This window comes from Abramis brama, assembly GCF_963993115.1.
Source record: "Abramis brama genome assembly, chromosome: 20".
Classification (NCBI taxonomy): Eukaryota; Metazoa; Chordata; class Actinopteri; order Cypriniformes; family Leuciscidae; genus Abramis; species Abramis brama.
The window spans coordinates 7,083,142-7,144,089 of record NC_139982.1 but is presented as its reverse complement, the minus strand read 5'-3'; the positions used below and the strand labels follow the sequence as shown (position 1 = coordinate 7,144,089).

Here is a 60,948-nt window from a genome sequence, read left to right as displayed (position 1 = left end):
GAGCCGCATAAAAGTACTGTCCCCGATTTTTTTTATTCTTCTCTGATCAAAAGTTATGACGTCGCAAACTTAACGAGGTCGACCCAAAATTGGTTCAGAAGCTATAGCTCGGCCAAACTTTGATCAATCGAAACGAAAATTGGTACACTTCATCGGAAGCATGATCTGAGGTTCCATGCCAAAGTTGGGAACAGCGCCACCTACGGGTCATGAGATATGGAAAATGCATATTTTGGCCAATAACTTATGAACAGTTTGTCAGAAAATTATAAACTTGGTGTCTATCGATTCCTTGGGTCATGACAAATCCGTGGATATCGATTTTGCCATGATGGGATGTACCACGTGTCCGCCATTTTGAATGATGTCATAATTTGCAATATCTTTTAAACTATTTGAAATTTCTTCACCAAATTTGGTATGGATCATCATTAGCATGGCCCGAAGGTACCTGAGAAATTTGATCACAGCGCCACCTAGTGTTCCAGAGATATCATTGTTTTTTGAAAAAACGCTTATAACTTTTGCTAACATTGCTTGAAATTTGATTTCTTTATGTCAATATATTCCTTGGCTTATGCCGATTTCAACGATATCTCATATGTTATTTTTCAACAATGTGACTGGCCGCCATATTGGAGCGAATGTAAAACAGTTTTTTCGCTACTCCTCCTTCAAAATTGGTCTAATTTTGTCCAAATATGTACTCAAATGATCTTCGGACTGAGCCGCATAAAAGTACTGTCCCCGATTTTTTTGCTCTACTGGAAAAAAAAAGTTATGATGTCGCAAACTTAACGAGGTCGACCCATAATTGGTTCAGAGGCTGTAACTTGTGAACAGTTTGTCACAAAATCATAAAATTGGTCTCTATCGATTCCTTGCGTCATGTCGAATCCGAGGATATCTTTTTTGCCAGGATTGGATGTACCACGTCATCATAAGCCATAAGCTACATCAGCATTAAGATAGCTTAGCATGCTAATCTGGTTAACTTGCTTTTGTGTGCTCATTCTTACACTGAAGCCTCTCATCTGAAGTTTGTGATTGTACATCCTCTGAGTGGTGCAGTCTGCTAAACCATGTGCTTCTAATCCTGAGCCGTTCTGGTTGTAGGTTCGAACCCTGTGTTGGATGAGTATAAAAATTGTGTTGATTCCTGTTTTGTTCAGGCATTTTTCTAATCTATTGCGCTAATGCTGCTTGTTTTGATTTCATCCATAAGTACTTCTGAACCTATCTGTTCTTCATGTACATTCTATTTCTGCTCTTTTTGCTCTTCTGGCTCCACATTGGCTAACCATAAGTTACATTAGCATTAAGATATCTTAGCATGCTTAACTGGTTGAGATGCTAAGTAATTCTTTTGTGTGCTTATTGTGTGCTCATTCTTAATCTGAAGCCTCTCCTCTGCAGCTTAAGCGTAAAATGCTAAACCATGTGCCATGAGCCCAAACCATTGTGTTACAGACATAGTGTCTTTCTGAAAAGTAACTCATTAGAATATGATATGTGGCACATTCATATAAAGATTAACGCTTGACTTGATTTATTGAACTTTGGCATCTTGGTAAAAATGTAAAAAAAAAACAGTTTTCCCAATGGTACTACTAGATGAGTAACAGTCACATCACCCAGAGGTTGTGAGTTCGAGTCCTGTCCAACTTCATAAAATGGTTTCTGTATTTTCCAGTTAAGTATTTTTTTAATCTTTCTTCTGGGATTAGAAACATTGTTTATTCTATGTTGAGTCTCACCTGAAGTCTTGAGTATTCAGAAAGTTTTGTGATCAAAAATGATTTCTATAGCAGTCCTTGACAATCTACTATTCTTGCAATGTAAGCATTTTCTTCATATTAATACTTTTTGCCTTTATGTGTTCATTCTCATGTCAATTTCCTTTTATGCATTGTGTGTAGTGAGCTAGAGAGTAGAAGGGTGTGATTTGATGTTGTCATGGTCTAAGTAAACCTATTTTTTTTTAATTAAGCTGGCTTTTATAAATTAAGTTAACTACATAAACTATTATACATGCATTTGTTTGGTTTAAAGCTTTAAGTATTGTTAAAGTTAAAATTAACATTCAGGTTGGACAACGTTTTAACTATTGTCCTGAAGACACTTACTAATTTTAGTATTTCAAAACAATAAAAATTCTTATTATTAGGGGCCAAGCCCCGAAGGGGCTATGGCACCTATTGTATCTGTTAGTTTTCTTATTAGGGGCCAAGCCCCGAAGGGGCTATGGCACCTATTGTATCTGTTAGTTTTCTTATTATTATTAGGGGCCAAGCCCCGAAGGGGCTATGGCACCTATTGTATCTGTTAGTTTTCTTATTATTATTAGGGGCCAAGCCCCGAAGGGGCTATGGCACCTATTGTATCTGTTAGTTTTCTTATTATTAGGGGCCAAGCCCCGAAGGGGCTATGGCACCTATTGTATCTGTTAGTTTTCTTATTATTATTAGGGGCCAAGCCCCGAAGGGGCTATGGCACCTATTGTATCTGTTAGTTTTCTTATTATTATTAGGGGCCAAGCCCCGAAGGGGCTATGGCACCTATTGTATCTGTTAGTTTTCTTATTATTATTAGGGGCCAAGCCCCGAAGGGGCTATGGCACCTATTGTATCTGTTAGTTTTCTTATTATTATTAGGGGCCAAGCCCCGAAGGGGCTATGGCACCTATTGTATCTGTTAGTTTTCTTATTATTAGGGGCCAAGCCCCGAAGGGGCTATGGCACCTATTGTATCTGTTAGTTTTCTTATTATTTAGGGGCCAAGCCCCGAAGGGGCTATGGCACCTATTGTATCTGTTAGTTTTCTTATTATTATTAGGGGCCAAGCCCCGAAGGGGCTATGGCACCTATTGTATCTGTTAGTTTTCTTATTAGGGGCCAAGCCCCGAAGGGGCTATGGCACCTATTGTATCTGTTAGTTTTCTTATTATTATTAGGGGCCAAGCCCCGAAGGGGCTATGGCACCTATTGTATCTGTTAGTTTTTAGGGGCCAAGCCCCGAAGGGGCTATGGCACCTATTGTATCTGTTAGTTTTCTTATTATTATTAGGGGCCAAGCCCCGAAGGGGCTATGGCACCTATTGTATCTGTTAGTTTTCTTATTAGGGGCCAAGCCCCGAAGGGGCTATGGCACCTATTGTATCTGTTAGTTTTCTTATTATTATTAGGGGCCAAGCCCCGAAGGGGCTATGGCACCTATTGTATCTGTTAGTTTTCTTATTATTATTATTATTATTATTCTTCTTCCTCCTCTTGAAGTCTATGGCAGCCCTATGAACCATACATAGGAAAATGATGAAATTTGGCACACTTGTAGTGATGGTAATGAAAAGTAATTGTAGCAATTTTTGAGTCTCTAGGTCCAACTCTATAGCGCCACCAGCAGTTCAAAAATTCAACATTGAAATGGTTATAACTTTTGAACCCTTTGATCTAGAAAAATGAAACTTAGTACACCTGATTCATCTCATCATGCTGATTAGAACCAATATCTTACATTAAGACTCCGCCCATTACAGTAGTGGCCATTTTGAAAAGTACAGTATGCAGTTTTTTTGCTACTCCTCCTTCAAAATTGGTCTAATTTTGTCCAAACATGTACTCAAATGATCTTCGGACTGAGCCGCATAAAAGTACTGTCCCCGATTTTTTTTATTCTTCTCTGATCAAAAGTTATGACGTCGCAAACTTAACGAGGTCGACCCAAAATTGGTTCAGAAGCTATAGCTCGGCCAAACTTTGATCAATCGAAACGAAAATTGGTACACTTCATCGGAAGCATGATCTGAGGTTCCATGCCAAAGTTGGGAACAGCGCCACCTACGGGTCATGAGATATGGAAAATGCATATTTTGGCCAATAACTTATGAACAGTTTGTCAGAAAATTATAAACTTGGTGTCTATCGATTCCTTGGGTCATGACAAATCCGTGGATATCGATTTTGCCATAATGGGATGTACCACGTGTCCGCCATTTTGAATGATGTCATAATTTGCAATATCTTTTAAACTATTTGAAATTTCTTCACCAAATTTGGTATGGATCATCATTAGCATGGCCCGAAGGTACATGAGAAGTTTGATCACAGCGCCACCTAGTGTTCCAGAGATATCATTGTTTTTTGAAAAAACACTTATAACTTTTGCCAACATTGCTTGAAATTTGATTTCTTTATGTCAATATATTCCTTGGCTTATGCCGATTTCAACGATATCTCATATGTTATTTTTCAACAATGTGACTGGCCGCCATATTGGAGCGAATGTAAAACAGTTTTTTCGCTACTCCTCCTTCAAAATTGGTCTAATTTTGTCCAAATATGTACTCAAATGATCTTCGGACTGAGCCGCATAAAAGTACTGTCCCCGATTTTTTTGCTCTACTGGAAAAAAAAAGTTATGATGTCGCAAACTTAACGAGGTCGACCCATAATTGGTTCAGAGGCTGTAACTTGTGAACAGTTTGTCACAAAATCATAAAATTGGTCTCTATCGATTCCTTGCGTCATGTCGAATCCGAGGATATCTTTTTTGCCAGGATTGGATGTACCACGTCATCATAAGCCATAAGCTACATCAGCATTAAGATAGCTTAGCATGCTAATCTGGTTAACTTGCTTTTGTGTGCTCATTCTTACACTGAAGCCTCTCATCTGAAGTTTGTGATTGTACATCCTCTGAGTGGTGCAGTCTGCTAAACCATGTGCTTCTAATCCTGAGCCGTTCTGGTTGTAGGTTCGAACCCTGTGTTGGATGAGTATAAAAATTGTGTTGATTCCTGTTTTGTTCAGGCATTTTTCTAATCTATTGCGCTAATGCTGCTTGTTTTGATTTCATCCATAAGTACTTCTGAACCTATCTGTTCTTCATGTACATTCTATTTCTGCTCTTTTTGCTCTTCTGGCTCCACATTGGCTAACCATAAGTTACATTAGCATTAAGATATCTTAGCATGCTTAACTGGTTGAGATGCTAAGTAATTCTTTTGTGTGCTTATTGTGTGCTCATTCTTAATCTGAAGCCTCTCCTCTGCAGCTTAAGCGTAAAATGCTAAACCATGTGCCATGAGCCCAAACCATTGTGTTACAGACATAGTGTCTTTCTGAAAAGTAACTCATTAGAATATGATATGTGGCACATTCATATAAAGATTAACGCTTGACTTGATTTATTGAACTTTGGCATCTTGGTAAAAATGTAAAAAAAAAACAGTTTTCCCAATGGTACTACTAGATGAGTAACAGTCACATCACCCAGAGGTTGTGAGTTCGAGTCCTGTCCAACTTCATAAAATGGTTTCTGTATTTTCCAGTTAAGTATTTTTTTAATCTTTCTTCTGGGATTAGAAACATTGTTTATTCTATGTTGAGTCTCACCTGAAGTCTTGAGTATTCAGAAAGTTTTGTGATCAAAAATGATTTCTATAGCAGTCCTTGACAATCTACTATTCTTGCAATGTAAGCATTTTCTTCATATTAATACTTTTTGCCTTTATGTGTTCATTCTCATGTCAATTTCCTTTTATGCATTGTGTGTAGTGAGCTAGAGAGTAGAAGGGTGTGATTTGATGTTGTCATGGTCTAAGTAAACCTATTTTTTTTTAATTAAGCTGGCTTTTATAAATTAAGTTAACTACATAAACTATTATACATGCATTTGTTTGGTTTAAAGCTTTAAGTATTGTTAAAGTTAAAATTAACATTCAGGTTGGACAACGTTTTAACTATTGTCCTGAAGACACTTACTAATTTTAGTATTTCAAAACAATAAAAACAACTGTTAAATAATAGCATACTACAAATTAAATGAAAATTATGTAAATGCTCTATCCACTAAGCTGTTTTATGATGCACTTTTTGTAAAAGACACCAAGTTTGTGTAGAATCAATTCATATACTAAATATAGTCTATATCCATTTAGTACAAGTAGAAAATCACTGACAGTAAAGTGAAGTAAATGGCTACAGAGACAAAGTATATTTCAATCATTTTATTAAAAAGAATCTTTATTACATATTTATCTTGAACATGTGCCTTAATACCCCAGTGAGCAAGCCAAAAGGCGACAGTGGCAAGAAAAACTCCCTTAGTAGGGTGGAACATCTTGGATCAAAGGGTGGAGCATAATAGTAGGGTGGAACATCTTGGATCAAAGGGTGGAGCATAATCAGCAGAGTGGTAAAGGAAGAAACCTTGGGAGGAACCAGACTCAGCCGGGGCAGGCCATCCTCTTTTGGCTGGCACATATTAAGTAACTGTACATAGGCCAAATATAATACAAGCCATCCATTCAACATTGTTACTGTGGAGATGTATTCAGTAGTAAAATAAATTAATTGACTGCCTGCATACGTTTAAAGTTCTTTCAGAACATTTTCTGAATTGATAGTTGACAAGACTGTTGTTGTCACTATTGCTAGAGGGGAAAAGCAATAAAGTTATCAAAAATCACAAAATTATATGTTTTCAGTAACACGTTTGAATATATTCATTGTATATTACCTTTTTTAATCAGTTGTATAATTTACAGAAGTTCATGCAGTAGAAAATCTTGCGATTGGTATATGGGAGGAAGTTATGACTTGTGCGTTTCAGATATCTGCAAAGTTTACATGCGTTTAACAAACTGCTTGGTGAAAGTAAAAGGTTTACACAAAAAACATAGCCATCAATGTAGAAAATGTCTGTTAGCTTACCTTTTTTCAGTAGTGAAAAATTGTTTATGGAGTTTATGGACCTCAGAATATCAACAGTGGTTTTTGAGTTGTTGCACAAATCTGAAAGTAGATTAACTAGGGCTTGAATGAAAGCGTTTCAATTTCAATTTTGCAGACATGCAATGAAATATACCTTTTTTATCAGCTGTGGGCTTCTTTATAGGAGTTCATGGATCAGAAAATCTTGTGATGAGTACATGGAGGAAGTTATGACTTCAGTGTGTTTCAGAAATCTGAAAATATTACATTCATTAAATGCTCCAAGTGAAGTCTTCACATAAAATATTTTGCAGCTAACATAGACATTGTATGTTAACTTACATTTTTGTTGGTAGTGGACATTTGTACAAGGGTTTGTGGACTTCAGAATATCAACAGTGGTTATTGAGTTGCTGCACAAATCTGAAAGTGTACCATTAGTAGATTAATCAGTGCTTGTATAAAAGTCAACAACTTAAATTTACTTCAATAAAATGTACCGTTTTATCAGTTGTGAACTTCTTTATAAAAGTTAATGAAGCAGATAATCTTGAGATGGGTATATGGAGGAAGTTATCTGCAAAGATGACAAGCATTGAACAAACTGCTTGGTGAAAGTAAAGGGTTAACAAACATTTTCTTCTTAATGGCAATGTTTTTGTTAGCTTACCTTTTTGTCAGTAGTGAAAATTTGTATAAGAGTTTATGGACCTCAGAATATCAACAGTGGTTATTGAGTTGTTGCACAAATCTGAAAGTGTACCAATAGTAGATTAATCAGGGTTTGAATGAAAGCGTTTCAATTTAAATTATGCAGACATACAATGAAATATACCTTTTTATCAGCTGTGGACTTCTTTATAGGAGTTCATGGAGCAGATAATCTTGTGATGGGTATATGGGAAATTATGACTTCAGTGAATTTCAGAAATCTGCAAATATTACATTCATTCAACAAAGTGCAATAAGTGAAGTCTTCGCATTAAACATTTTGCAACTAACATAGACATGGTCTGTTAGTTTGTATATGGGGACATTTGACATTTGTATAGGGGTTTGTGGACTTCAAAATAACAACAGTAGTTATTGAGTTGCTGCACAAATCTGAAAGTGTACCATTAGTAGATTAATCAGTGCTTGTATAAATGTCCACAACTTAAATTTTCTTCAATCAAACCTACCATCTTAATAGTTGTACGATTCTTTATAAAAGTTAATGGTGCAGATAATCTTGTGATGGATATATGGAGAAAGTTAGGACTTTGGTGAATTTCAGAAATCTGAAAACATTACATTCATTGAACAAAGTGCAATAAGTGAAGTCTTTACATTAAAAACATTTCGCAACTAACATACACATGGTCTGTTAGCTTACCGTCATTTGTATAGGGATATGTGGACTTCAAAATATCAACAGTAGTTATTGAGTTTCTGTACAAACTTGAAAGTGTACAATTAGTAGATTAATCAGTGCTTGTATAAATGTCAACAACTTAAATGTACTTCAATAAAACTTACTGTTATATCACTTGTGCACTTCTTTATAAAAGTTCATGGAGCAGAGAATTTTGTGGAGCAGAGAATCTTGTGATGGGTATATGGAGGACGTTATGACTTCAGTGTTTCAGAAATCTAAAAAAATACATTTGTTGAACTGCTGAAGTGAAGACTTAACAATATTTTGCTACTAATGTAGACACTATGTTAGCTTACCTTTTTGTCAGTAGTGGACATTGCAGTCTATAAATCTGAAATTATATTGTTAGTTGATGTAGTGCCTTAAATATTTTCTTTTTAAACTATTAAAATGTACATAATCATGTCAACTTACCTTTTTATGTGAAGTTTTCTAGATCTTTTTTAGATGTTTTCTTGAAATCCTATTAACTTAATTGCATTTTATAAGACAACTGTAGGAATGCAGGCAGTCTTTGTGGATGCTTCCTATGCTGATTGGAAGCATCCAGTGTTGTTTGGATGGCTTAGACTAGGGCAGAAATTAGATCAAAAACAATTTTTCAACTAAAAACCAGAGACATTGTCTTAAAAAGATCAAGACAAATCAGATACACAAATTGAACAAATGAAATGCATAAACAACAAAAACCTTGACTGGATGTAGCTTTGGAGCTCCAGAAAGAAGAGCAATTATGGGAGGTGCTGGGTTGTGCCCGATGAACAATGGATAGAACTTGGTATGGAATGGTCAGGACTGTATGGACCTTGAAATCTCAAGATGTGTGTCACATGGTATGGACAAAAAAAGAATAGACAGTGCAGTTATATACATTTCTTAGTTCAGCGTGCTGCATAAATCAGACATATTACCTTACATGACCAAACCTTTCTTGATAAAATACTAGTGGACTTGCAGAAATTACAACAGAAATAATTTTCTGAACACTTTAACTGTCATCGTCCCGTATGCAGATATACACTGTCCCGTTTACTCTAAAAAGTAGGATATGCATATTATCCCCTAATATATAATATTATCTTTTATATTGCCTTTTTTTTATTACATCACATATTTTAGTAGTTATCATAAATTAGGTATCATTTGAAAGCTTATGATCTCAGAATTCATCCTGTGAAAACGGTTTTGAAATTGGACATTGTGTTACCATAGAAATGGTACTCTAAATTATTTTATCAGGCTCCTCCACTTTTGGGCGTCATGTTTCATAATTTATGATAAAAATATTTTCTAATCTTGAGAAAACACATTGTCAGAAAGGTCTGAGCCTCAAGGTTCCATATTTTGTGACAGAAGTGATATTTGGACAGAAATTTATTAATTTGTTATGGTAGAATGCATACAGTTAAATTCAATGGAATTCAATGACACCCAGTGGCTATTTTTGGTAATACGCGTAAACATCTCATGGGAACTTAAATTTTTTTGATATCCAACTTCAAATTTGGAACACAACTTGGTTACATATGGCTTTGATTTATAGTAATTGTTTTGTAAAACATTTAGTAATATATATATATATATATATTATATAAAAGAAAAATATTTAATAATATTTGATTTAATGTAAAATTAAACTTCAATAACTGCTTTCATTTCAGTAATAATCTGCTATTTTCTCCCTTTAAGACCAACTTGGGTCTATACTCCAAAACATTCTTGAATTACAACCACTTAAGCTTGAATAGTGCATTTTAATGTCCATTCTCAAAAAGGGGGGTGACAGGTAAGGGGTTAAGGCGAGACACTAAAGGGGAATAGGGTAAAATTTTAAAATAATAGATATCACCATGAAACTTCCTCAGTTGATTACTTAAAGTATATAAAAAAATGTATTACAAGTTTTAGAAATTTGTATGTTTAATTATGCAAATTAGGCATCATGTCACTAAATATGCACGATTTTGTATATATTTTCAGTAGATAGATCTGAACATATGATAAAGCCAGGTGCAAAATTATTTTTTCATTTGGTTTACACAAAAGATGAAAATAAAAACTTAGAGGGATTTCAGGATGCTTTCATTAACTAGGGAATCAAAATATACTGTCCATGGCCATAAAAAAAATAAATTTTCGCCATATTTTTTTATTAAAATGTCACATAAATCAGGCCAGGAATGATTTATTAACAAATCCCTCTGAAAATATCTTCAGAATACTGCTAAGTGTATAACTGGAAAGTTTGGTGTACATAGGTGCTACATAAGCGGAGAGGTTTCTACTGGAGAATGACAATAAAATACAAAAACTAATTTTGAGAAAACGGCAGTTAAAGATTTAATAGTTCTAAATGAGATTTCTTCGTTAGCTTTAAATCCCCCTTTGGACATTCACGATTGATTACTGATAGAAAGAAAATGCCCATATTTGGTTTACATGGCATTGTGCAGGAGACTCAAAGCTTTACAACTATCCCGGTCATGACAGACTTCAGTGAACAGACAGATCTCAGCATGTCATGTTGGAATACTAACTTCCTGGTAAATTCGGGAGAAACTTACTGCCGCAAGTAAACAAAATGTAATAAAATAAACATCTTCATTTTCAATGTTTTCTTTATAGCAGCTTGAAATAATACTTATTGAATTAGTAAACTAGCCCAAAATCTCAAAACTGACCACTGCATGAAAAATCGATGTTTTTGTCTGCTGTGTCTCACCTTAATGATATGATTTGAAATAAATGGTCTAATAACGTACCGTTTTCACTTGTGAACTTGAACAGACCTCCATGGACCTCAGATTAATTGTAGCATGGTAGGGGCACATAAAAGAAAAATGCAGTTATACAGTCTTCATTATGTGCCAGAAATGTCAATTACTTTACTGAAACTAGTAGCAATTGTTATTGTCAGAATAACAATTCTTCTTCTTCCCAATGGAAGTCTATGGCAGCCCTATGAACCGTAAATAGGAAAATGATGAAATTTGGCACACTTGTAGTGATGGCCATGATTAGTAAATGTAGCAATTTTTGAGTCACTAGGACCAACTCTATAGCGCCACCAGCAGTTCAAAAATTCAACATTGAAATGGTTATAACTTTTGAACCCTTTGATCTAGAAAAATGAAACTTAGTACACCTGATTCATCTCATCATGCTGATCAGAACCAATATCTTACATTAAGACTCCGCCCATTACAGTAGTGGCCATTTTGAAAAGTACAGTATGCAGTTTTTTTGCTACTCCTCCTTCAAAATTGGTCTAATTTTGTCCAAACATGTGCTCAAATGATCTTCGGACTGAGCCGCATAAAAGTACTGTCCCCGATTTTTTTTATTCTTCTCTGATCAAAAGTTATGACGTCGCAAAGTTAACAAGGTCGACCTAAAATTGGTTCAGCGGCTGTATCTCGGCCAAACTTTGATCAATCGAAACGAAAATTGGTACACTTCATCGGAAGCATGATCTGAGGTTCCATGCCAAAGTTGGGAACAGCGCCACCTACGGGTCATGAGATATGGAAAATGCATATTTTGGCCAATAACTTGTGAACGGTTTGTCAGAAAATTATAAACTTGGTGTCTATCGATTCCTTGGGTCATGATGAATCCGTGGATATTGATTTTGCCATGATGGGATGTACCACGTGTCCGCCATTTTGAATTTTGTCATAATTTGCAATATCTTTTAAACTATTTGAAATTTCTTCACCAAATTTGGTATGGATCGTCATTAGCATGGCCCGAAGGTACCTGAGAAGTTTGATCACAGCGCCACCTAGTGTTCCAGAGATATCATTGTTTTTTGAAAAAACGCTTATAACTTTTGCTAACATTGCTTGAAATTTGATTTCTTTATGGCAATATATTCCTTGGCTTATGCCGATTTCAACGATATCTCATATGTTATTTTTCAACAATGTTACTGACCGCCATATTGGAGTGAATGTAAAACAGTTTTTTCGCTACTCCTCCTTCAAAATTGGTCTAATTTTGTCCAAACATGTGCTCAAATGATCTTCGGACTGAGCCGCATAAAAGTACTGTCCCCGATTTTTTTGCTATACTGGAAAAAAAAAAGTTATGATGTCGCAAACTTAATGAGGTCGACCCATAATTGGTTCAGAGGCTGTAACTTGTGAACAGTTTGTCACAAAATCATAAAATTGGTGTCTATCGATTCCTTGCGTCATGTCGAATCCGAGGATATCTATTTTGCCAGGATTGGATGTACCATGTTATAAGCTACATTAGCATTAAGATAGCTTAGCATGCTAATCTGGTTAACTTGCTTTTGTGTGCTCATTCTTACACTGAAGCCTCTCCTCTGAAGGTTGTGATTATACGTCCTCTGAGTGGTGCAATCTGCTAAACCATGAATCTAAAATCCTGAGCCATTCTGGTTGTGGGTTCGAGTCCCATGTGGGATGACTTTAAAGTTGTCATTTAAATTCCTTCCGGCTCTGCACTGCTGTTGGTGCTTAAATGCTCGCTGTGCTTCATTTACATTTATATTTAATTTCTGCTGTTTTTGTTCTTGCGGCTCTGCACTGCTGTTGGTGCTTAAATGCTTGCTGCGCTGCTGTGCTTGATGTACATTTACATGTATATTCAATTTCTGCTCTTTTTGTTCTTCTGGCTCCGCACTGCTGTTGGTGCTTAAATGCTTGCTGTGTTGCTGTAATTGATGTGCTTACAGAACTTGCTGTGCTTGATGTACATTAAATTTCTGATGTTTTGCTCTTTTGGCTCCGCATTGCGCTACAGCGGCTTTTGCTTGCTGTGCCTTGCAGGGCTTGGCCCCGTATTGCTGCTTGCAGCTATATTAGTAATTATTATTATTATTCTTCTTCCTCCTCTTGAAGTCTATGGCAGCCCTATGAACCATACATAGGAAAATGATGAAATTTGGCACACTTGTAGTGATGGTAATGAAAAGTAATTGTAGCAATTTTTGAGTCTCTAGGTCCAACTCTATAGCGCCACCAGCAGTTCAAAAATTCAACATTGAAATGGTTATAACTTTTGAACCCTTTGATCTAGAAAAATGAAACTTAGTACACCTGATTCATCTCATCATGCTGATTAGAACCAATATCTTACATTAAGACTCCGCCCATTACAGTAGTGGCCATTTTGAAAAGTACAGTATGCAGTTTTTTTGCTACTCCTCCTTCAAAATTGGTCTAATTTTGTCCAAACATGTACTCAAATGATCTTCGGACTGAGCCGCATAAAAGTACTGTCCCCGATTTTTTTTATTCTTCTCTGATCAAAAGTTATGACGTCGCAAACTTAACGAGGTCGACCCAAAATTGGTTCAGAAGCTATAGCTCGGCCAAACTTTGATCAATCGAAACGAAAATTGGTACACTTCATCGGAAGCATGATCTGAGGTTCCATGCCAAAGTTGGGAACAGCGCCACCTACGGGTCATGAGATATGGAAAATGCATATTTTGGCCAATAACTTATGAACAGTTTGTCAGAAAATTATAAACTTGGTGTCTATCGATTCCTTGGGTCATGACAAATCCGTGGATATCGATTTTGCCATGATGGGATGTACCACGTGTCCGCCATTTTGAATGATGTCATAATTTGCAATATCTTTTAAACTATTTGAAATTTCTTCACCAAATTTGGTATGGATCATCATTAGCATGGCCCGAAGGTACCTGAGAAATTTGATCACAGCGCCACCTAGTGTTCCAGAGATATCATTGTTTTTTGAAAAAACGCTTATAACTTTTGCTAACATTGCTTGAAATTTGATTTCTTTATGTCAATATATTCCTTGGCTTATGCCGATTTCAACGATATCTCATATGTTATTTATCAACAATGTGACTGGCCGCCATATTGGAGTGAATGTAAAACAGTTTTTTCGCTACTCCTCCTTCAAAATTGGTCTAATTTTGTCCAAACATGTACTCAAATGATCTTCGGACTGAGCCGCATAAAAGTACTGTCCCCGATTTTTTTGCTATACTGGAAAAAAAAAGTTATGATGTCGCAAACTTAATGAGGTCGACCCATAATTGGTTCAGAGGCTGTAACTTGTGAACAGTTTGTCACAAAATCATAAAATTGGTGTCTATCGATTCCTTGCGTCATGTCGAATCTGAGGATATCTATTTTGCCAGCATTGGATGTACCACATCATAAGCTATATTAGCATTAAGTTAGCTTAGCATGCTAATCTCGTTAACATGATTTTGTGTGCTCATTCACACACTGAAGCCTCTCCTCTGCAGCTTTGTAAAACATGTCCTCTGGGTGGCGCAAGTGGTTCAACCATGCGTCATGAATCCCGAACCATTGTGGTCGTGGGTTCGAGACCAGTGTGGGGCGACTTTGAAATTGTGTATAAAATAATAATTTAAATTCCTTCCGGCTCTGCACTGCTGTTGGTGCTTAAATGCTAGCTGTGCTGCTGTAATTGATGTGCTTACTGTGCTTGATGTACATTAAATTTCTGATGTTTTGCTCTTCTGGCTCCGCATTGCGCTACAGCGGCTGTTGCTTGCTCTGCCTTGCAGGGCTTGGCCCCGTATTGCTGCTTGCAGCTATATTCTTATTATTATTATTATTATTATTCTTCTTCCTCCTCTTGAAGTCTATGGCAGCCCTATGAACCATACATAGGAAAATGATGAAATTTGGCACACTTGTAGTGATGGTAATGAAAAGTAATTGTAGCAATTTTTGAGTCTCTAGGTCCAACTCTATAGCGCCACCAGCAGTTCAAAAATTCAACATTGAAATGGTTATAACTTTTGAACCCTTTGATCTAGAAAAATGAAACTTAGTACACCTGATTCATCTCATCATGCTGATTAGAACCAATATCTTACATTAAGACTCCGCCCATTACAGTAGTGGCCATTTTGAAAAGTACAGTATGCAGTTTTTTTGCTACTCCTCCTTCAAAATTGGTCTAATTTTGTCCAAACATGTACTCAAATGATCTTCGGACTGAGCCGCATAAAAGTACTGTCCCCGATTTTTTTTATTCTTCTCTGATCAAAAGTTATGACGTCGCAAACTTAACGAGGTCGACCCAAAATTGGTTCAGAAGCTATAGCTCGGCCAAACTTTGATCAATCGAAACGAAAATTGGTACACTTCATCGGAAGCATGATCTGAGGTTCCATGCCAAAGTTGGGAACAGCGCCACCTACGGGTCATGAGATATGGAAAATGCATATTTTGGCCAATAACTTATGAACAGTTTGTCAGAAAATTATAAACTTGGTGTCTATCGATTCCTTGGGTCATGACAAATCCGTGGATATCGATTTTGCCATGATGGGATGTACCACGTGTCCGCCATTTTGAATGATGTCATAATTTGCAATATCTTTTAAACTATTTGAAATTTCTTCACCAAATTTGGTATGGATCATCATTAGCATGGCCCGAAGGTACCTGAGAAATTTGATCACAGCGCCACCTAGTGTTCCAGAGATATCATTGTTTTTTGAAAAAACGCTTATAACTTTTGCTAACATTGCTTGAAATTTGATTTCTTTATGTCAATATATTCCTTGGCTTATGCCGATTTCAACGATATCTCATATGTTATTTATCAACAATGTGACTGGCCGCCATATTGGAGTGAATGTAAAACAGTTTTTTCGCTACTCCTCCTTCAAAATTGGTCTAATTTTGTCCAAACATGTACTCAAATGATCTTCGGACTGAGCCGCATAAAAGTACTGTCCCCGATTTTTTTGCTATACTGGAAAAAAAAAGTTATGATGTCGCAAACTTAATGAGGTCAACCCATAATTGGTTCAGAGGCTGTAACTTGTGAACAGTTTGTCACAAAATCATAAAATTGGTGTCTATCGATTCCTTGCGTCATGTCGAATCTGAGGATATCTATTTTGCCAGCATTGGATGTACCACATCATAAGCTATATTAGCATTAAGTTAGCTTAGCATGCTAATCTCGTTAACATGATTTTGTGTGCTCATTCACACACTGAAGCCTCTCCTCTGCAGCTTTGTAAAACATGTCCTCTGGGTGGCGCAAGTGGTTCAACCATGCGTCATGAATCCCGAACCATTGTGGTCGTGGGTTCGAGACCAGTGTGGGGCGACTTTGAAATTGTGTATAAAATAATAATTTAAATTCCTTCCGGCTCTGCACTGCTGTTGGTGCTTAAATGCTAGCTGTGCTGCTGTAATTGATGTGCTTACTGTGCTTGATGTACATTAAATTTCTGATGTTTTGCTCTTCTGGCTCCGCATTGCGCTACAGCGGCTGTTGCTTGCTCTGCCTTGCAGGGCTTGGCCCCGTATTGCTGCTTGCAGCTATTTAGGGGCCAAGCCCCGAAGGGGCTATGGCACCTATTGTATCTGTTAGTTTTCTTATTATTATTAGGGGCCAAGCCCCGAAGGGGCTATGGCACCTATTGTATCTGTTAGTTTTCTTATTATTAGGGGCCAAGCCCCGAAGGGGCTATGGCACCTATTGTATCTGTTAGTTTTCTTATTATTATTATTAGGGGCCAAGCCCCGAAGGGGCTATGGCACCTATTGTATCTGTTAGTTTTCTTATTAGGGGCCAAGCCCCGAAGGGGCTATGGCACCTATTGTATCTGTTAGTTTTCTTATTAGGGGCCAAGCCCCGAAGGGGCTATGGCACCTATTGTATCTGTTAGTTTTCTTATTAGGGGCCAAGCCCCGAAGGGGCTATGGCACCTATTGTATCTGTTAGTTTTCTTATTATTAGGGGCCAAGCCCCGAAGGGGCTATGGCACCTATTGTATCTGTTAGTTTTCTTATTATTATTATTAGGGGCCAAGCCCCGAAGGGGCTATGGCACCTATTGTATCTGTTAGTTTTCTTATTATTAGGGGCCAAGCCCCGAAGGGGCTATGGCACCTATTGTATCTGTTAGTTTTCTTATTATTATTAGGGGCCAAGCCCCGAAGGGGCTATGGCACCTATTGTATCTGTTAGTTTTCTTATTATTATTATTAGGGGCCAAGCCCCGAAGGGGCTATGGCACCTATTGTATCTGTTAGTTTTCTTATTATTATTAGGGGCCAAGCCCCGAAGGGGCTATGGCACCTATTGTATCTGTTAGTTTTCTTATTATTATTAGGGGCCAAGCCCCGAAGGGGCTATGGCACCTATTGTATCTGTTAGTTTTCTTATTATTATTATTATTATTATTCTTCTTCCTCCTCTTGAAGTCTATGGCAGCCCTATGAACCATACATAGGAAAATGATGAAATTTGGCACACTTGTAGTGATGGTAATGAAAAGTAATTGTAGCAATTTTTGAGTCTCTAGGTCCAACTCTATAGCGCCACCAGCAGTTCAAAAATTCAACATTGAAATGGTTATAACTTTTGAACCCTTTGATCTAGAAAAATGAAACTTAGTACACCTGATTCATCTCATCATGCTGATTAGAACCAATATCTTACATTAAGACTCCGCCCATTACAGTAGTGGCCATTTTGAAAAGTACAGTATGCAGTTTTTTTGCTACTCCTCCTTCAAAATTGGTCTAATTTTGTCCAAACATGTACTCAAATGATCTTCGGACTGAGCCGCATAAAAGTACTGTCCCCGATTTTTTTTATTCTTCTCTGATCAAAAGTTATGACGTCGCAAACTTAACGAGGTCGACCCAAAATTGGTTCAGAAGCTATAGCTCGGCCAAACTTTGATCAATCGAAACGAAAATTGGTACACTTCATCGGAAGCATGATCTGAGGTTCCATGCCAAAGTTGGGAACAGCGCCACCTACGGGTCATGAGATATGGAAAATGCATATTTTGGCCAATAACTTATGAACAGTTTGTCAGAAAATTATAAACTTGGTGTCTATCGATTCCTTGGGTCATGACAAATCCGTGGATATCGATTTTGCCATGATGGGATGTACCACGTGTCCGCCATTTTGAATGATGTCATAATTTGCAATATCTTTTAAACTATTTGAAATTTCTTCACCAAATTTGGTATGGATCATCATTAGCATGGCCCGAAGGTACCTGAGAAATTTGATCACAGCGCCACCTAGTGTTCCAGAGATATCATTGTTTTTTGAAAAAACGCTTATAACTTTTGCTAACATTGCTTGAAATTTGATTTCTTTATGTCAATATATTCCTTGGCTTATGCCGATTTCAACGATATCTCATATGTTATTTATCAACAATGTGACTGGCCGCCATATTGGAGTGAATGTAAAACAGTTTTTTCGCTACTCCTCCTTCAAAATTGGTCTAATTTTGTCCAAACATGTACTCAAATGATCTTCGGACTGAGCCGCATAAAAGTACTGTCCCCGATTTTTTTGCTATACTCGAAAAAAAAAGTTATGATGTCGCAAACTTAATGAGGTCAACCCATAATTGGTTCAGAGGCTGTAACTTGTGAACAGTTTGTCACAAAATCATAAAATTGGTGTCTATCAATTCCTTGCGTCATGTCGAATCTGAGGATATCTATTTTGCCAGCATTGGATGTACCACATCATAAGCTATATTAGCATTAAGTTAGCTTAGCATGCTAATCTCGTTAACATGATTTTGTGTGCTCATTCACACACTGAAGCCTCTCCTCTGCAGCTTTGTAAAACATGTCCTCTGGGTGGCGCAAGTGGTTCAACCATGCGTCATGAATCCCGAACCATTGTGGTCGTGGGTTCGAGACCAGTGTGGGGCGACTTTGAAATTGTGTATAAAATAATAATTTAAATTCCTTCCGGCTCTGCACTGCTGTTGGTGCTTAAATGCTAGCTGTGCTGCTGTAATTGATGTGCTTACTGTGCTTGATGTACATTAAATTTCTGATGTTTTGCTCTTCTGGCTCCGCATTGCGCTACAGCGGCTGTTGCTTGCTCTGCCTTGCAGGGCTTGGCCCCGTATTGCTGCTTGCAGCTATATTTATTATTATTATTCTTCTTCCTCCTCTTGAAGTCTATGGCAGCCCTATGAACCATACATAGGAAAATGATGAAATTTGGCACACTTGTAGTGATGGTAATGAAAAGTAATTGTAGCAATTTTTGAGTCTCTAGGTCCAACTCTATAGCGCCACCAGCAGTTCAAAAATTCAACATTGAAATGGTTATAACTTTTGAACCCTTTGATCTAGAAAAATGAAACTTAGTACACCTGATTCATCTCATCATGCTGATTAGAACCAATATCTTACATTAAGACTCCGCCCATTACAGTAGTGGCCATTTTGAAAAGTACAGTATGCAGTTTTTTTGCTACTCCTCCTTCAAAATTGGTCTAATTTTGTCCAAACATGTACTCAAATGATCTTCGGACTGAGCCGCATAAAAGTACTGTCCCCGATTTTTTTTATTCTTCTCTGATCAAAAGTTATGACGTCGCAAACTTAACGAGGTCGACCCAAAATTGGTTCAGAAGCTATAGCTCGGCCAAACTTTGATCAATCGAAACGAAAATTGGTACACTTCATCGGAAGCATGATCTGAGGTTCCATGCCAAAGTTGGGAACAGCGCCACCTACGGGTCATGAGATATGGAAAATGCATATTTTGGCCAATAACTTATGAACAGTTTGTCAGAAAATTATAAACTTGGTGTCTATCGATTCCTTGGGTCATGACAAATCCGTGGATATCGATTTTGCCATGATGGGATGTACCACGTGTCCGCCATTTTGAATGATGTCATAATTTGCAATATCTTTTAAACTATTTGAAATTTCTTCACCAAATTTGGTATGGATCATCATTAGCATGGCCCGAAGGTACCTGAGAAATTTGATCACAGCGCCACCTAGTGTTCCAGAGATATCATTGTTTTTTGAAAAAACGCTTATAACTTTTGCTAACATTGCTTGAAATTTGATTTCTTTATGTCAATATATTCCTTGGCTTATGCCGATTTCAACGATATCTCATATGTTATTTATCAACAATGTGACTGGCCGCCATATTGGAGTGAATGTAAAACAGTTTTTTCGCTACTCCTCCTTCAAAATTGGTCTAATTTTGTCCAAACATGTACTCAAATGATCTTCGGACTGAGCCGCATAAAAGTACTGTCCCCGATTTTTTTGCTATACTGGAAAAAAAAAGTTATGATGTCGCAAACTTAATGAGGTCAACCCATAATTGGTTCAGAGGCTGTAACTTGTGAACAGTTTGTCACAAAATCATAAAATTGGTGTCTATCGATTCCTTGCGTCATGTCGAATCTGAGGATATCTATTTTGCCAGCATTGGATGTACCACATCATAAGCTATATTAGCATTAAGTTAGCTTAGCATGCTAATCTCGTTAACATGATTTTGTGTGCTCATTCACACACTGAAGCCTCTCCTCTGCAGCTTTGTAAAACATGTCCTCTGGGTGGCGCAAGTGGTTCAACCATGCGTCATGAATCCCGAACCATTGTGGTCGTGGGTTCGAGACCAGTGTGGGGCGACTTTGAAATTGTGTATAAAATAATAATTTAAATTCCTTCCGGCTCTGCACTGCTGTTGGTGCTTAAATGCTAGCTGTGCTGCTGTAATTGATGTGCTTACTGTGCTTGATGTACATTAAATTTCTGATGTTTTGCTCTTCTGGCTCCGCATTGCGCTACAGCGGCTGTTGCTTGCTCTGCCTTGCAGGGCTTGGCCCCGTATTGCTGCTTGCAGCTATATTTATTATTATTATTCTTCTTCCTCCTCTTGAAGTCTATGGCAGCCCTATGAACCATACATAGGAAAATGATGAAATTTGGCACACTTGTAGTGATGGTAATGAAAAGTAATTGTAGCAATTTTTGAGTCTCTAGGTCCAACTCTATAGCGCCACCAGCAGTTCAAAAATTCAACATTGAAATGGTTATAACTTTTGAACCCTTTGATCTAGAAAAATGAAACTTAGTACACCTGATTCATCTCATCATGCTGATTAGAACCAATATCTTACATTAAGACTCCGCCCATTACAGTAGTGGCCATTTTGAAAAGTACAGTATGCAGTTTTTTTGCTACTCCTCCTTCAAAATTGGTCTAATTTTGTCCAAACATGTACTCAAATGATCTTCGGACTGAGCCGCATAAAAGTACTGTCCCCGATTTTTTTTATTCTTCTCTGATCAAAAGTTATGACGTCGCAAACTTAACGAGGTCGACCCAAAATTGGTTCAGAAGCTATAGCTCGGCCAAACTTTGATCAATCGAAACGAAAATTGGTACACTTCATCGGAAGCATGATCTGAGGTTCCATGCCAAAGTTGGGAACAGCGCCACCTACGGGTCATGAGATATGGAAAATGCATATTTTGGCCAATAACTTATGAACAGTTTGTCAGAAAATTATAAACTTGGTGTCTATCGATTCCTTGGGTCATGACAAATCCGTGGATATCGATTTTGCCATGATGGGATGTACCACGTGTCCGCCATTTTGAATGATGTCATAATTTGCAATATCTTTTAAACTATTTGAAATTTCTTCACCAAATTTGGTATGGATCATCATTAGCATGGCCCGAAGGTACCTGAGAAATTTGATCACAGCGCCACCTAGTGTTCCAGAGATATCATTGTTTTTTGAAAAAACGCTTATAACTTTTGCTAACATTGCTTGAAATTTGATTTCTTTATGTCAATATATTCCTTGGCTTATGCCGATTTCAACGATATCTCATATGTTATTTATCAACAATGTGACTGGCCGCCATATTGGAGTGAATGTAAAACAGTTTTTTCGCTACTCCTCCTTCAAAATTGGTCTAATTTTGTCCAAACATGTACTCAAATGATCTTCGGACTGAGCCGCATAAAAGTACTGTCCCCGATTTTTTTGCTATACTGGAAAAAAAAAGTTATGATGTCGCAAACTTAATGAGGTCAACCCATAATTGGTTCAGAGGCTGTAACTTGTGAACAGTTTGTCACAAAATCATAAAATTGGTGTCTATCGATTCCTTGCGTCATGTCGAATCTGAGGATATCTATTTTGCCAGCATTGGATGTACCACATCATAAGCTATATTAGCATTAAGTTAGCTTAGCATGCTAATCTCGTTAACATGATTTTGTGTGCTCATTCACACACTGAAGCCTCTCCTCTGCAGCTTTGTAAAACATGTCCTCTGGGTGGCGCAAGTGGTTCAACCATGCGTCATGAATCCCGAACCATTGTGGTCGTGGGTTCGAGACCAGTGTGGGGCGACTTTGAAATTGTGTATAAAATAATAATTTAAATTCCTTCCGGCTCTGCACTGCTGTTGGTGCTTAAATGCTAGCTGTGCTGCTGTAATTGATGTGCTTACTGTGCTTGATGTACATTAAATTTCTGATGTTTTGCTCTTCTGGCTCCGCATTGCGCTACAGCGGCTGTTGCTTGCTCTGCCTTGCAGGGCTTGGCCCCGTATTGCTGCTTGCAGCTATATTTATTATTATTATTATTCTTCTTCCTCCTCTTGAAGTCTATGGCAGCCCTATGAACCATACATAGGAAAATGATGAAATTTGGCACACTTGTAGTGATGGTAATGAAAAGTAATTGTAGCAATTTTTGAGTCTCTAGGTCCAACTCTATAGCGCCACCAGCAGTTCAAAAATTCAACATTGAAATGGTTATAACTTTTGAACCCTTTGATCTAGAAAAATGAAACTTAGTACACCTGATTCATCTCATCATGCTGATTAGAACCAATATCTTACATTAAGACTCCGCCCATTACAGTAGTGGCCATTTTGAAAAGTACAGTATGCAGTTTTTTTGCTACTCCTCCTTCAAAATTGGTCTAATTTTGTCCAAACATGTACTCAAATGATCTTCGGACTGAGCCGCATAAAAGTACTGTCCCCGATTTTTTTTATTCTTCTCTGATCAAAAGTTATGACGTCGCAAACTTAACGAGGTCGACCCAAAATTGGTTCAGAAGCTATAGCTCGGCCAAACTTTGATCAATCGAAACGAAAATTGGTACACTTCATCGGAAGCATGATCTGAGGTTCCATGCCAAAGTTGGGAACAGCGCCACCTACGGGTCATGAGATATGGAAAATGCATATTTTGGCCAATAACTTATGAACAGTTTGTCAGAAAATTATAAACTTGGTGTCTATCGATTCCTTGGGTCATGACAAATCCGTGGATATCGATTTTGCCATAATGGGATGTACCACGTGTCCGCCATTTTGAATGATGTCATAATTTGCAATATCTTTTAAACTATTTGAAATTTCTTCACCAAATTTGGTATGGATCATCATTAGCATGGCCCGAAGGTACATGAGAAGTTTGATCACAGCGCCACCTAGTGTTCCAGAGATATCATTGTTTTTTGAAAAAACACTTATAACTTTTGCCAACATTGCTTGAAATTTGATTTCTTTATGTCAATATATTCCTTGGCTTATGCCGATTTCAACGATATCTCATATGTTATTTTTCAACAATGTGACTGGCCGCCATATTGGAGCGAATGTAAAACAGTTTTTTCGCTACTCCTCCTTCAAAATTGGTCTAATTTTGTCCAAATATGTACTCAAATGATCTTCGGACTGAGCCGCATAAAAGTACTGTCCCCGATTTTTTTGCTCTACTGGAAAAAAAAAGTTATGATGTCGCAAACTTAATGAGGTCAACCCATAATTGGTTCAGAGGCTGTAACTTGTGAACAGTTTGTCACAAAATCATAAAATTGGTGTCTATCGATTCCTTGCGTCATGTCGAATCTGAGGATATCTATTTTGCCAGCATTGGATGTACCACATCATAACCTATATTAGCATTAAGTTAGCTTAGCATGCTAATCTCGTTAACATGATTTTGTGTGCTCATTCACACACTGAAGCCTCTCCTCTGCAGCTTTGTAAAACATGTCCTCTGGGTGGCGCAAGTGGTTCAACCATGCGTCATGAATCCCGAACCATTGTGGTCGTGGGTTCGAGACCAGTGTGGGGCGACTTTGAAATTGTGTATAAAATAATAATTTAAATTCCTTCCGGCTCTGCACTGCTGTTGGTGCTTAAATGCTAGCTGTGCTGCTGTAATTGATGTGCTTACTGTGCTTGATGTACATTAAATTTCTGATGTTTTGCTCTTCTGGCTCCGCATTGCGCTACAGCGGCTGTTGCTTGCTCTGCCTTGCAGGGCTTGGCCCCGTATTGCTGCTTGCAGCTATTTAGGGGCCAAGCCCCGAAGGGGCTATGGCACCTATTGTATCTGTTAGTTTTCTTATTAGGGGCCAAGCCCCGAAGGGGCTATGGCACCTATTGTATCTGTTAGTTTTCTTATTATTATTAGGGGCCAAGCCCCGAAGGGGCTATGGCACCTATTGTATCTGTTAGTTTTCTTATTATTATTAGGGGCCAAGCCCCGAAGGGGCTATGGCACCTATTGTATCTGTTAGTTTTCTTATTAGGGGCCAAGCCCCGAAGGGGCTATGGCACCTATTGTATCTGTTAGTTTTCTTATTAGGGGCCAAGCCCCGAAGGGGCTATGGCACCTATTGTATCTGTTAGTTTTCTTATTAGGGGCCAAGCCCCGAAGGGGCTATGGCACCTATTGTATCTGTTAGTTTTCTTATTAGGGGCCAAGCCCCGAAGGGGCTATGGCACCTATTGTATCTGTTAGTTTTCTTATTATTATTATTATTATTATTCTTCTTCCTCCTCTTGAAGTCTATGGCAGCCCTATGAACCATACATAGGAAAATGATGAAATTTGGCACACTTGTAGTGATGGTAATGAAAAGTAATTGTAGCAATTTTTGAGTCTCTAGGTCCAACTCTATAGCGCCACCAGCAGTTCAAAAATTCAACATTGAAATGGTTATAACTTTTGAACCCTTTGATCTAGAAAAATGAAACTTAGTACACCTGATTCATCTCATCATGCTGATTAGAACCAATATCTTACATTAAGACTCCGCCCATTACAGTAGTGGCCATTTTGAAAAGTACAGTATGCAGTTTTTTTGCTACTCCTCCTTCAAAATTGGTCTAATTTTGTCCAAACATGTACTCAAATGATCTTCGGACTGAGCCGCATAAAAGTACTGTCCCCGATTTTTTTTATTCTTCTCTGATCAAAAGTTATGACGTCGCAAACTTAACGAGGTCGACCCAAAATTGGTTCAGAAGCTATAGCTCGGCCAAACTTTGATCAATCGAAACGAAAATTGGTACACTTCATCGGAAGCATGATCTGAGGTTCCATGCCAAAGTTGGGAACAGCGCCACCTACGGGTCATGAGATATGGAAAATGCATATTTTGGCCAATAACTTATGAACAGTTTGTCAGAAAATTATAAACTTGGTGTCTATCGATTCCTTGGGTCATGACAAATCCGTGGATATCGATTTTGCCATAATGGGATGTACCACGTGTCCGCCATTTTGAATGATGTCATAATTTGCAATATCTTTTAAACTATTTGAAATTTCTTCACCAAATTTGGTATGGATCATCATTAGCATGGCCCGAAGGTACATGAGAAGTTTGATCACAGCGCCACCTAGTGTTCCAGAGATATCATTGTTTTTTGAAAAAACACTTATAACTTTTGCCAACATTGCTTGAAATTTGATTTCTTTATGTCAATATATTCCTTGGCTTATGCCGATTTCAACGATATCTCATATGTTATTTTTCAACAATGTGACTGGCCGCCATATTGGAGCGAATGTAAAACAGTTTTTTCGCTACTCCTCCTTCAAAATTGGTCTAATTTTGTCCAAATATGTACTCAAATGATCTTCGGACTGAGCCGCATAAAAGTACTGTCCCCGATTTTTTTGCTCTACTGGAAAAAAAAAGTTATGATGTCGCAAACTTAATGAGGTCAACCCATAATTGGTTCAGAGGCTGTAACTTGTGAACAGTTTGTCACAAAATCATAAAATTGGTGTCTATCGATTCCTTGCGTCATGTCGAATCTGAGGATATCTATTTTGCCAGCATTGGATGTACCACATCATAAGCTATATTAGCATTAAGTTAGCTTAGCATGCTAATCTCGTTAACATGATTTTGTGTGCTCATTCACACACTGAAGCCTCTCCTCTGCAGCTTTGTAAAACATGTCCTCTGGGTGGCGCAAGTGGTTCAACCATGCGTCATGAATCCCGAACCATTGTGGTCGTGGGTTCGAGACCAGTGTGGGGCGACTTTGAAATTGTGTATAAAATAATAATTTAAATTCCTTCCGGCTCTGCACTGCTGTTGGTGCTTAAATGCTAGCTGTGCTGCTGTAATTGATGTGCTTACTGTGCTTGATGTACATTAAATTTCTGATGTTTTGCTCTTCTGGCTCCGCATTGCGCTACAGCGGCTGTTGCTTGCTCTGCCTTGCAGGGCTTGGCCCCGTATTGCTGCTTGCAGCTATTTAGGGGCCAAGCCCCGAAGGGGCTATGGCACCTATTGTATCTGTTAGTTTTCTTATTAGGGGCCAAGCCCCGAAGGGGCTATGGCACCTATTGTATCTGTTAGTTTTCTTATTATTATTAGGGGCCAAGCCCCGAAGGGGCTATGGCACCTATTGTATCTGTTAGTTTTCTTATTATTAGGGGCCAAGCCCCGAAGGGGCTATGGCACCTATTGTATCTGTTAGTTTTCTTATTATTATTAGGGGCCAAGCCCCGAAGGGGCTATGGCACCTATTGTATCTGTTAGTTTTCTTATTATTAGGGGCCAAGCCCCGAAGGGGCTATGGCACCTATTGTATCTGTTAGTTTTCTTATTAGGGGCCAAGCCCCGAAGGGGCTATGGCACCTATTGTATCTGTTAGTTTTCTTATTATTATTATTATTAGGGGCCAAGCCCCGAAGGGGCTATGGCACCTATTGTATCTGTTAGTTTTCTTATTATTATTAGGGGCCAAGCCCCGAAGGGGCTATGGCACCTATTGTATCTGTTAGTTTTCTTATTATTATTAGGGGCCAAGCCCCGAAGGGGCTATGGCACCTATTGTATCTGTTAGTTTTCTTATTAGGGGCCAAGCCCCGAAGGGGCTATGGCACCTATTGTATCTGTTAGTTTTCTTATTATTATTATTATTATTATTCTTCTTCCTCCTCTTGAAGTCTATGGCAGCCCTATGAACCATACATAGGAAAATGATGAAATTTGGCACACTTGTAGTGATGGTAATGAAAAGTAATTGTAGCAATTTTTGAGTCTCTAGGTCCAACTCTATAGCGCCACCAGCAGTTCAAAAATTCAACATTGAAATGGTTATAACTTTTGAACCCTTTGATCTAGAAAAATGAAACTTAGTACACCTGATTCATCTCATCATGCTGATTAGAACCAATATCTTACATTAAGACTCCGCCCATTACAGTAGTGGCCATTTTGAAAAGTACAGTATGCAGTTTTTTTGCTACTCCTCCTTCAAAATTGGTCTAATTTTGTCCAAACATGTACTCAAATGATCTTCGGACTGAGCCGCATAAAAGTACTGTCCCCGATTTTTTTTATTCTTCTCTGATCAAAAGTTATGACGTCGCAAACTTAACGAGGTCGACCCAAAATTGGTTCAGAAGCTATAGCTCGGCCAAACTTTGATCAATCGAAACGAAAATTGGTACACTTCATCGGAAGCATGATCTGAGGTTCCATGCCAAAGTTGGGAACAGCGCCACCTACGGGTCATGAGATATGGAAAATGCATATTTTGGCCAATAACTTATGAACAGTTTGTCAGAAAATTATAAACTTGGTGTCTATCGATTCCTTGGGTCATGACAAATCCGTGGATATCGATTTTGCCATGATGGGATGTACCACGTGTCCGCCATTTTGAATGATGTCATAATTTGCAATATCTTTTAAACTATTTGAAATTTCTTCACCAAATTTGGTATGGATCATCATTAGCATGGCCCGAAGGTACCTGAGAAATTTGATCACAGCGCCACCTAGTGTTCCAGAGATATCATTGTTTTTTGAAAAAACGCTTATAACTTTTGCTAACATTGCTTGAAATTTGATTTCTTTATGTCAATATATTCCTTGGCTTATGCCGATTTCAACGATATCTCATATGTTATTTATCAACAATGTGACTGGCCGCCATATTGGAGTGAATGTAAAACAGTTTTTTCGCTACTCCTCCTTCAAAATTGGTCTAATTTTGTCCAAACATGTACTCAAATGATCTTCGGACTGAGCCGCATAAAAGTACTGTCCCCGATTTTTTTGCTATACTGGAAAAAAAAAGTTATGATGTCGCAAACTTAATGAGGTCAACCCATAATTGGTTCAGAGGCTGTAACTTGTGAACAGTTTGTCACAAAATCATAAAATTGGTGTCTATCGATTCCTTGCGTCATGTCGAATCTGAGGATATCTATTTTGCCAGCATTGGATGTACCACATCATAAGCTATATTAGCATTAAGTTAGCTTAGCATGCTAATCTCGTTAACATGATTTTGTGTGCTCATTCACACACTGAAGCCTCTCCTCTGCAGCTTTGTAAAACATGTCCTCTGGGTGGCGCAAGTGGTTCAACCATGCGTCATGAATCCCGAACCATTGTGGTCGTGGGTTCGAGACCAGTGTGGGGCGACTTTGAAATTGTGTATAAAATAATAATTTAAATTCCTTCCGGCTCTGCACTGCTGTTGGTGCTTAAATGCTAGCTGTGCTGCTGTAATTGATGTGCTTACTGTGCTTGATGTACATTAAATTTCTGATGTTTTGCTCTTCTGGCTCCGCATTGCGCTACAGCGGCTGTTGCTTGCTCTGCCTTGCAGGGCTTGGCCCCGTATTGCTGCTTGCAGCTATATTTATTATTATTATTATTATTCTTCTTCCTCCTCTTGAAGTCTATGGCAGCCCTATGAACCATACATAGGAAAATGATGAAATTTGGCACACTTGTAGTGATGGTAATGAAAAGTAATTGTAGCAATTTTTGAGTCTCTAGGTCCAACTCTATAGCGCCACCAGCAGTTCAAAAATTCAACATTGAAATGGTTATAACTTTTGAACCCTTTGATCTAGAAAAATGAAACTTAGTACACCTGATTCATCTCATCATGCTGATTAGAACCAATATCTTACATTAAGACTCCGCCCATTACAGTAGTGGCCATTTTGAAAAGTACAGTATGCAGTTTTTTTGCTACTCCTCCTTCAAAATTGGTCTAATTTTGTCCAAACATGTACTCAAATGATCTTCGGACTGAGCCGCATAAAAGTACTGTCCCCGATTTTTTTTATTCTTCTCTGATCAAAAGTTATGACGTCGCAAACTTAACGAGGTCGACCCAAAATTGGTTCAGAAGCTATAGCTCGGCCAAACTTTGATCAATCGAAACGAAAATTGGTACACTTCATCGGAAGCATGATCTGAGGTTCCATGCCAAAGTTGGGAACAGCGCCACCTACGGGTCATGAGATATGGAAAATGCATATTTTGGCCAATAACTTATGAACAGTTTGTCAGAAAATTATAAACTTGGTGTCTATCGATTCCTTGGGTCATGACAAATCCGTGGATATCGATTTTGCCATGATGGGATGTACCACGTGTCCGCCATTTTGAATGATGTCATAATTTGCAATATCTTTTAAACTATTTGAAATTTCTTCACCAAATTTGGTATGGATCATCATTAGCATGGCCCGAAGGTACCTGAGAAATTTGATCACAGCGCCACCTAGTGTTCCAGAGATATCATTGTTTTTTGAAAAAACGCTTATAACTTTTGCTAACATTGCTTGAAATTTGATTTCTTTATGTCAATATATTCCTTGGCTTATGCCGATTTCAACGATATCTCATATGTTATTTATCAACAATGTGACTGGCCGCCATATTGGAGTGAATGTAAAACAGTTTTTTCGCTACTCCTCCTTCAAAATTGGTCTAATTTTGTCCAAACATGTACTCAAATGATCTTCGGACTGAGCCGCATAAAAGTACTGTCCCCGATTTTTTTGCTATACTGGAAAAAAAAAGTTATGATGTCGCAAACTTAATGAGGTCAACCCATAATTGGTTCAGAGGCTGTAACTTGTGAACAGTTTGTCACAAAATCATAAAATTGGTGTCTATCGATTCCTTGCGTCATGTCGAATCTGAGGATATCTATTTTGCCAGCATTGGATGTACCACATCATAAGCTATATTAGCATTAAGTTAGCTTAGCATGCTAATCTCGTTAACATGATTTTGTGTGCTCATTCACACACTGAAGCCTCTCCTCTGCAGCTTTGTAAAACATGTCCTCTGGGTGGCGCAAGTGGTTCAACCATGCGTCATGAATCCCGAACCATTGTGGTCGTGGGTTCGAGACCAGTGTGGGGCGACTTTGAAATTGTGTATAAAATAATAATTTAAATTCCTTCCGGCTCTGCACTGCTGTTGGTGCTTAAATGCTAGCTGTGCTGCTGTAATTGATGTGCTTACTGTGCTTGATGTACATTAAATTTCTGATGTTTTGCTCTTCTGGCTCCGCATTGCGCTACAGCGGCTGTTGCTTGCTCTGCCTTGCAGGGCTTGGCCCCGTATTGCTGCTTGCAGCTATTCTTATTAGGGGCCAAGCCCCGAAGGGGCTATGGCACCTATTGTATCTGTTAGTTTTCTTATTATTATTATTAGGGGCCAAGCCCCGAAGGGGCTATGGCACCTATTGTATCTGTTAGTTTTCTTCTTATTATTAGGGGCCAAGCCCCGAAGGGGCTATGGCACCTATTGTATCTGTTAGTTTTCTTATTATTATTATTATTATTATTCTTCTTCCTCCTCTTGAAGTCTATGGCAGCCCTATGAACCATACATAGGAAAATGATGAAATTTGGCACACTTGTAGTGATGGTAATGAAAAGTAATTGTAGCAATTTTTGAGTCTCTAGGTCCAACTCTATAGCGCCACCAGCAGTTCAAAAATTCAACATTGAAATGGTTATAACTTTTGAACCCTTTGATCTAGAAAAATGAAACTTAGTACACCTGATTCATCTCATCATGCTGATTAGAACCAATATCTTACATTAAGACTCCGCCCATTACAGTAGTGGCCATTTTGAAAAGTACAGTATGCAGTTTTTTTGCTACTCCTCCTTCAAAATTGGTCTAATTTTGTCCAAACATGTACTCAAATGATCTTCGGACTGAGCCGCATAAAAGTACTGTCCCCGATTTTTTTTATTCTTCTCTGATCAAAAGTTATGACGTCGCAAACTTAACGAGGTCGACCCAAAATTGGTTCAGAAGCTATAGCTCGGCCAAACTTTGATCAATCGAAACGAAAATTGGTACACTTCATCGGAAGCATGATCTGAGGTTCCATGCCAAAGTTGGGAACAGCGCCACCTACGGGTCATGAGATATGGAAAATGCATATTTTGGCCAATAACTTATGAACAGTTTGTCAGAAAATTATAAACTTGGTGTCTATCGATTCCTTGGGTCATGACAAATCCGTGGATATCGATTTTGCCATGATGGGATGTACCACGTGTCCGCCATTTTGAATGATGTCATAATTTGCAATATCTTTTAAACTATTTGAAATTTCTTCACCAAATTTGGTATGGATCATCATTAGCATGGCCCGAAGGTACCTGAGAAATTTGATCACAGCGCCACCTAGTGTTCCAGAGATATCATTGTTTTTTGAAAAAACGCTTATAACTTTTGCTAACATTGCTTGAAATTTGATTTCTTTATGTCAATATATTCCTTGGCTTATGCCGATTTCAACGATATCTCATATGTTATTTATCAACAATGTGACTGGCCGCCATATTGGAGTGAATGTAAAACAGTTTTTTCGCTACTCCTCCTTCAAAATTGGTCTAATTTTGTCCAAACATGTACTCAAATGATCTTCGGACTGAGCCGCATAAAAGTACTGTCCCCGATTTTTTTGCTATACTCGAAAAAAAAAGTTATGATGTCGCAAACTTAATGAGGTCAACCCATAATTGGTTCAGAGGCTGTAACTTGTGAACAGTTTGTCACAAAATCATAAAATTGGTGTCTATCAATTCCTTGCGTCATGTCGAATCTGAGGATATCTATTTTGCCAGCATTGGATGTACCACATCATAAGCTATATTAGCATTAAGTTAGCTTAGCATGCTAATCTCGTTAACATGATTTTGTGTGCTCATTCACACACTGAAGCCTCTCCTCTGCAGCTTTGTAAAACATGTCCTCTGGGTGGCGCAAGTGGTTCAACCATGCGTCATGAATCCCGAACCATTGTGGTCGTGGGTTCGAGACCAGTGTGGGGCGACTTTGAAATTGTGTATAAAATAATAATTTAAATTCCTTCCGGCTCTGCACTGCTGTTGGTGCTTAAATGCTAGCTGTGCTGCTGTAATTGATGTGCTTACTGTGCTTGATGTACATTAAATTTCTGATGTTTTGCTCTTCTGGCTCCGCATTGCGCTACAGCGGCTGTTGCTTGCTCTGCCTTGCAGGGCTTGGCCCCGTATTGCTGCTTGCAGCTATATTAGCAATTGTTATTGTCAGAATAACAATTCTTCTTCTTCCCAGTGGAAGTCTATGGCAGCCCTATGAACCGTACATAGGAAAATGATGAAATTTGGCACTCTTGTAGTGATGGCCATGAATAGTAAATGTAGCAATTTTTGAGTCTTTAGGACCAACTCTATAGCGCCACCAGCAGTTAAAAAATTCAACATTGAAATGGTTATAACTTTTGAACCCTTTGATCTAGAAAAATGAAACTTAGTACACCTGATTCATCTCATCATGCTGATCAGAACCAATATCTTACATTAAGACTCCGCCCATTACAGTAGTGGCCATTTTGAAAAGTACAGTATGCAGTTTTTTTGCTACTCCTCCTTCAAAATTGGTCTAATTTTGTCCAAACATGTGCTCAAATGATCTTCGGACTGAGCCGCATAAAAGTACTGTCCCCGATTTTTTTTATTCTTCTCTGATCAAAAGTTATGACGTCGCAAAGTTAACAAGGTCGACCTAAAATTGGTTCAGCGGCTGTATCTCGGCCAAACTTTGATCAATCGAAACGAAAATTGGTACACTTCATCGGAAGCATGATCTGAGGTTCCATGCCAAAGTTGGGAACAGCGCCACCTACGGGTCATGAGATATGGAAAATGCATATTTTGGCCAATAACTTGTGAACGGTTTGTCAGAAAATTATAAATTTGGTGTCTATCGATTCCTTGGGTCATGATGAATCCGTGGATATTGATTTTGCCATGATGGGATGTACCACGTGTCCGCCATTTTGAATTTTGTCATAATTTGCAATATCTTTTAAACTATTTGAAATTTCTTCACCAAATTTGGTATGGATCGTCATTAGCATGGCCCAAAGGTACCTGAGAAGTTTGATCACAGCTCCACCTAGTGTTCCAGAGATATCATTGTTTTTTGAAAAAACGCTTATAACTTTTGCTAACATTGCTTGAAATTTGATTTCTTTATGTCAATATATTCCTTGGCTTATGCCGATTTCAACGATATCTCATATGTTATTTTTCAACAATGTGACTGGCCGCCATATTGGAGTGAATGTAAAACAGTTTTTTCGCTACTCCTCCTTCAAAATTGGTCTAATTTTGTCCAAACATGTGCTCAAATGATCTTCGGACTGAGCCGCATAAAAGTACTGTCCCCGATTTTTTTGCTATACTGGAAAAAAAAAGTTATGATGTCGCAAACTTAATGAGGTCGACCCATAATTGGTTCAGAGGCTGTAACTTGTGAACAGTTTGTCACAAAATCATAAAATTGGTGTCTATCGATTCATTGCGTCATGTCGAATCCAAGGATATCTATTTTGCCAGGATTGGATGTACCATGTTATAAGCTACATTAGCATTAAGATAGCTTAGCATGCTAATCTGGTTAACTTGCTTTTGTGTGCTCATTCTTACACTGAAGCCTCTCCTCTGAAGGTTGTGATTGTACGTCCTCTGAGTGGTGCAATCTGCTAAACCATGAATCTAAAATCCTGAGCCATTCTGGTCGTGGGTTCGAGTCCCATGTGGGATGACTTTAAAGTTGTCATTTAAATTCCTTCCGGCTCTGCACTGCTGTTGGTGCTTAAATGCTCGCTGTGCTTCATTTACATTTATATTTAATTTCTGCTGTTTTTGTTCTTGCGGCTCTGCACTGCTGTTGGTGCTTAAATGCTTGCTGCGCTGCTGTGCTTGATGTACATTTACATGTATATTCAATTTCTGCTCTTTTTGTTCTTCTGGCTCCGCACTGCTGTTGGTGCTTAAATGCTTGCTGTGTTGCTGTAATTGATGTGCTTACAGAACTTGCTGTGCTTGATGTACATTAAATTTCTGATGTTTTGCTCTTCTGGCTCCGCATTGCGCTACAGCGGCTTTTGCTTGCTGTGCCTTGCAGGGCTTGGCCCCGTATTGCTGCTTGCAGCTATATTTATTATTATTATTATTATTCTTCTTCCTCCTCTTGAAGTCTATGGCAGCCCTATGAACCATACATAGGAAAATGATGAAATTTGGCACACTTGTAGTGATGGTAATGAAAAGTAATTGTAGCAATTTTTGAGTCTCTAGGTCCAACTCTATAGCGCCACCAGCAGTTCAAAAATTCAACATTGAAATGGTTATAACTTTTGAACCCTTTGATCTAGAAAAATGAAACTTAGTACACCTGATTCATCTCATCATGCTGATTAGAACCAATATCTTACATTAAGACTCCGCCCATTACAGTAGTGGCCATTTTGAAAAGTACAGTATGCAGTTTTTTTGCTACTCCTCCTTCAAAATTGGTCTAATTTTGTCCAAACATGTACTCAAATGATCTTCGGACTGAGCCGCATAAAAGTACTGTCCCCGATTTTTTTTATTCTTCTCTGATCAAAAGTTATGACGTCGCAAACTTAACGAGGTCGACCCAAAATTGGTTCAGAAGCTATAGCTCGGCCAAACTTTGATCAATCGAAACGAAAATTGGTACACTTCATCGGAAGCATGATCTGAGGTTCCATGCCAAAGTTGGGAACAGCGCCACCTACGGGTCATGAGATATGGAAAATGCATATTTTGGCCAATAACTTATGAACAGTTTGTCAGAAAATTATAAACTTGGTGTCTATCGATTCCTTGGGTCATGACAAATCCGTGGATATCGATTTTGCCATAATGGGATGTACCACGTGTCCGCCATTTTGAATGATGTCATAATTTGCAATATCTTTTAAACTATTTGAAATTTCTTCACCAAATTTGGTATGGATCATCATTAGCATGGCCCGAAGGTACATGAGAAGTTTGATCACAGCGCCACCTAGTGTTCCAGAGATATCATTGTTTTTTGAAAAAACACTTATAACTTTTGCCAACATTGCTTGAAATTTGATTTCTTTATGTCAATATATTCCTTGGCTTATGCCGATTTCAACGATATCTCATATGTTATTTTTCAACAATGTGACTGGCCGCCATATTGGAGCGAATGTAAAACAGTTTTTTCGCTACTCCTCCTTCAAAATTGGTCTAATTTTGTCCAAACATGTACTCAAATGATCTTCGGACTGAGCCGCATAAAAGTACTGTCCCCGATTTTTTTGCTATACTGGAAAAAAAAAGTTATGATGTCGCAAACTTAATGAGGTCAACCCATAATTGGTTCAGAGGCTGTAACTTGTGAACAGTTTGTCACAAAATCATAAAATTGGTGTCTATCGATTCCTTGCGTCATGTCGAATCTGAGGATATCTATTTTGCCAGCATTGGATGTACCACATCATAAGCTATATTAGCATTAAGTTAGCTTAGCATGCTAATCTCGTTAACATGATTTTGTGTGCTCATTCACACACTGAAGCCTCTCCTCTGCAGCTTTGTAAAACATGTCCTCTGGGTGGCGCAAGTGGTTCAACCATGCGTCATGAATCCCGAACCATTGTGGTCGTGGGTTCGAGACCAGTGTGGGGCGACTTTGAAATTGTGTATAAAATAATAATTTAAATTCCTTCCGGCTCTGCACTGCTGTTGGTGCTTAAATGCTAGCTGTGCTGCTGTAATTGATGTGCTTACTGTGCTTGATGTACATTAAATTTCTGATGTTTTGCTCTTCTGGCTCCGCATTGCGCTACAGCGGCTGTTGCTTGCTCTGCCTTGCAGGGCTTGGCCCCGTATTGCTGCTTGCAGCTATATTAGCAATTGTTATTGTCAGAATAACAATTCTTCTTCTTCCCAATGGAAGTCTATGGCAGCCCTATGAACCGTAAATAGGAAAATGATGAAATTTGGCACACTTGTAGTGATGGCCATGATTAGTAAATGTAGCAATTTTTGAGTCACTAGGACCAACTCTATAGCGCCACCAGCAGTTCAAAAATTCAACATTGAAATGGTTATAACTTTTGAACCCTTTGATCTAGAAAAATGAAACTTAGTACACCTGATTCATCTCATCATGCTGATCAGAACCAATATCTTACATTAAGACTCCGCCCATTACAGTAGTGGCCATTTTGAAAAGTACAGTATGCAGTTTTTTTGCTACTCCTCCTTCAAAATTGGTCTAATTTTGTCCAAACATGTGCTCAAATGATCTTCGGACTGAGCCGCATAAAAGTACTGTCCCCGATTTTTTTTATTCTTCTCTGATCAAAAGTTATGACGTCGCAAAGTTAACAAGGTCGACCTAAAATTGGTTCAGCGGCTGTATCTCGGCCAAACTTTGATCAATCGAAACGAAAATTGGTACACTTCATCGGAAGCATGATCTGAGGTTCCATGCCAAAGTTGGGAACAGCGCCACCTACGGGTCATGAGATATGGAAAATGCATATTTTGGCCAATAACTTGTGAACGGTTTGTCAGAAAATTATAAACTTGGTGTCTATCGATTCCTTGGGTCATGATGAATCCGTGGATATTGATTTTGCCATGATGGGATGTACCACGTGTCCGCCATTTTGAATTTTGTCATAATTTGCAATATCTTTTAAACTATTTGAAATTTCTTCACCAAATTTGGTATGGATCGTCATTAGCATGGCCCGAAGGTACCTGAGAAGTTTGATCACAGCGCCACCTAGTGTTCCAGAGATATCATTGTTTTTTGAAAAAACGCTTATAACTTTTGCTAACATTGCTTGAAATTTGATTTCTTTATGTCAATATATTCCTTGGCTTATGCCGATTTCAACGATATCTCATATGTTATTTTTCAACAATGTTACTGGCCGCCATATTGGAGTGAATGTAAAACAGTTTTTTCGCTACTCCTCCTTCAAAATTGGTCTAATTTTGTCCAAACATGTGCTCAAATGATCTTCGGACTGAGCCGCATAAAAGTACTGTCCCCGATTTTTTTGCTATACTGGAAAAAAAAAAGTTATGATGTCGCAAACTTAATGAGGTCGACCCATAATTGGTTCAGAGGCTGTAACTTGTGAACAGTTTGTCACAAAATCATAAAATTGGTGTCTATCGATTCCTTGCGTCATGTCGAATCCGAGGATATCTATTTTGCCAGGATTGGATGTACCATGTTATAAGCTACATTAGCATTAAGATAGCTTAGCATGCTAATCTGGTTAACTTGCTTTTGTGTGCTCATTCTTACACTGAAGCCTCTCCTCTGAAGGTTGTGATTATACGTCCTCTGAGTGGTGCAATCTGCTAAACCATGAATCTAAAATCCTGAGCCATTCTGGTTGTGGGTTCGAGTCCCATGTGGGATGACTTTAAAGTTGTCATTTAAATTCCTTCCGGCTCTGCACTGCTGTTGGTGCTTAAATGCTCGCTGTGCTTCATTTACATTTATATTTAATTTCTGCTGTTTTTGTTCTTGCGGCTCTGCACTGCTGTTGGTGCTTAAATGCTTGCTGCGCTGCTGTGCTTGATGTACATTTACATGTATATTCAATTTCTGCTCTTTTTGTTCTTCTGGCTCCGCACTGCTGTTGGTGCTTAAATGCTTGCTGTGTTGCTGTAATTGATGTGCTTACAGAACTTGCTGTGCTTGATGTACATTAAATTTCTGATGTTTTGCTCTTTTGGCTCCGCATTGCGCTACAGCGGCTTTTGCTTGCTGTGCCTTGCAGGGCTTGGCCCCGTATTGCTGCTTGCAGCTATATTTAGGGGCCAAGCCCCGAAGGGGCTATGGCACCTATTGTATCTGTTAGTTTTCTTATTATTATTAGGGGCCAAGCCCCGAAGGGGCTATGGCACCTATTGTATCTGTTAGTTTTCTTATTATTATTATTATTATTATTCTTCTTCCTCCTCTTGAAGTCTATGGCAGCCCTATGAACCATACATAGGAAAATGATGAAATTTGGCACACTTGTAGTGATGGTAATGAAAAGTAATTGTAGCAATTTTTGAGTCTCTAGGTCCAACTCTATAGCGCCACCAGCAGTTCAAAAATTCAACATTGAAATGGTTATAACTTTTGAACCCTTTGATCTAGAAAAATGAAACTTAGTACACCTGATTCATCTCATCATGCTGATTAGAACCAATATCTTACATTAAGACTCCGCCCATTACAGTAGTGGCCATTTTGAAAAGTACAGTATGCAGTTTTTTTGCTACTCCTCCTTCAAAATTGGTCTAATTTTGTCCAAACATGTACTCAAATGATCTTCGGACTGAGCCGCATAAAAGTACTGTCCCCGATTTTTTTTATTCTTCTCTGATCAAAAGTTATGACGTCGCAAACTTAACGAGGTCGACCCAAAATTGGTTCAGAAGCTATAGCTCGGCCAAACTTTGATCAATCGAAACGAAAATTGGTACACTTCATCGGAAGCATGATCTGAGGTTCCATGCCAAAGTTGGGAACAGCGCCACCTACGGGTCATGAGATATGGAAAATGCATATTTTGGCCAATAACTTATGAACAGTTTGTCAGAAAATTATAAACTTGGTGTCTATCGATTCCTTGGGTCATGACAAATCCGTGGATATCGATTTTGCCATGATGGGATGTACCACGTGTCCGCCATTTTGAATGATGTCATAATTTGCAATATCTTTTAAACTATTTGAAATTTCTTCACCAAATTTGGTATGGATCATCATTAGCATGGCCCGAAGGTACCTGAGAAATTTGATCACAGCGCCACCTAGTGTTCCAGAGATATCATTGTTTTTTGAAAAAACGCTTATAACTTTTGCTAACATTGCTTGAAATTTGATTTCTTTATGTCAATATATTCCTTGGCTTATGCCGATTTCAACGATATCTCATATGTTATTTATCAACAATGTGACTGGCCGCCATATTGGAGTGAATGTAAAACAGTTTTTTCGCTACTCCTCCTTCAAAATTGGTCTAATTTTGTCCAAACATGTACTCAAATGATCTTCGGACTGAGCCGCATAAAAGTACTGTCCCCGATTTTTTTGCTATACTGGAAAAAAAAAGTTATGATGTCGCAAACTTAATGAGGTCAACCCATAATTGGTTCAGAGGCTGTAACTTGTGAACAGTTTGTCACAAAATCATAAAATTGGTGTCTATCGATTCCTTGCGTCATGTCGAATCTGAGGATATCTATTTTGCCAGCATTGGATGTACCACATCATAAGCTATATTAGCATTAAGTTAGCTTAGCATGCTAATCTCGTTAACATGATTTTGTGTGCTCATTCACACACTGAAGCCTCTCCTCTGCAGCTTTGTAAAACATGTCCTCTGGGTGGCGCAAGTGGTTCAACCATGCGTCATGAATCCCGAACCATTGTGGTCGTGGGTTCGAGACCAGTGTGGGGCGACTTTGAAATTGTGTATAAAATAATAATTTAAATTCCTTCCGGCTCTGCACTGCTGTTGGTGCTTAAATGCTAGCTGTGCTGCTGTAATTGATGTGCTTACTGTGCTTGATGTACATTAAATTTCTGATGTTTTGCTCTTCTGGCTCCGCATTGCGCTACAGCGGCTGTTGCTTGCTCTGCCTTGCAGGGCTTGGCCCCGTATTGCTGCTTGCAGCTATATTTATTATTATTATTCTTCTTCCTCCTCTTGAAGTCTATGGCAGCCCTATGAACCATACATAGGAAAATGATGAAATTTGGCACACTTGTAGTGATGGTAATGAAAAGTAATTGTAGCAATTTTTGAGTCTCTAGGTCCAACTCTATAGCGCCACCAGCAGTTCAAAAATTCAACATTGAAATGGTTATAACTTTTGAACCCTTTGATCTAGAAAAATGAAACTTAGTACACCTGATTCATCTCATCATGCTGATTAGAACCAATATCTTACATTAAGACTCCGCCCATTACAGTAGTGGCCATTTTGAAAAGTACAGTATGCAGTTTTTTTGCTACTCCTCCTTCAAAATTGGTCTAATTTTGTCCAAACATGTACTCAAATGATCTTCGGACTGAGCCGCATAAAAGTACTGTCCCCGATTTTTTTTATTCTTCTCTGATCAAAAGTTATGACGTCGCAAACTTAACGAGGTCGACCCAAAATTGGTTCAGAAGCTATAGCTCGGCCAAACTTTGATCAATCGAAACGAAAATTGGTACACTTCATCGGAAGCATGATCTGAGGTTCCATGCCAAAGTTGGGAACAGCGCCACCTACGGGTCATGAGATATGGAAAATGCATATTTTGGCCAATAACTTATGAACAGTTTGTCAGAAAATTATAAACTTGGTGTCTATCGATTCCTTGGGTCATGACAAATCCGTGGATATCGATTTTGCCATGATGGGATGTACCACGTGTCCGCCATTTTGAATGATGTCATAATTTGCAATATCTTTTAAACTATTTGAAATTTCTTCACCAAATTTGGTATGGATCATCATTAGCATGGCCCGAAGGTACCTGAGAAATTTGATCACAGCGCCACCTAGTGTTCCAGAGATATCATTGTTTTTTGAAAAAACGCTTATAACTTTTGCTAACATTGCTTGAAATTTGATTTCTTTATGTCAATATATTCCTTGGCTTATGCCGATTTCAACGATATCTCATATGTTATTTATCAACAATGTGACTGGCCGCCATATTGGAGTGAATGTAAAACAGTTTTTTCGCTACTCCTCCTTCAAAATTGGTCTAATTTTGTCCAAACATGTACTCAAATGATCTTCGGACTGAGCCGCATAAAAGTACTGTCCCCGATTTTTTTGCTATACTGGAAAAAAAAAGTTATGATGTCGCAAACTTAATGAGGTCAACCCATAATTGGTTCAGAGGCTGTAACTTGTGAACAGTTTGTCACAAAATCATAAAATTGGTGTCTATCGATTCCTTGCGTCATGTCGAATCTGAGGATATCTATTTTGCCAGCATTGGATGTACCACATCATAAGCTATATTAGCATTAAGTTAGCTTAGCATGCTAATCTCGTTAACATGATTTTGTGTGCTCATTCACACACTGAAGCCTCTCCTCTGCAGCTTTGTAAAACATGTCCTCTGGGTGGCGCAAGTGGTTCAACCATGCGTCATGAATCCCGAACCATTGTGGTCGTGGGTTCGAGACCAGTGTGGGGCGACTTTGAAATTGTGTATAAAATAATAATTTAAATTCCTTCCGGCTCTGCACTGCTGTTGGTGCTTAAATGCTAGCTGTGCTGCTGTAATTGATGTGCTTACTGTGCTTGATGTACATTAAATTTCTGATGTTTTGCTCTTCTGGCTCCGCATTGCGCTACAGCGGCTGTTGCTTGCTCTGCCTTGCAGGGCTTGGCCCCGTATTGCTGCTTGCAGCTATATTTATTATTATTATTATTATTCTTCTTCCTCCTCTTGAAGTCTATGGCAGCCCTATGAACCATACATAGGAAAATGATGAAATTTGGCACACTTGTAGTGATGGTAATGAAAAGTAATTGTAGCAATTTTTGAGTCTCTAGGTCCAACTCTATAGCGCCACCAGCAGTTCAAAAATTCAACATTGAAATGGTTATAACTTTTGAACCCTTTGATCTAGAAAAATGAAACTTAGTACACCTGATTCATCTCATCATGCTGATTAGAACCAATATCTTACATTAAGACTCCGCCCATTACAGTAGTGGCCATTTTGAAAAGTACAGTATGCAGTTTTTTTGCTACTCCTCCTTCAAAATTGGTCTAATTTTGTCCAAACATGTACTCAAATGATCTTCGGACTGAGCCGCATAAAAGTACTGTCCCCGATTTTTTTTATTCTTCTCTGATCAAAAGTTATGACGTCGCAAACTTAACGAGGTCGACCCAAAATTGGTTCAGAAGCTATAGCTCGGCCAAACTTTGATCAATCGAAACGAAAATTGGTACACTTCATCGGAAGCATGATCTGAGGTTCCATGCCAAAGTTGGGAACAGCGCCACCTACGGGTCATGAGATATGGAAAATGCATATTTTGGCCAATAACTTATGAACAGTTTGTCAGAAAATTATAAACTTGGTGTCTATCGATTCCTTGGGTCATGACAAATCCGTGGATATCGATTTTGCCATAATGGGATGTACCACGTGTCCGCCATTTTGAATGATGTCATAATTTGCAATATCTTTTAAACTATTTGAAATTTCTTCACCAAATTTGGTATGGATCATCATTAGCATGGCCCGAAGGTACATGAGAAGTTTGATCACAGCGCCACCTAGTGTTCCAGAGATATCATTGTTTTTTGAAAAAACACTTATAACTTTTGCCAACATTGCTTGAAATTTGATTTCTTTATGTCAATATATTCCTTGGCTTATGCCGATTTCAACGATATCTCATATGTTATTTTTCAACAATGTGACTGGCCGCCATATTGGAGCGAATGTAAAACAGTTTTTTCGCTACTCCTCCTTCAAAATTGGTCTAATTTTGTCCAAATATGTACTCAAATGATCTTCGGACTGAGCCGCATAAAAGTACTGTCCCCGATTTTTTTGCTCTACTGGAAAAAAAAAGTTATGATGTCGCAAACTTAACGAGGTCGACCCATAATTGGTTCAGAGGCTGTAACTTGTGAACAGTTTGTCACAAAATCATAAAATTGGTGTCTATCGATTCCTTGCGTCATGTCGAATCTGAGGATATCTATTTTGCCAGCATTGGATGTACCACATCATAAGCTATATTAGCATTAAGTTAGCTTAGCATGCTAATCTCGTTAACATGATTTTGTGTGCTCATTCACACACTGAAGCCTCTCCTCTGCAGCTTTGTAAAACATGTCCTCTGGGTGGCGCAAGTGGTTCAACCATGCGTCATGAATCCCGAACCATTGTGGTCGTGGGTTCGAGACCAGTGTGGGGCGACTTTGAAATTGTGTATAAAATAATAATTTAAATTCCTTCCGGCTCTGCACTGCTGTTGGTGCTTAAATGCTAGCTGTGCTGCTGTAATTGATGTGCTTACTGTGCTTGATGTACATTAAATTTCTGATGTTTTGCTCTTCTGGCTCCGCATTGCGCTACAGCGGCTGTTGCTTGCTCTGCCTTGCAGGGCTTGGCCCCGTATTGCTGCTTGCAGCTATTTAGGGGCCAAGCCCCGAAGGGGCTATGGCACCTATTGTATCTGTTAGTTTTCTTATTAGGGGCCAAGCCCCGAAGGGGCTATGGCACCTATTGTATCTGTTAGTTTTCTTATTATTAGGGGCCAAGCCCCGAAGGGGCTATGGCACCTATTGTATCTGTTAGTTTTCTTATTATTATTAGGGGCCAAGCCCCGAAGGGGCTATGGCACCTATTGTATCTGTTAGTTTTCTTATTATTATTAGGGGCCAAGCCCCGAAGGGGCTATGGCACCTATTGTATCTGTTAGTTTTCTTATTATTAGGGGCCAAGCCCCGAAGGGGCTATGGCACCTATTGTATCTGTTAGTTTTCTTATTAGGGGCCAAGCCCCGAAGGGGCTATGGCACCTATTGTATCTGTTAGTTTTCTTATTATTAGGGGCCAAGCCCCGAAGGGGCTATGGCACCTATTGTATCTGTTAGTTTTCTTATTATTATTAGGGGCCAAGCCCCGAAGGGGCTATGGCACCTATTGTATCTGTTAGTTTTCTTATTATTATTATTAGGGGCCAAGCCCCGAAGGGGCTATGGCACCTATTGTATCTGTTAGTTTTCTTATTATTAGGGGCCAAGCCCCGAAGGGGCTATGGCACCTATTGTATCTGTTAGTTTTCTTATTATTATTATTATTATTATTCTTCTTCCTCCTCTTGAAGTCTATGGCAGCCCTATGAACCATACATAGGAAAATGATGAAATTTGGCACACTTGTAGTGATGGTAATGAAAAGTAATTGTAGCAATTTTTGAGTCTCTAGGTCCAACTCTATAGCGCCACCAGCAGTTCAAAAATTCAACATTGAAATGGTTATAACTTTTGAACCCTTTGATCTAGAAAAATGAAACTTAGTACACCTGATTCATCTCATCATGCTGATTAGAACCAATATCTTACATTAAGACTCCGCCCATTACAGTAGTGGCCATTTTGAAAAGTACAGTATGCAGTTTTTTTGCTACTCCTCCTTCAAAATTGGTCTAATTTTGTCCAAACATGTACTCAAATGATCTTCGGACTGAGCCGCATAAAAGTACTGTCCCCGATTTTTTTTATTCTTCTCTGATCAAAAGTTATGACGTCGCAAACTTAACGAGGTCGACCCAAAATTGGTTCAGAAGCTATAGCTCGGCCAAACTTTGATCAATCGAAACGAAAATTGGTACACTTCATCGGAAGCATGATCTGAGGTTCCATGCCAAAGTTGGGAACAGCGCCACCTACGGGTCATGAGATATGGAAAATGCATATTTTGGCCAATAACTTATGAACAGTTTGTCAGAAAATTATAAACTTGGTGTCTATCGATTCCTTGGGTCATGACAAATCCGTGGATATCGATTTTGCCATGATGGGATGTACCACGTGTCCGCCATTTTGAATGATGTCATAATTTGCAATATCTTTTAAACTATTTGAAATTTCTTCACCAAATTTGGTATGGATCATCATTAGCATGGCCCGAAGGTACCTGAGAAATTTGATCACAGCGCCACCTAGTGTTCCAGAGATATCATTGTTTTTTGAAAAAACGCTTATAACTTTTGCTAACATTGCTTGAAATTTGATTTCTTTATGTCAATATATTCCTTGGCTTATGCCGATTTCAACGATATCTCATATGTTATTTATCAACAATGTGACTGGCCGCCATATTGGAGTGAATGTAAAACAGTTTTTTCGCTACTCCTCCTTCAAAATTGGTCTAATTTTGTCCAAACATGTACTCAAATGATCTTCGGACTGAGCCGCATAAAAGTACTGTCCCCGATTTTTTTGCTATACTGGAAAAAAAAAGTTATGATGTCGCAAACTTAATGAGGTCAACCCATAATTGGTTCAGAGGCTGTAACTTGTGAACAGTTTGTCACAAAATCATAAAATTGGTGTCTATCGATTCCTTGCGTCATGTCGAATCTGAGGATATCTATTTTGCCAGCATTGGATGTACCACATCATAAGCTATATTAGCATTAAGTTAGCTTAGCATGCTAATCTCGTTAACATGATTTTGTGTGCTCATTCACACACTGAAGCCTCTCCTCTGCAGCTTTGTAAAACATGTCCTCTGGGTGGCGCAAGTGGTTCAACCATGCGTCATGAATCCCGAACCATTGTGGTCGTGGGTTCGAGACCAGTGTGGGGCGACTTTGAAATTGTGTATAAAATAATAATTTAAATTCCTTCCGGCTCTGCACTGCTGTTGGTGCTTAAATGCTAGCTGTGCTGCTGTAATTGATGTGCTTACTGTGCTTGATGTACATTAAATTTCTGATGTTTTGCTCTTCTGGCTCCGCATTGCGCTACAGCGGCTGTTGCTTGCTCTGCCTTGCAGGGCTTGGCCCCGTATTGCTGCTTGCAGCTATATTTTTCTTATTATTATTATTATTATTATTCTTCTTCCTCCTCTTGAAGTCTATGGCAGCCCTATGAACCATACATAGGAAAATGATGAAATTTGGCACACTTGTAGTGATGGTAATGAAAAGTAATTGTAGCAATTTTTGAGTCTCTAGGTCCAACTCTATAGCGCCACCAGCAGTTCAAAAATTCAACATTGAAATGGTTATAACTTTTGAACCCTTTGATCTAGAAAAATGAAACTTAGTACACCTGATTCATCTCATCATGCTGATTAGAACCAATATCTTACATTAAGACTCCGCCCATTACAGTAGTGGCCATTTTGAAAAGTACAGTATGCAGTTTTTTTGCTACTCCTCCTTCAAAATTGGTCTAATTTTGTCCAAACATGTACTCAAATGATCTTCGGACTGAGCCGCATAAAAGTACTGTCCCCGATTTTTTTTATTCTTCTCTGATCAAAAGTTATGACGTCGCAAACTTAACGAGGTCGACCCAAAATTGGTTCAGAAGCTATAGCTCGGCCAAACTTTGATCAATCGAAACGAAAATTGGTACACTTCATCGGAAGCATGATCTGAGGTTCCATGCCAAAGTTGGGAACAGCGCCACCTACGGGTCATGAGATATGGAAAATGCATATTTTGGCCAATAACTTATGAACAGTTTGTCAGAAAATTATAAACTTGGTGTCTATCGATTCCTTGGGTCATGACAAATCCGTGGATATCGATTTTGCCATGATGGGATGTACCACGTGTCCGCCATTTTGAATGATGTCATAATTTGCAATATCTTTTAAACTATTTGAAATTTCTTCACCAAATTTGGTATGGATCATCATTAGCATGGCCCGAAGGTACCTGAGAAATTTGATCACAGCGCCACCTAGTGTTCCAGAGATATCATTGTTTTTTGAAAAAACGCTTATAACTTTTGCTAACATTGCTTGAAATTTGATTTCTTTATGTCAATATATTCCTTGGCTTATGCCGATTTCAACGATATCTCATATGTTATTTATCAACAATGTGACTGGCCGCCATATTGGAGTGAATGTAAAACAGTTTTTTCGCTACTCCTCCTTCAAAATTGGTCTAATTTTGTCCAAACATGTGCTCAAATGATCTTCGGACTGAGCCGCATAAAAGTACTGTCCCCGATTTTTTTGCTATACTGGAAAAAAAAAGTTATGATGTCGCAAACTTAATGAGGTCAACCCATAATTGGTTCAGAGGCTGTAACTTGTGAACAGTTTGTCACAAAATCATAAAATTGGTGTCTATCGATTCCTTGCGTCATGTCGAATCTGAGGATATCTATTTTGCCAGCATTGGATGTACCACATCATAAGCTATATTAGCATTAAGTTAGCTTAGCATGCTAATCTCGTTAACATGATTTTGTGTGCTCATTCACACACTGAAGCCTCTCCTCTGCAGCTTTGTAAAACATGTCCTCTGGGTGGCGCAAGTGGTTCAACCATGCGTCATGAATCCCGAACCATTGTGGTCGTGGGTTCGAGACCAGTGTGGGGCGACTTTGAAATTGTGTATAAAATAATAATTTAAATTCCTTCCGGCTCTGCACTGCTGTTGGTGCTTAAATGCTAGCTGTGCTGCTGTAATTGATGTGCTTACTGTGCTTGATGTACATTAAATTTCTGATGTTTTGCTCTTCTGGCTCCGCATTGCGCTACAGCGGCTGTTGCTTGCTCTGCCTTGCAGGGCTTGGCCCCGTATTGCTGCTTGCAGCTATATTAGCAATTGTTATTGTCAGAATAACAATTCTTCTTCTTCCCAGTGGAAGTCTATGGCAGCCCTATGAACCGTACATAGGAAAATGATGAAATTTGGCACACTTGTAGTGATGGCCATGAATAGTAAATGTAGCAATTTTTGAGTCTCTAGGACCAACTCTATAGCGCCACCAGCAGTTCAAAAATTCAACATTGAAATGGTTATAACTTTTGAACCCTTTGATCTAGAAAAATGAAACTTAGTACACCTGATTCATCTCATTATGCTGATCAGAACCAATATCTTACATTAAGACTCCACCCATTACAGTAGTGGCCATTTTGAAAAGTACAGTATGCAGTTTTTTTGCTACTCCTCCTTCAAAATTGGTCTAATTTTGTCCAAACATGTGCTCAAATGATCTTCGGACTGAGCCGCATAAAAGTACTGTCCCCGATTTTTTTTATTCTTCTCTGATCAAAAGTTATGACGTCACAAAGTTAACAAGGTCGACCTAAAATTGGTTCAGCGGCTGTATCTCGGCCAAACTTTGATCAATCGAAAACGAAAATTGGTACGCTTCATCGGAAGCATGATCTGAGGTTCCATGCCAAAGTTGGGAACAGCGCCACCTACGGGTCATGAGATATGGAAAATGCATATTTTGGCCAATAACTTGTGAACGGTTTGTCAGAAAATTATAAACTTGGTGTATATCGATTCCTTGGGTCATGATGAATCCGTGGATATTGATTTTGCCATGATGGGATGTAGCACGTGTCTGCCATTTTGAATTTTGTCATAATTTGCAATATCTTTTAAACTATTTGAAATTTCTTCACCAAATTTGGTATGGATCGTCATTAGCATGGCCCTAAGGTACCTGAGAAGTTTGATCACAGCGCCACCTAGTGTTCCAGAGATATCATTGTTTTTTGAAAAAACGCTTATAACTTTTGCTAACATTGCTTGAAATTTGATTTCTTTATGTCAATATATTCCTTGGCTTATGCCGATTTCAACGATATCTCATATGTTATTTTTCAACAATGTGACTGGCCGCCATATTGGAGTGAATGTAAAACAGTTTTTTCACTACTCCTCCTTCAAAATTGGTCTAATTTTGTCCAAACTTGTGCTCAAATGATCTTCGGACTGAGCCGCATAAAAGTACTGTTCCCGATTTTTTTGCTATACTGGAAAAAAAAAAGTTATGATGTCGCAAACTTAATGAGGTCGACCCATAATTGGTTCAGAGGCTGTAACTTGTGAACAGTTTGTCACAAAATCATAAAATTGGTGTCTATCGATTCCTTGCGTCATGTCGAATCCGAGGATATCTATTTTGCCAGGATTGGATGTACCATGTTATAAGCTACATTAGCATTAAGATAGCTTAGCATGCTAATCTGGTTAACTTGCTTTTGTGTGCTCATTCTTACACTGAAGCCTCTCCTCTGAAGTTTGTGATTGTACGTCCTCTGAGTGGTGCAATCTGCTAAACCATGAATCTAAAATCTTGAGCCATTCTGGTTGTGGGTTCGAGTCCCATGTGGGATGACTTTAAAGTTGTCATTTAAATTCCTTCCGGCTCTGCACTGCTGTTGGTGCTTAAATGCTCGCTGTGCTTCATTTACATTTATATTTAATTTCTGCTCTTTTTGTTCTTGCGGCTCTGCACTGCTGTTGGTGCTTAAATGCTTGCTGCGCTGCTGTGCTTGATGTACATTTACATGTATATTCAATTTCTGCTCTTTTTGTTCTTCTGGCTCCGCACTGCTGTTGGTGCTTAAATGCTTGCTGTGTTGCTGTAATTGATGTGCTTACAGAACTTGCTGTGCTTGATGTACATTAAATTTCTGATGTTTTGCTCTTCTGGCTCCGCATTGCGCTACAGCGGCTTTTGCTTGCTGTGCCTTGCAGGGCTTGGCCCCGTATTGCTGCTTGCAGCTATATTTATTATTATTATTATTATTCTTCTTCCTCCTCTTGAAGTCTATGGCAGCCCTATGAACCATACATAGGAAAATGATGAAATTTGGCACACTTGTAGTGATGGTAATGAAAAGTAATTGTAGCAATTTTTGAGTCTCTAGGTCCAACTCTATAGCGCCACCAGCAGTTCAAAAATTCAACATTGAAATGGTTATAACTTTTGAACCCTTTGATCTAGAAAAATGAAACTTAGTACACCTGATTCATCTCATCATGCTGATTAGAACCAATATCTTACATTAAGACTCCGCCCATTACAGTAGTGGCCATTTTGAAAAGTACAGTATGCAGTTTTTTTGCTACTCCTCCTTCAAAATTGGTCTAATTTTGTCCAAACATGTACTCAAATGATCTTCGGACTGAGCCGCATAAAAGTACTGTCCCCGATTTTTTTTATTCTTCTCTGATCAAAAGTTATGACGTCGCAAACTTAACGAGGTCGACCCAAAATTGGTTCAGAAGCTATAGCTCGGCCAAACTTTGATCAATCGAAACGAAAATTGGTACACTTCATCGGAAGCATGATCTGAGGTTCCATGCCAAAGTTGGGAACAGCGCCACCTACGGGTCATGAGATATGGAAAATGCATATTTTGGCCAATAACTTATGAACAGTTTGTCAGAAAATTATAAACTTGGTGTCTATCGATTCCTTGGGTCATGACAAATCCGTGGATATCGATTTTGCCATGATGGGATGTACCACGTGTCCGCCATTTTGAATGATGTCATAATTTGCAATATCTTTTAAACTATTTGAAATTTCTTCACCAAATTTGGTATGGATCATCATTAGCATGGCCCGAAGGTACCTGAGAAATTTGATCACAGCGCCACCTAGTGTTCCAGAGATATCATTGTTTTTTGAAAAAACGCTTATAACTTTTGCTAACATTGCTTGAAATTTGATTTCTTTATGTCAATATATTCCTTGGCTTATGCCGATTTCAACGATATCTCATATGTTATTTATCAACAATGTGACTGGCCGCCATATTGGAGTGAATGTAAAACAGTTTTTTCGCTACTCCTCCTTCAAAATTGGTCTAATTTTGTCCAAACATGTACTCAAATGATCTTCGGACTGAGCCGCATAAAAGTACTGTCCCCGATTTTTTTGCTATACTGGAAAAAAAAAGTTATGATGTCGCAAACTTAATGAGGTCAACCCATAATTGGTTCAGAGGCTGTAACTTGTGAACAGTTTGTCACAAAATCATAAAATTGGTGTCTATCGATTCCTTGCGTCATGTCGAATCTGAGGATATCTATTTTGCCAGCATTGGATGTACCACATCATAAGCTATATTAGCATTAAGTTAGCTTAGCATGCTAATCTCGTTAACATGATTTTGTGTGCTCATTCACACACTGAAGCCTCTCCTCTGCAGCTTTGTAAAACATGTCCTCTGGGTGGCGCAAGTGGTTCAACCATGCGTCATGAATCCCGAACCATTGTGGTCGTGGGTTCGAGACCAGTGTGGGGCGACTTTGAAATTGTGTATAAAATAATAATTTAAATTCTTTCCGGCTCTGCACTGCTGTTGGTGCTTAAATGCTAGCTGTGCTGCTGTAATTGATGTGCTTACTGTGCTTGATGTACATTAAATTTCTGATGTTTTGCTCTTCTGGCTCCGCATTGCGCTACAGCGGCTGTTGCTTGCTCTGCCTTGCAGGGCTTGGCCCCGTATTGCTGCTTGCAGCTATATTAGCAATTGTTATTGTCAGAATAACAATTCTTCTTCTTCCCAGTGGAAGTCTATGGCAGCCCTATGAACCGTACATAGGAAAATGATGAAATTTGGCACTCTTGTAGTGATGGCCATGAATAGTAAATGTAGCAATTTTTGAGTCTTTAGGACCAACTCTATAGCGCCACCAGCAGTTAAAAAATTCAACATTGAAATGGTTATAACTTTTGAACCCTTTGATCTAGAAAAATGAAACTTAGTACACCTGATTCATCTCATCATGCTGATCAGAACCAATATCTTACATTAAGACTCCGCCCATTACAGTAGTGGCCATTTTGAAAAGTACAGTATGCAGTTTTTTTGCTACTCCTCCTTCAAAATTGGTCTAATTTTGTCCAAACATGTACTCAAATGATCTTCGGACTGAGCCGCATAAAAGTACTGTCCCCGATTTTTTTGCTATATTGGAAAAAAAAAAGTTATGACGTCGCAAACTTAACGAGGTCGACCCAAAATTGGTTCAGAAGCTATAGCTCGGCCAAACTTTGATCAATCGAAACGAAAATTGGTACACTTCATCGGAAGCATGATCTGAGGTTCCATGCCAAAGTTGGGAACAGCGCCACCTACGGGTCATGAGATATGGAAAATGCATATTTTGGCCAATAACTTATGAACAGTTTGTCAGAAAATTATAAACTTGGTGTCTATCGATTCCTTGGGTCATGACAAATCCGTGGATATCGATTTTGCCATAATGGGATGTACCACGTGTCCGCCATTTTGAATGATGTCATAATTTGCAATATCTTTTAAACTATTTGAAATTTCTTCACCAAATTTGGTATGGATCATCATTAGCATGGCCCGAAGGTACATGAGAAGTTTGATCACAGCGCCACCTAGTGTTCCAGAGATATCATTGTTTTTTGAAAAAACACTTATAACTTTTGCCAACATTGCTTGAAATTTGATTTCTTTATGTCAATATATTCCTTGGCTTATGCCGATTTCAACGATATCTCATATGTTATTTTTCAACAATGTGACTGGCCGCCATATTGGAGCGAATGTAAAACAGTTTTTTCGCTACTCCTCCTTCAAAATTGGTCTAATTTTGTCCAAATATGTACTCAAATGATCTTCGGACTGAGCCGCATAAAAGTACTGTCCCCGATTTTTTTGCTCTACTGGAAAAAAAAAGTTATGATGTCGCAAACTTAACGAGGTCGACCCATAATTGGTTCAGAGGCTGTAACTTGTGAACAGTTTGTCACAAAATCATAAAATTGGTCTCTATCGATTCCTTGCGTCATGTCGAATCCGAGGATATCTTTTTTGCCAGCATTGGATGTACCACATCATAAGCTATATTAGCATTAAGTTAGCTTAGCATGCTAATCTCGTTAACATGATTTTGTGTGCTCATTCACACACTGAAGCCTCTCCTCTGCAGCTTTGTAAAACATGTCCTCTGGGTGGCGCAAGTGGTTCAACCATGCGTCATGAATCCCGAACCATTGTGGTCGTGGGTTCGAGACCAGTGTGGGGCGACTTTGAAATTGTGTATAAAATAATAATTTAAATTCCTTCCGGCTCTGCACTGCTGTTGGTGCTTAAATGCTAGCTGTGCTGCTGTAATTGATGTGCTTACTGTGCTTGATGTACATTAAATTTCTGATGTTTTGCTCTTCTGGCTCCGCATTGCGCTACAGCGGCTGTTGCTTGCTCTGCCTTGCAGGGCTTGGCCCCGTATTGCTGCTTGCAGCTATATTTATTATTATTATTCTTCTTCCTCCTCTTGAAGTCTATGGCAGCCCTATGAACCATACATAGGAAAATGATGAAATTTGGCACACTTGTAGTGATGGTAATGAAAAGTAATTGTAGCAATTTTTGAGTCTCTAGGTCCAACTCTATAGCGCCACCAGCAGTTCAAAAATTCAACATTGAAATGGTTATAACTTTTGAACCCTTTGATCTAGAAAAATGAAACTTAGTACACCTGATTCATCTCATCATGCTGATTAGAACCAATATCTTACATTAAGACTCCGCCCATTACAGTAGTGGCCATTTTGAAAAGTACAGTATGCAGTTTTTTTGCTACTCCTCCTTCAAAATTGGTCTAATTTTGTCCAAACATGTACTCAAATGATCTTCGGACTGAGCCGCATAAAAGTACTGTCCCCGATTTTTTTTATTCTTCTCTGATCAAAAGTTATGACGTCGCAAACTTAACGAGGTCGACCCAAAATTGGTTCAGAAGCTATAGCTCGGCCAAACTTTGATCAATCGAAACGAAAATTGGTACACTTCATCGGAAGCATGATCTGAGGTTCCATGCCAAAGTTGGGAACAGCGCCACCTACGGGTCATGAGATATGGAAAATGCATATTTTGGCCAATAACTTATGAACAGTTTGTCAGAAAATTATAAACTTGGTGTCTATCGATTCCTTGGGTCATGACAAATCCGTGGATATCGATTTTGCCATAATGGGATGTACCACGTGTCCGCCATTTTGAATGATGTCATAATTTGCAATATCTTTTAAACTATTTGAAATTTCTTCACCAAATTTGGTATGGATCATCATTAGCATGGCCCGAAGGTACATGAGAAGTTTGATCACAGCGCCACCTAGTGTTCCAGAGATATCATTGTTTTTTGAAAAAACACTTATAACTTTTGCCAACATTGCTTGAAATTTGATTTCTTTATGTCAATATATTCCTTGGCTTATGCCGATTTCAACGATATCTCATATGTTATTTTTCAACAATGTGACTGGCCGCCATATTGGAGCGAATGTAAAACAGTTTTTTCGCTACTCCTCCTTCAAAATTGGTCTAATTTTGTCCAAATATGTACTCAAATGATCTTCGGACTGAGCCGCATAAAAGTACTGTCCCCGATTTTTTTGCTCTACTGGAAAAAAAAAGTTATGATGTCGCAAACTTAACGAGGTCGACCCATAATTGGTTCAGAGGCTGTAACTTGTGAACAGTTTGTCACAAAATCATAAAATTGGTCTCTATCGATTCCTTGCGTCATGTCGAATCCGAGGATATCTTTTTTGCCAGCATTGGATGTACCACATCATAAGCTATATTAGCATTAAGTTAGCTTAGCATGCTAATCTCGTTAACATGATTTTGTGTGCTCATTCACACACTGAAGCCTCTCCTCTGCAGCTTTGTAAAACATGTCCTCTGGGTGGCGCAAGTGGTTCAACCATGCGTCATGAATCCCGAACCATTGTGGTCGTGGGTTCGAGACCAGTGTGGGGCGACTTTGAAATTGTGTATAAAATAATAATTTAAATTCCTTCCGGCTCTGCACTGCTGTTGGTGCTTAAATGCTAGCTGTGCTGCTGTAATTGATGTGCTTACTGTGCTTGATGTACATTAAATTTCTGATGTTTTGCTCTTCTGGCTCCGCATTGCGCTACAGCGGCTGTTGCTTGCTCTGCCTTGCAGGGCTTGGCCCCGTATTGCTGCTTGCAGCTATATTTATTATTATTATTATTATTCTTCTTCCTCCTCTTGAAGTCTATGGCAGCCCTATGAACCATACATAGGAAAATGATGAAATTTGGCACACTTGTAGTGATGGTAATGAAAAGTAATTGTAGCAATTTTTGAGTCTCTAGGTCCAACTCTATAGCGCCACCAGCAGTTCAAAAATTCAACATTGAAATGGTTATAACTTTTGAACCCTTTGATCTAGAAAAATGAAACTTAGTACACCTGATTCATCTCATCATGCTGATTAGAACCAATATCTTACATTAAGACTCCGCCCATTACAGTAGTGGCCATTTTGAAAAGTACAGTATGCAGTTTTTTTGCTACTCCTCCTTCAAAATTGGTCTAATTTTGTCCAAACATGTACTCAAATGATCTTCGGACTGAGCCGCATAAAAGTACTGTCCCCGATTTTTTTTATTCTTCTCTGATCAAAAGTTATGACGTCGCAAACTTAACGAGGTCGACCCAAAATTGGTTCAGAAGCTATAGCTCGGCCAAACTTTGATCAATCGAAACGAAAATTGGTACACTTCATCGGAAGCATGATCTGAGGTTCCATGCCAAAGTTGGGAACAGCGCCACCTACGGGTCATGAGATATGGAAAATGCATATTTTGGCCAATAACTTATGAACAGTTTGTCAGAAAATTATAAACTTGGTGTCTATCGATTCCTTGGGTCATGACAAATCCGTGGATATCGATTTTGCCATGATGGGATGTACCACGTGTCCGCCATTTTGAATGATGTCATAATTTGCAATATCTTTTAAACTATTTGAAATTTCTTCACCAAATTTGGTATGGATCATCATTAGCATGGCCCGAAGGTACCTGAGAAATTTGATCACAGCGCCACCTAGTGTTCCAGAGATATCATTGTTTTTTGAAAAAACGCTTATAACTTTTGCTAACATTGCTTGAAATTTGATTTCTTTATGTCAATATATTCCTTGGCTTATGCCGATTTCAACGATATCTCATATGTTATTTATCAACAATGTGACTGGCCGCCATATTGGAGTGAATGTAAAACAGTTTTTTCGCTACTCCTCCTTCAAAATTGGTCTAATTTTGTCCAAACATGTACTCAAATGATCTTCGGACTGAGCCGCATAAAAGTACTGTCCCCGATTTTTTTGCTATACTGGAAAAAAAAAGTTATGATGTCGCAAACTTAATGAGGTCAACCCATAATTGGTTCAGAGGCTGTAACTTGTGAACAGTTTGTCACAAAATCATAAAATTGGTGTCTATCGATTCCTTGCGTCATGTCAAATCTGAGGATATCTATTTTGCCAGCATTGGATGTACCACATCATAAGCTATATTAGCATTAAGTTAGCTTAGCATGCTAATCTCGTTAACATGATTTTGTGTGCTCATTCACACACTGAAGCCTCTCCTCTGCAGCTTTGTAAAACATGTCCTCTGGGTGGCGCAAGTGGTTCAACCATGCGTCATGAATCCCGAACCATTGTGGTCGTGGGTTCGAGACCAGTGTGGGGCGACTTTGAAATTGTGTATAAAATAATAATTTAAATTCCTTCCGGCTCTGCACTGCTGTTGGTGCTTAAATGCTAGCTGTGCTGCTGTAATTGATGTGCTTACTGTGCTTGATGTACATTAAATTTCTGATGTTTTGCTCTTCTGGCTCCGCATTGCGCTACAGCGGCTGTTGCTTGCTCTGCCTTGCAGGGCTTGGCCCCGTATTGCTGCTTGCAGCTATTTAGGGGCCAAGCCCCGAAGGGGCTATGGCACCTATTGTATCTGTTAGTTTTCTTATTATTAGGGGCCAAGCCCCGAAGGGGCTATGGCACCTATTGTATCTGTTAGTTTTCTTATTATTATTATTATTATTATTCTTCTTCCTCCTCTTGAAGTCTATGGCAGCCCTATGAACCATACATAGGAAAATGATGAAATTTGGCACACTTGTAGTGATGGTAATGAAAAGTAATTGTAGCAATTTTTGAGTCTCTAGGTCCAACTCTATAGCGCCACCAGCAGTTCAAAAATTCAACATTGAAATGGTTATAACTTTTGAACCCTTTGATCTAGAAAAATGAAACTTAGTACACCTGATTCATCTCATCATGCTGATTAGAACCAATATCTTACATTAAGACTCCGCCCATTACAGTAGTGGCCATTTTGAAAAGTACAGTATGCAGTTTTTTTGCTACTCCTCCTTCAAAATTGGTCTAATTTTGTCCAAACATGTACTCAAATGATCTTCGGACTGAGCCGCATAAAAGTACTGTCCCCGATTTTTTTTATTCTTCTCTGATCAAAAGTTATGACGTCGCAAACTTAACGAGGTCGACCCAAAATTGGTTCAGAAGCTATAGCTCGGCCAAACTTTGATCAATCGAAACGAAAATTGGTACACTTCATCGGAAGCATGATCTGAGGTTCCATGCCAAAGTTGGGAACAGCGCCACCTACGGGTCATGAGATATGGAAAATGCATATTTTGGCCAATAACTTATGAACAGTTTGTCAGAAAATTATAAACTTGGTGTCTATCGATTCCTTGGGTCATGACAAATCCGTGGATATCGATTTTGCCATGATGGGATGTACCACGTGTCCGCCATTTTGAATGATGTCATAATTTGCAATATCTTTTAAACTATTTGAAATTTCTTCACCAAATTTGGTATGGATCATCATTAGCATGGCCCGAAGGTACCTGAGAAATTTGATCACAGCGCCACCTAGTGTTCCAGAGATATCATTGTTTTTTGAAAAAACGCTTATAACTTTTGCTAACATTGCTTGAAATTTGATTTCTTTATGTCAATATATTCCTTGGCTTATGCCGATTTCAACGATATCTCATATGTTATTTATCAACAATGTGACTGGCCGCCATATTGGAGTGAATGTAAAACAGTTTTTTCGCTACTCCTCCTTCAAAATTGGTCTAATTTTGTCCAAACATGTACTCAAATGATCTTCGGACTGAGCCGCATAAAAGTACTGTCCCCGATTTTTTTTATTCTTCTCTGATCAAAAGTTATGACGTCGCAAACTTAACGAGGTCGACCCAAAATTGGTTCAGAAGCTATAGCTCGGCCAAACTTTGATCAATCGAAACGAAAATTGGTACACTTCATCGGAAGCATGATCTGAGGTTCCATGCCAAAGTTGGGAACAGCGCCACCTACGGGTCATGAGATATGGAAAATGCATATTTTGGCCAATAACTTATGAACAGTTTGTCAGAAAATTATAAACTTGGTGTCTATCGATTCCTTGGGTCATGACAAATCCGTGGATATCGATTTTGCCATGATGGGATGTACCACGTGTCCGCCATTTTGAATGATGTCATAATTTGCAATATCTTTTAAACTATTTGAAATTTCTTCACCAAATTTGGTATGGATCATCATTAGCATGGCCCGAAGGTACCTGAGAAATTTGATCACAGCGCCACCTAGTGTTCCAGAGATATCATTGTTTTTTGAAAAAACGCTTATAACTTTTGCTAACATTGCTTGAAATTTGATTTCTTTATGTCAATATATTCCTTGGCTTATGCCGATTTCAACGATATCTCATATGTTATTTATCAACAATGTGACTGGCCGCCATATTGGAGTGAATGTAAAACAGTTTTTTCGCTACTCCTCCTTCAAAATTGGTCTAATTTTGTCCAAACATGTACTCAAATGATCTTCGGACTGAGCCGCATAAAAGTACTGTCCCCGATTTTTTTGCTATACTGGAAAAAAAAAGTTATGATGTCGCAAACTTAATGAGGTCAACCCATAATTGGTTCAGAGGCTGTAACTTGTGAACAGTTTGTCACAAAATCATAAAATTGGTGTCTATCGATTCCTTGCGTCATGTCGAATCTGAGGATATCTATTTTGCCAGCATTGGATGTACCACATCATAAGCTATATTAGCATTAAGTTAGCTTAGCATGCTAATCTCGTTAACATGATTTTGTGTGCTCATTCACACACTGAAGCCTCTCCTCTGCAGCTTTGTAAAACATGTCCTCTGGGTGGCGCAAGTGGTTCAACCATGCGTCATGAATCCCGAACCATTGTGGTCGTGGGTTCGAGACCAGTGTGGGGCGACTTTGAAATTGTGTATAAAATAATAATTTAAATTCCTTCCGGCTCTGCACTGCTGTTGGTGCTTAAATGCTAGCTGTGCTGCTGTAATTGATGTGCTTACTGTGCTTGATGTACATTAAATTTCTGATGTTTTGCTCTTCTGGCTCCGCATTGCGCTACAGCGGCTGTTGCTTGCTCTGCCTTGCAGGGCTTGGCCCCGTATTGCTGCTTGCAGCTATATTTATTCTTATTTCTTTTTATTATTTTAATTTACTCTATGTAAAGCACTTTGAATTGCCATTGTGTATGAAACGTGCTATATAAATAAACTTGCCTTGCCTAGATTGTATCACTGTGGTGGACTTTCGGTGGAGGAACTAAACTGGTGATCGGTAAGTCTGTCTATTTAATCACCTAATAAAAAAATACAATTTAGATTTCAGAAAGTGTTTTACAGTTGAAACAAGAAAAACATTTATTAATAATAATGATTATTAGATATTGTGGCAAACTTTACTTATAACTGTAACCAAAGTTAAAATGTTTAATAATTTTTACAAATTCTTTGTTACGTCTAAAATTGAAAATTAGAATAGAATTGGTTGTTTGTCATGAGTTTTGGTGTATTATAATTTTTTGAAGGTGTAATGATGAATAGATACTATAATAATGTGTTATAACTGCAGTTATAATTAGTGTTCAGTAAGTCTGTCTATTTAATTCTTATAATATTACTAAACATACAAATTAAAACAAGTTGAAACAAGAACAACATTTATTAATGATAATTATTATTACATATTGTTGTGAAACTTTACTTAAAGCCTTTAATGCGTTATAAAGTGTTTCATAATGTGTTACAATGCCTTATATCTTATCATAAATAACTGTAACCAAATCTAAAATGCATTATAATATTTGCTATTTTATTGTTTCATCTCAAAAGGGTTGTTCTTCATAAAGGTGGATCAATGAATAGATAATTTGTGTTATAACTGCTGTTATACTTATTGATTAGATCATAGATGCATTTTAATGTATATAGCAGTGCATAATTAATACATTATAAAGTACTTCTATATTGCAATATGTATAAAATCTTTAAATAAAGTGTCACTGATATTGTTTTATAATTCTTTAATCTGAAACTAGACCAGCATTATTCCTATGCTGTGAATGTGCAGTGCAGTGTGTTGTGTTGTGTTGTGTTGTGTTGTGTTGTGTTGTGTGTGTGTGTGTGTGTGTGTGTGTGTGTGTGTGTGTGTGTGTGTGTGTGTTGTGTTTGTCTCCTGCAGCTGGTCCCACAGTGAAGTCCTCAGTGTCTCTGCTCACAAACCACACATAAATGTTATTATCTCAAAACTACAAACTTTTACATACATGCTGCTGACATATTATTGTAGCAGAGTTTGTGATAAATACAGTGTAATCAGACTTTAGCCATGATAAGCACAAATGTCAGAGCATGTCAGAACACCTCCAGGGCCCAGAAAATACCTCAGACCCCAGAGGGTTAAGACCGCCACTGGCTGCATGCAAAATTATTATTAATACAAATAATACCAGTAATAATAATAAAAACAAGCTTAAAATCACGTTTTAAAGGGTTTATTGCATGAAAAACAGGCTATATTCTTAATAAATAAACAAGTGACCAATGCATAGTAAAAAAAATGTGAGAAAAAAATCATACTTTGACATTTAAATTAAAACATTGTTTGTGAAAGTCCAACAAAATTAAATGTGGCAAAATAAATATATAAACTAGAAAAAAAAGTTTGTTGGGACAAACTTTAAGTTGGCTTGAGAAAGCCGGACCAGAGAGTTTGTCAGAAGTTTAAAGTAGTTTGAAGTTTAACCCTCTGGGGTCTGAGGTGTTTTTGGGGTCCTTGAGATTTTCTGACATGCCCTGACATTTGTGCTTTTTTCAGTTGCTTATAAACATATTAATGGCAAAGGTGTAATTACA

The 60,948-nt window shown here is 38.4% G+C and overlaps 1 long non-coding RNA gene across 3 annotated transcripts; it reads right to left on the bottom strand.

Annotated features, from left to right (window-relative positions):
* Positions 1-5,992: 5,992 nt before the first annotated feature.
* LOC311071583 lies at positions 5,993-11,107 on the bottom strand. 3 transcript variants are annotated; one of them, XR_014603898.1, is made up of 13 exons: positions 8,821-11,107; positions 8,545-8,700; positions 8,427-8,461; positions 8,232-8,345; positions 8,089-8,153; positions 7,549-7,645; positions 7,384-7,464; positions 7,214-7,290; positions 7,056-7,136; positions 6,868-6,967; positions 6,714-6,809; positions 6,520-6,616; positions 5,993-6,433 (listed from the first exon to the last, which is right to left on the bottom strand). It is a non-coding gene; the product is annotated as an uncharacterized lncRNA (long non-coding RNA). The 3 variants fall into 3 exon arrangements; XR_014603899.1 differs by having other exon boundaries at positions 6,714-6,794; XR_014603900.1 differs by lacking the exon at positions 8,089-8,153 and having other exon boundaries at positions 6,714-6,794.
* Positions 11,108-60,948: the final 49,841 nt, after the last annotated feature.